The 56,715-nt window shown below is 38.6% G+C and overlaps 4 protein-coding genes, 1 long non-coding RNA gene and 2 pseudogenes across 6 annotated transcripts; 4 read left to right on the top strand and 3 right to left on the bottom strand.

The window, feature by feature from the left end:
- Positions 1-3,758: 3,758 nt before the first annotated feature.
- On the bottom strand, positions 3,759-6,195 carry LOC114822909 (probable flavin-containing monooxygenase 1). The gene is made up of 5 exons (XM_029098067.2): positions 5,736-6,195; positions 5,383-5,620; positions 5,091-5,266; positions 4,492-4,853; positions 3,759-4,261 (listed from the first exon to the last, which is right to left on the bottom strand). The coding sequence occupies exons 1-5, from the start codon at positions 6,171-6,173 to the stop codon at positions 3,919-3,921; spliced, it is 1,557 nt and encodes a 518-aa protein (XP_028953900.2). The 5' UTR covers positions 6,174-6,195; the 3' UTR covers positions 3,759-3,918.
- Positions 6,196-15,218: 9,023 nt separating this feature from the next.
- Positions 15,219-15,614, bottom strand: LOC139196165 (secreted RxLR effector protein 161-like). The gene has a single exon (XM_070821829.1). It carries the CDS (start codon positions 15,612-15,614, stop codon positions 15,219-15,221), a length of 396 nt encoding a protein of 131 aa, XP_070677930.1.
- Positions 15,615-15,707: 93 nt separating this feature from the next.
- On the top strand, positions 15,708-18,037 carry LOC103422363 (protein DETOXIFICATION 45, chloroplastic-like). The gene is made up of 6 exons (XM_070821830.1): positions 15,708-15,818; positions 16,014-16,360; positions 16,838-16,953; positions 17,051-17,194; positions 17,337-17,518; positions 17,801-18,037. Exons 1-6 carry the CDS (start codon positions 15,708-15,710, stop codon positions 18,020-18,022), a joined length of 1,122 nt encoding a protein of 373 aa, XP_070677931.1. The 3' UTR covers positions 18,023-18,037.
- A 147-nt stretch (positions 18,038-18,184) lies between these two features.
- LOC114822008 (protein DETOXIFICATION 45, chloroplastic-like) lies at positions 18,185-19,702 on the top strand (annotated as a pseudogene).
- A 90-nt stretch (positions 19,703-19,792) lies between these two features.
- On the top strand, positions 19,793-20,720 carry LOC114822009 (uncharacterized). Its single transcript, XR_003770008.2, has 3 exons — positions 19,793-19,923; positions 20,204-20,261; positions 20,532-20,720. It is a non-coding gene; the product is annotated as an uncharacterized lncRNA (long non-coding RNA).
- Positions 20,721-21,323: 603 nt separating this feature from the next.
- LOC103446270 (probable flavin-containing monooxygenase 1) lies at positions 21,324-28,866 on the bottom strand (annotated as a pseudogene).
- Positions 28,867-41,647: 12,781 nt separating this feature from the next.
- Positions 41,648-44,480, top strand: LOC139196464 (uncharacterized). Of its 2 annotated transcripts, XM_070822452.1 has the most exons (4): positions 41,648-42,829; positions 42,916-43,046; positions 43,114-43,189; positions 43,273-44,480. In XM_070822452.1, exons 1-4 carry the CDS (start codon positions 42,700-42,702, stop codon positions 44,415-44,417), a joined length of 1,482 nt encoding a protein of 493 aa, XP_070678553.1. In that variant the 5' UTR covers positions 41,648-42,699; the 3' UTR covers positions 44,418-44,480. The 2 variants fall into 2 exon arrangements, with proteins under 2 accessions (XP_070678553.1, XP_070678554.1); XM_070822453.1 differs by lacking the exon at positions 42,916-43,046.
- Positions 44,481-56,715: the final 12,235 nt, after the last annotated feature.

Genomic DNA, 56,715 nt, shown 5'->3' on the forward strand with positions numbered 1-56,715 from the left:
GGTCTTTTCACCTATATTTTAGGCCTTCAGGTCATTAGTGATTCCATTGGTCCTCACCATCTATCAACTAAAGTATGCTCATTATCTTTCTCAAATATTTGACATGGTTTCCTTGAAACTTGCTTCCAAGCCTTTTACTGCGAAGGTATCTTTCACGGCGTCTAATGGGTCTCTCCCACTATTCTAAAAATCCTTGCCCAGCATCGCCTAGGCTTCCCCTAGTGTCGCCTAGGTGCTAGGCGGCTGGTCACCTTCCCGATTAGTCTTTAGGCATTTGAAAATTAAGAAGGTGCGCCTAGACCTGCTTAGGTATTCGCCTAGCCTGCTTAGGTGCCCGCCTAAACCCGTCTAGGCACCCGCCTAGACAGCTACTCTCACTTAGATAGAAAATATATAATTTTCATTTTGCATTTGATTTTTTCAATAAAATGTTAGGGACTTGTTGAATAGTTGGATTAACACTTATTATATGCTTGTTCCCCATAGTTTCAATATTTTCGATACTTTATAATCTATATGTCATTTTATTTTGCAATTTATATATACAATTATCTGTTTATTAAGTATAAATAGGCACTTTTTTATGCAATATATAATAAATTCACTTCAATCCGTCTAATCCGCCTAGGCGCTAGACCCCAATCCACCGCCTGACTAGCGCCTAGCGTCATTTAGAACCTTGGTCTCTCCTTGCTTCTCCTATGTCCTATCGTGAGTTAGTTGGCTCCTTACAATACCTTACTTTAACTCGCCCTGACATATCTTTTGCTGTTAATAATGTTGCTCAATTTATGAGTTCCTCTCGCACTATTCACATGATTGTTGCCAAATGGATTCTCCGTTACATCAAAGGTACTATGGATTTTGGCATCACTTTGACTCCCCAGCTTGCTTCTGCAAAATTATTTACTTATTTTGACGCTAATTGGGCGGGTTGTCCAGATACTCATTGCTCCACCACTAGTTACCTCATTTATCTTAGCACAAATATCATCTCTTGGTGCTCTATATCAACCGACAGTGACCCCATCTAGTGGTGAATCTGAATACCGGTCTCTTGGTCATTCTTGTGCCGAGACTACAAGACTTTGTTCTTTTTTTTTGTGAGCTTGGGGTTCATCTATGTTTTCTAGTTTTACTTCAGTGTGACAACCTTAGTTCCACCTATCTTGCTGCTTCTCCAATTCATCATGCTCATATTCGCCACATTGAACTTGATTATCATTTTGTTGGTGAAAATGTGGCTCTCGGTAGTCTTCGCGTTTGCTACATGTCTTCTGTCGATCAGCCTGCCAACCTTCTTACAAAAGCTCTTCATCAGCCACGTCATGATGTATTTGGTTCGAAACTTGTCCGCTAAGGATCATTCAGTTTGTGGTGGGGAGTTAGAATAGAAAATAATCCGGAATCATCTCCGTGATTAATGGAATGCAAAATCAATTGTACTTAATTTAGGATTCCTACTACATATGAGTTTTCTCAAATCCTGTAATATTGAAAACATTGTACATGATTAATTTAAGGAGTCATAGTTCTACACCAATGTACTTGCCTGAAGATTCAAGCACAATGAGCTGAAATCCCTATGAACGTGTGTACTTGCAGGAAAGGAGGCCACTGATCCCAGCTCCTACAATGGCCACCAGCTTTCCCATTTTTGATAATTAATTGTTTGATATAGAGTACTTTGTGTTTGATATAAATGGGAGGAAGTAATTACTTTTGGGTATACACTTTAACAAATTTGCAGGCTTCAGAATCTCAGATACATTTTATATAGGAGAGAACGAAAATTATATGAATCATTGAAAATAACCTATGGTTGCAAGTACTTATTATTATTATTTTTTTTTTGAAAACAGTACGATATGCATTGATAAGTAATAGAATACGTACAGTCATTGATAATCAAGAGTGAGACCCAGCCTCGCCAATCTATCTGCCACCTTATTTGACGTACGTCGTCCAAAAGAAACTGTGCATTGGGTAAACGCTTAAAACACTTAGATTGATGATACGCCACTTATATTTATATGAATCATTTGTGGGTATAACAATTTGTAGGCTTCATATACATATTTAATTGTACGAGAGAACCAAGTTCCTAGGAATAATCCAAGCTAACACATTTAACTTTTGGTTGCAAGTACTCATTCAACTATTTTTTTAACAAAATATATTATTTACACTAAGAGGATGAGAGAGTGCATTAAGCCACACACTCGGCTAACCACAATAATGTAATTTAAGATTTCATTTTGCGAAAATCAAACCTAAATCCTCTCACTTACAAGTGAAGAAGAATAGTACTAAAATGTACACGAACAAAAAACACTAATTATTTATTCATTTATTTTTAACAAAAACATTTTGCAGCATTATTTAAAGTTAATTAAATATATGTAAGATGGAAAAAAGCTTCCTCCCGTGGGAATAAAAACCCTTAGGGCGTGTTTACCAATCGGGGTTGGAATGTGGAGAAACGGAATTGCACTCCTCGCAAAGTATTTTGGCATTTACCAGCAAGTAGGGAATTAGAAATTATGTAGGGCCTACCCAATATCGGGAGTTCAATTCCTTAATATCCCGGAATTGGATTACCTCTATAGGGGTAGTAATTGGACTCTGGGTAGAAGGTTACATCAGGAATCAAAATTTTCTACCCAAAATACCCATTTGCACTCCCTCTCCTCTGCGTGTGTTTCTCTCACGGCAAATACACCCCACCGTCGCGATCGGAACGATGCCTCAACAACGACTGTGATTTGGAACAACGAACACCTAAATCGCCGTTTCACAAATTCAATTGAGAGGAAAATTGTGATTTGTAGCGGGCCAAAACTTCTCATATTCTACTGAAACCGAACAGAAGGAACGATCTCCTTATCTCTTTTGCTCTGTGAAAACTGGTTTTTTGGTTTTTATTTTTATTTTTTCTGTTGATATGACGGGTTGTGGCGTCCGCATTAACCGAATGACGTAGTTAGCTCACTAGCTACTCGGCCTGCGTGCCACGTAGGCTTGGTAGTTTTTAAGGTCAACAACAGTTCAATCAAATAGGCCTACAACACACACTTAATTTTTATACACCTTTGTCTTTATACATCTTCACTTGAATTTTTAACTTTCTTCCGACATCCAACTAAAATTTAAAATATTCCTAAATAAATCATAAACTACAAATTATTTATGTAGAATAAAAAGTTATAATAAAATAAAAATCAAATAAAAAGGTGCAGCACAGTTCCAGTGCATTTCGCAGAATGAGCAGATTATTCCAATGCATGTTGTTTTATGTAGAAATTGAAATAGGTATGAGTAGGTGGTAATGAGTCAAATATTACTTGTACTGCTATAAAATTGTAACAAACTACTTGTGTTAGTTAGGGACTTGTCTGTAATTAGCTAGGTTAACTAAGGGTAGAAAGGTCATCAGATTTGTATCTCTATATATACCAATACGTACACTGAAATTATTTATGAAATGAAATCAAGATATTTTCTTGCAATTGCAGTTTTCTTATAAGCTAAGCTTTCTATACGGTATGACTCTCCAACTGCCTCACGGCTTGTTGACATCTCAATCCTTTTCCGCTTTGCTGTTCATCTAATTCTTGCTGGAATTCATCTCTGAGTTCCTAATTTCTCATTGATGGTGTGTATTTCTTCATCTTAATTTTTCGTATTCATCTATGAGAGAAATAGTCATGACATATTTGCCACAAAAATCTAAAAACATGAATAATGAATATATGCAAGACAAAAAAGAGTGACTATCATTTCTCAAGAAAATATATCAAAAATAATTCTTCTCGAATATTATTACATAGTAACGCACAACGGATGTAACTTTTAAGTTAACACGTATTTGAAAGGAAAGGTAGATTTATTTTTTAAGTCAACGCACTATTGAACATTTTAAGATGGAGCATAATCCAATGGTCCATAAGGCTCAAATAATTCAGCAAATAGTCCCTTCTTTCTTTTAGGGTTCCATTCCATGTCCTTGCACAACTGGTCATTGTACCATATATGAACGGTACCGTTGCATGATCTCCGATAGTATTTGCCCGCGTATCGCTTTGCGAATCCGTCCCATTCGTTCACATCTTTCTCCATCTCTTTTATGCTTGGTAACGTAAATGTGCGTCCAAGAAGCTCAGCTACCCACCTGCATCTCATCTCGGAGGTGTACAAGTTTGAAAGACTCTCGGAAAATCCAATTACGGCTAGTTGTGGAATTCGTCCATGTATGCATTCCCTGATTGAAATAGAAGCATAATGAGCCATCAGATTTAAATGTTACAGTAGTTAATAAAATGACCAAATAAATCTACATGTGCATGCTGCATTTACTGATCACTAATCTCACAAAATTAAGACCTACCTAGATATAGATGGGACTCGGACTAGAGTTATGTGAGAGATGTGATCAGAAAATGTGGTATATTTAGCATAAACTTGCCGCAATGTGCTTTCAGGGGAGCTAACCTGTAGAGGGGTAATATGGCCTCCGGCGAACCAGCTATATAATCCTGAAAGGTAGGAGACACAAAGATGTCTTTGAGCTTTTTATCACCTCTAAACCCAGTAGCGAGTATCATCACATCTGTCTTCACAGGGGATACTTCCCCTTCAACCAAAACGCCTTCCTGGCAAAAGCTGAAGCTGCCGGGGGATTTTTTCAGTATGATGCTTCCCTCTTGGACTCGATCGTAGAACTTTTCCGGTATTGTTGAGATCAGACAAGAACTGATTTCTTGAAGAAAACTATGCCTAGGTACCATTCCGTACTTGGCCAACCCAAGCTTCTTAGTTACGTAGCTTTCAACAAATTTTGAAAATCCCCATCTCTGTTATAATTCACAAAATATATTCTTAATAAACTCCTCTTTTTACAAATTGATTAATACTAAGTTCAGAAAAGATAAGTTGATGAGGCTTTACCGTAGTGGTGGAAAGTAAGCAATTCAAGCACCACGGTGAGGGTTTGAACCTCACTGATTCCCCTTCCTAACAACTAATTATTTAACCTACAACATTATTGCTTATAAAAAAAATTCATGAAAAATAAATATAAAAAAGTTTACCAGAGGTGAAAGAATTGTGGCAAGGAGACCAAGTAGGATGCCTTCACCAGGCTTATGAATCAACAGCTCCGAGAAGCGATTAAGGTATAGGTATGTCAGGGGAACACCCCATGGAAGATAGTCAGGAAGAGTCCAATGCTCTGTCTTGTAAATTACTGTGCATGGATGCTCAATCCCTGCAAACCAACCAATTAATCAAGAAGAATAGGTAATACAAACTATGAACAAAATGATCACAATATTCTGGGCACATGCCATGTGACAATCAATTAATTTTCACGAAACTAGCTACCATTTGTGTTCGAACACTCCATTGCAATGTCCAGTGCAGATTTCTGAAATCCAACAACTGTTACACGCTTTCCTTTCACGAAGTTACGCGCTCTTTCGTAATCCATTGCGGCGTAATCCTTTGAGTGTATAACCTCCCCATGAAATGCTTCTGGCCCCTTGTTGAAAGGGAATTCAGGAATGTTTGGAACATCACTAAACCGTCCGATGCAGAGGATTACAAAGTCCACAAGGTAAACCTGCTTATGCATAATCAGATCAGTATGACTTAAAAATTGACAGTATGAAAGCATAACATAATTAAATTCGAAAGGATGTATACATATATCTATGCACTTAAAAATAAGAAGGCACCTCCGTTGAACGGCTATGTTTGTCTTCTACTGCAACTTTCCATTTCCCTTTGGAGCTGAAAGGCTCTCCAGTTCCACCCCAGTGACTCCAAGCCTGCATCTCATCCTCAGATGCACCTTCATACTCAATCCCACACACTTTGGTGTCGAATTTGATGTGCTTAAGCAAGTCAAAATGTTGAGCATATGATTGGATGTAATCCAAAACTTGATGCTGGCTAGGAAAGTCCTCTTCCACTGAAGATGGCCATGGAAAATCTGAGAATTGGTAAAGCGGTTTAGGAGTTTGGAGCTTGGTAGACTCAATAGTTTTGGTCCACACTCCTCCAATGCTGCTCGTAGATTCAAACACAATAGGTTGAAATCCCTTTGAAAGTGTGTACTTGCAGGCAAGGAGGCCACTAATCCCAGCTCCTACAATGGCCACCTGCTTTCCCATTTCTGAAAGTGTTGGATATCGGTCACCGTATGCTTTTGATTTTATACCGTATTCATTAATAAATGGGGAGGATGTAATTAAAAATAATTTCGTGCCGACGTGAATTTTAGATGTGTGCAGTTTCAAAATGACACATGTCGTTTTTTTTATAGGATTAGTCAGTATATTAGGTATTCCTGGTGTGTACCCAAGTATTGTCCAAAAAATAATGAACATGCTACTTTTTTAGACTTTAAAAAGGCGTTTGTTTACCCTTCTTAGCTTTCACTGGATTGGATTGTAGTCTTGTGTTTGGTGGCTTGCGGGACTAGAGTTAATGAGATTAATTGGGACTCGCTTTCACTAGAGGTGTCGCTAGCCGGTCTTCACGAGTCCTCCCAAAAACCACGGGATTAGCTAGGAACTTCGCTTCGTTCTGCTTGATTCACCTCCTCGACCTCGATTTCGACAGCATCTCACTTCGTCCTGCTTGATTCACCTCCTCGACCTCGATTTTGACGGCAAAGACTTCGGGCACGACTTCATCTCCGACGCCAAACTCATCAATTGCAATTCTTTTTTCTGGATAAAAAAGAAACAAAATCTGCAAATCCCGACGAGCCCACATCTCAGATTTCCCGATGAACCCACAACCTTGATTTCCCGACAAACCCACGAAAGAACACTTGGTCGATATGCAGAAATGGGTTCTCCATTTTCTTCGATTGAACTTGAATCAGACCCAGAAAACAGAGAGATCGATCTTCGCCTGAAGAACTTAAGATCCGAGAACGATCTTCGCAATTTGAGATCTCTCTGCTTACCTGCAACTCTAGCACCCGCGTCAAGCGTTTCATATTAGGTGAAACAAAATAAGTACAAACGGAGAGAGGGGAGAAAGGATAGTGGTAAAAAGGTGAAACGAGAGAAAGGGAGGGGACGGAGTAGAAAAAGGAGGAAAAAGGGAGAGTGGAGGGCGACACTGGTGGAGTAAACAATGAGAAAAAAAAATTGAGATGTATAAAGATTAGAGAAGAAGATGACTCTAGAAAAATGGAAAATGATAAAGAAATAATAAATATTAATTGATATTAGATTAAATTAATAATAAAATATCAATAGATATAGATTAACTAATATAATATTATAATTAGGCTTCCTAGTCCGATACTGCAACAACACTTCACTAAACTAGTCCAACTTAGTCTAGTCTAAGCTAGTCCAGCTTAGTCCTTGCAGCTAATCTAGTCTGAGACAGTCCGGTGTAACAAACGCACCCTAAAACATAAGAAACAGGTAGCATTTTTTGCTTGGGCGAAATTAGAAAGTGTGTACATAGAGTACTTACTACTGAGTATCTAAGGTATTATCCTTTTTCTTTCTTAATATACACAATATTATCGACATTTACAGGTACACGAACCTAGAAAGCTTAATGGCCGAGCCCAGTGTTTTAGACTGCTTCTCAATTCATGCGGCCGATGAAGGTTATCTACTTTTAACGGCCACTGAGGTGGCCAGGAAATATAGACAACGCCTTTCGGCGCATAAAATTTTCGGTGAAATGAATAATTGGGCACTTGACATGTAATATTTTTCTCGGTTCAGACTCATTATAGCAAAGTTAACAAGAGAAAGTAATCGAGTCTTACAAAAGCCGAAGTCGCTTCTTGAGGGGGAATGTCGATGTCTTGATCTTGCGGGTGAATTGGTGTTCTAAGTTTTTCGTCGTTATTTGCTTGCCCATCTTCGACGATGGCGACGAAATCGACTTGTGTTAAACCCCACCCCTGAATTTATATGTAATTTTATAATTTCCCAAAGTTTTAATAAAATTTCATTTTGGTCCCTTAGCTTGACTAAATCTGGACCCTTTATCTAGATTCCTAAACTCCCTTAAACTACCACGTGGCAGCACCTTAACAAACCTCATCTCTCTTTGTCCCCTCCTTGTGACTCACTCTCTCACTCGCCTTCTCTCTCTCACCTCTCTTCTCTGCATCGAATGCCACAGACCACCACCATCATAAACCTCCATTTAAATCGTACCTCAAAACCCTCAAATTGAGCATATATGTGGCTTAGGAAATCGAATGGTGATGCTGAACAAAGAGCTTCATAGTTCTTACTGAATCTAGGGAGGAGCTCAGCCTTCCAGTCTCTGTTTTGGCTCGAGATTTCCCTTATAATGTTTTAGGTATCATCCTCAAGCCTTGCATGTTCAAATCGACTTGAAATCTAAGGTCTAAAACCCCTGTAATAATCTGTGCATGCACTCTATTGTTGTTTTCCAGAACTCGACGAGAAAACCCGACGAGTTCTATGACTAACCCAGCCATTCTCGACCACGGTTAAGACTCACAGTGGTATATTCTCGTTCTTATCACTTCAGCTGTGTTTTTCTCTGCATTTTGGGAGCTTGGTTTATACGTTGCCGTCGGCCCGAGCTATAACAGCTCCGGTGTTCTTTCCCGACACCTCGCAGGTCATCAGGCCATTTCAGAACACCCACGGGCTTTAGCCCGTATTTGGACCAGCCCAGAACCCTAAAACCCATCCCGTTTCCTTTTAATTTTCAGCTAATTGTTTTAAAAGCCCAAAGGGGCCTCGGACCGGTTTTATTCAAGTGGGTTAATCCCAACTTTCTCTTTGGCTATTAGGCCTGCGGGCTGAGTGTATGTGGGTTGAGTGTTTGGATGTGTGTTCGTGTGGGTGTGTGCGTGTATGGTGAGTTCGCGTGAGTGTGTATGGTGCACGTGTGTGTGGTGCACATATGTATGTGTGTGTTGTGCCGTGTGTGGGTGTGTTGTGCCATGCATGTGTGTGTGTGTGTTGTGTGGGTTTGGGCTCAAGCCCAAACCACCCCTTTCGTTCCTAAACTATTCAAACCCAAAACCCAATAGGTCCTAACCCTATTTAACCTAAACCTAAACCCTAATCCGGATCCAAACCCAAGACCCATTTCCATTTCTTGAAATTCTATAGTTGGGTAGTTTGATAAATTGTACAATTTTGTGCTTAGGTGAAGTTGCTAGTGGGGATTTCCCTAATCCTCTTCCGCACATTTCTGCTGCTACGGAGTACTGTGAGTGGACCTCTTCTAAAATTTGCATAAATGAAATGCATGCCTTACGAGTTTATGAACTGATTTTATGTTAAGCATGTTTATGGAATATGTTGTTTATCGTCTCATTTTTTGTGAATAATTAATTATTAATCTATATTGAGCTATAGTTTGATATATCGTATTTTCTATAAAAACCATGAACTTGTAGACTATCTGATGGATGACGATAGGATGATAGAACATGTTTTCAAAACCCCTCTTTATAGTATAGACGATGGATAACTTTATACTATGAAGTGGTTATTTATGAGAGGCGTAACTATTTGTGCGTACCTAGTGAACACTATGCCGATTGGGACGAGGATCTGGTGTTGGCAGATAGGCTGGGAGAAATAATCCCTAGCTACGGGCTGAGGGACACGAAGCAGGCATTGGGCCGAGAGTTGGTAATCTCTGGCTACGGGCGCAGAGACCACGATGCTGGCATAGGGCCAAGAGTTATATTTATTCAGTGATCTTACTGGCAGCACACTGCGATTACAAGACGATTGATGTTTTTTTTTCTGCGATATGTCTTTTGAGATGTTTTTGGCATGCTAGGGTTTTTAGTAAACGTATCACTTATTATGCTAGTAGTTTTTTGTATATAAACTGTGGGGGTTAGTATCTTAATAACTGTTTTATTATTACTGTATATATGAACTTGGTCCACTCACATTTGTTTTGCGCCCGCATTCAGGACTTAGAATCAAGGCATACAATCTCGACGTCAAGGCTCTTCCGCAGCGGCATCTTCGAGTCTTCTTGGTGTAGGACCTACTCCTTTGTTCATTCAATTTTTTTTTATATTATTTCTTTTAGTATTTAAGTTAGTTGTATGCTCTGAACACGTTCCTTAAATGCATATTCATTATTCTTTTATATTTCTAAGTCTTATCTATCCCTTGTTTTCAGCATTTGCACTTAATAAATGACTTTCGTCACCCTCGGGTGTCGGCTAGCACGTGCCTATGCTGGTATTTGGGGAATATGCTGGTATTTGTAGAACATGAACCATGCTAATTTCCATGTTCTCAAGGACCAAAGGGCCCATCGGATCTTGGTCGTTGTCTTCCAGGTTATCAAGGACTGCAGCATCGTGCGTTAGAGCATCCTCGGCCTGATCATCGTATGCCTCAACAAGTACTTGCACTTGTGATATGCAACCCGTCCTTGCTTCCTTCTAACTATCGTTTTCGAGCCCGTTCGTTTCTGGTGTCTGACTTTGCCCCTACAGTGCTTTACGGGCTCGTCCTTCATAGGCGATCCGGACGTCCCTTGTATCTAGGTAGGCGTCCAGACGTGCCACCCGATCTTCTTCATCGGCTATAAGACCGAAGAGAGATACGGCCGAGAAAACTTCGAAGTGGTGTCATAAGTATTGAAGGTATTCAAGAGAAAAGGGAAGCTCAGCCATATCAATGTCCGTGTATGGATTGACCTCGAAGCCAAAGACCCTAGCTTCTTGTATGTGCTGGAACCTGGCCTTCATTGCTAGATCGGTGGTTTTTTGGATAATTTGTTCAGCATCAGGACAAGTTAGTGCCAGGTCGATAGCTTCTTGACACGCCTTGGGTAGGCCGTACAAATCGTTGGCAGAATATTTCTTATGAAACTCTCTCATGTACTCCAAGGATTCACCGAGGAATGGAGGGTGTAGATTTTGTCGAACTCTTATTAATGACTCTTGCGGGAGTAATGGGGAAAGTTTGCTTTCGACGTCTTTCCCAAATAGCTTGAAACAAACTTTCATCTCCCTAGGCCGAATGAGGAGTTTGATGCGCTTCTCGAACTAATCAATAGTGGTTTCGAAGTTACGATCGGTTCCCTTTCGCCCTTGTAATTCATCCATAATTGTTAGGGTTTGTCGATCATCTCAGCTTCTTATCGCTTCTTTTGGCTGCCATTTAGCTGCCGAAACGATCTGGGCTGCCTGTCGTCGAGCCATGCAATATATCCGCTGGCGTCGACGTTTTTGAGATTTGGATAGTGCAGTATACATGCCAGTGTGAGAGTTGTAACTGTACCAACATTGGTTGCGTGACTCAAGAGGCTTGAAGGTTTTTTGATTCGCCGATGAACTTGAATTGCTGGAATTACGCAAGTAATAATCCTCGTTATAAAACGGCGCGTCGAAATCAAGGCGCCGTCTGGCCAAGGTAGGGCTGTCTGTCCGTTCTTGAGGGCCGAGCCTATCGAACACTTTCTAGCGGGTGTCGTCGCATCCTTGGATGATTGCCGTGGTGTTGGAGTTTGAGGTGTTCTCTCATTCTGTTCGGTTAATACGATGCGTGCCTTACAATTGCTGCACAAAACCATGGCCCGTCAATTTCTTCTGCATTGGAGTCTGACATAGATTCTACTACGACCGATCCTGAAAACTCGGTGGGCGGTTTAATGGAAAATAGATCAATTTTGAGTTGTGGTCGAAAGTTTTGCTTTGGGACGTGTTGTATTGGAACAAACTAGGCGTTCCTTTTCCCTTTGCTCTTGGGAAAATGGGTGTCTACCATGCCAACTGTTGCTGAAGGGAATGGATCAACGTCGACCACCATTTGGGCTAATTCCTACATATCCTGGAAGTTTGCCCCCATGAATTTCTTTTTGTACTCCACGTCTAGCCTGTTTAGAGCAAGCCTAACAAATTCGACTTCGGGTAGATGTACTCGGCACTAATTCCTGGCAGATTTAAACCTTGTAAGATAGTCCATTGGTGACTCATCGGATGCTTGAGCCATCGTAGCCAGTGAAGAAAATGACATTTCCATCCCCGACCAATAAAGTTGTTTGTGAAATTTCTCGACCAACTTCTCCCAACTTCTCCCAACTTTGGATGGAATTAAGTGGGAGGTTGATATACCATGCGAATGTTGAGCCCATCAACGAAAAGTTAAACAGTCGCAGTTTATAGAAATCACTATTGACATTTCTGCATTGCACAGTGAACCGGGCCACATGTTCTAACGAGGACAAGGACGATTCTCCAGCAAAAAGGCTGAAATCTGGGATCTTGAAGCCTTTAGGATATTTGAATTTTTCCACATAAGCTGGATATGGATGGATGAATTTCGAGAACTTTGACCCCTTTTTCATGGCTGAATTGATCATCATTTGGACCACGATCATATCGACGGATGCTACTTCTACTATTTGGTCGGATCCATCTGACCTACTACTTGATCTTTTTTTTTTTCCAAATCAATTGTTTTGAGCTGAGTAGATCCTACTTCTACCTGTAACGGATTACTTTTGAGTGGAAATTGTCGAGACTGATCAGCAGGTCCTCTTGTGAAGACTCTGCTAACTAATAATTCGAGCAATTAGGTGTATGTCTCACCATTACTTCGTATTACCTTGAGCAAACTGTTCATCTTTTGGATAATTATCTGTTTAACCTACCGAGAATGCTCGTCAAGTGGTCTTCGAAGAAACGACCTAGTTGGAGGGTCAGAACCTTCACCACTATCTTCGTCGCAGTCCTCCATTATTCCTTCAATGAAAACTCTTATGATTCGGTTAGGTACTTCTATGTTTCGGGGCTGGGTACCGAGACAAACCTCATTTTCTCGGTGTGTCACATTTGCAGCCTTAGGGGTCGCAGCAACGAGGGGATTTCGCATATGCGACACTTCTTGTCCAGGACTCTGAATTGGCATATCGGTCGTTGACTTTCCCATCATTGTTTTCTTTTTAACCGATCGTGTCTCGATGGTCATGAACTTTGTAGTTTTAACACTTGGTCCCACCAGGCATGCCAAAATATTGACCCTAAAACCTACCAAGCCTACGTGGTGCGCAGGCCGAGTAACTAATAAGCTAACTACGTTCTTCGGTTGATACGGGGCGTGCCAACTCGTCGGTCGAGCTAGGCTGAGTAAAATATGTTGATGTTGCGTTAGGTGCGTTGCTGACTTCTTGATCTTACAATCGCGGCCGAGGAAAGAACACTCTTGACCTTTGGGTTCTAGAGCCTGAAGACAAGGTTGCTAATTTTGCAAAGTTCACAAATTGTCGGCGCCAAATTCGGTCATAGTGATTATATTTGTAAGGGTATAAGCATGCTGAATAAACACCAGAGTATAGGGGCACAAATACTCAAAACAGATATATGTCTTAATGGTAAATGTGGTTCGGCCGTCAGAATGCCGAACTCTAAAGCTTACATACAAGTATCCAATCATAAAACAACTCGGCGTTCAATGTGCTGAGCTCTAATAAACTGTAACACCTCACCTCGCAGAAAAGGCTAATGAGATGACCTCTGCCAATAAAGACCCGAAAGTCTTTCTCGACTAAGACTTGGATAGATAACCAATCGGCCTCGACACGGTGCTGTTTATCCAAACTGAAGATGTTTCGCGGTCGGCTGGTTCTACGGCGATAATGTTGTTTATCTAAACTGAAGGTATCACATGTTGCCTTTACAGTGCTCTTTATCTAAACTGAAGATGTGTCGGCGGAAAAAGAAAATAAAAATCTCAAGGTTGTTGAGAGGTTTTATGTAAAGCGAGGGTTTGCACAGGGCAGTTTGTGTGTTGAATTGGAGGGGGCTTGAACGATGCACCCTTCCCTCTATTTATAGTAGCAAACCTGCTTCTGATCGAATGAAAACTATACTCGGATTAGGACTCCTCACCCCGATCCAATATTATCTCGGCCAGTTCTACTTCTATCAGGACTTTGAACTCAACTCCTTATAAGGCCGTATTCATTCCTAAGTTTCAGCATCCTCATCTTGCCGAGACTTCTTATTGTATCAGGATTCAACTACCCCATCCTGATAGAACACGGCTGGTCCCTGAGCAACGCTTCCGGGTCGAGAACAATTCTAAACTTGGCCCAAACCAATATTTTGGGCCCAAACAACCGTATAAAGGACAGAGAATGAGAGGGGCTGGTGGCAACAGAGAGAGAAGAGAGAGATTTAATTATGAGGTGTGTGTTGTATCACCCCCTTATGCCTTTATTTATAGTAGTAGGATAGGTAGAATCCTTACCCTAATAGGATTACATCTCTAATAGGAATTAAATTACTATTGGGAAAAAAAGGTACTCCTAAATACACTAGGATTTATACAATCGCATTCCTAATTCGATAGGATTGCAACACTCTCCCTTGAGTGTGTAAATACTCAAACAAAACGTCGCATCAAATATTCAACATATAAGGTAGAACAATTGATAAAGTCGTCGGCACAACGGGTGAATGCGAGTCTCAGATATAAGAAAGTATGCATTGGTAGTAAAACTCGCAAAACCTCGCTATGGTAAAACCCAAGTTATGGGGAAAACCCATAAACTAATGAGAAAAGTTAGAAGTACGCATAATGTCTAAAACAAACGTCAAACAGGACGAAAATAGTGTACTCAACAGAGTATGATCATCCCAGGATGGGTGCCTCATCAAAACCTCGTTAGGTAGCAAAAACCCAGTGGGAAAAATGCTCATAATTGTAGGAAAAAGAGTACATTAAGATCAAGTGAGTATGTTTTAGGATACTCCTCTGAGTTAGACATAACTTCCAAATAAGAGAAGTACAAGCAATTCAACTCAGATAATTTACGTTACCGATTCCTTGGACGAGCTTCTGAAAAGTAGACTTGGGCAATGACTTTGTGAAGAGATCGACCAGGTTGTCTTGGGAACGGATTTGCTTGACTTCAATGTTTTAATGCTATTGTTGCTGGTGAGAATAAAAGAACTTCGGTGCAATGTGCTTGGTGTTGTCTCCCTTGATGCATCCATTCTTTAATTGCTCGATACATGCTGCATTGTCTTCAAAGATCGTCGTAGGAAGGTCAACGATCGGAGAAAGACAACTAGTGCTTCGAATATGTTCCATTATTGCTTTCAACCAAAAGCACTCTCACGAGGCTTCATGCAGGGCGATAATCTCAACATGGTTCAAAGAAGTCGCAACTAGCATTTGCTTGGTAGACCTCCAAGATATAGCGGTCTTTCAACCGGTAAAGACATAACCCATTTGAGAACATGCCCTATGTAGGTTAAACATATAGCTAGCATCTGCGTAACCAGTGAGGCGTGAATCAACCCGAGGACCGAGGGGGGCGGCAGCTTTTCTCAAGGATTTGTGGGTGTAGAACCAGCCCAAATCCATCGTAACCTTGAGGTAGCAGAAAATGTCTTTAACACCATTCCAGTGTCTGCGTGTAGGGGTGTTGCTGTATCTAGCCAAAAGATTAACAGTGAAGGAGATGTCGGGTCTAGTGCATTGAGCCAAGTACAATAAATCACCAATTGCACTTAGGTATGAAATTTTATGCTCCAAAATCTCTTCCTCATCCCGCTTCGAATGGAAGGGATCTCGTTTAACATCTAGAGTCCGAACGACCATATAAGCACTCGAAGGCTTCGCTTTATCCTCATTAAAACGTCGTAGCACCTTTTAGGTGTAATTCGATTGATGTACTAGGATTTCATCTAAACAATGCTTGATCTCCAGACCGAGGCAATATCGAGTTTTCCCAAGATCTTTCATCTTAAATTCCGATTTCAAGTGTGTGGCTATTTCCTCAAGCTCTGCAGGAGTTCCGATGAGGTTCATGTCGTCAACATAAACTGCAACGATCGAAAATCTGGAATGTGACTTCTTAATGAACACGCATGGGCATAGTTCATTGTTCACATAACCCTGACTTGTCAAATATTCACTTAGATGGTTATACCACATCAGCCCGAATTGTTTCAATCTGTAGAGTGATCTCCTCAATCTAATCGAGGATTAATTGCCCAGTTCAGAAGTGGCGCCCTTTCTAACGGATTAACCGCCGGAGCCAGTGACCGCAACCCGATAACTCAAAAGTCTAGGTTGTTTAATTCATTGCACAGAAGGGGAGATTGTAATATTGTAGCAAGAAGTGGTAGGAAGGATTTGAACAATGTCAATGTTGTGGGGGGATGCAATCTGTATGCTACACGAAGAGCATTGTGCACACCGCTAGTGACACGCCGCAGAAGACCCTGTTTCCCGGTGGTGGCTAATCAATTGAGTTCGGATTTGGGTGTGGGATCCTCTGAGGTGGAAGGAAAGTTGGGTTTGGAGGAAGAGGAAGCTCTCATAGGTGTAGGGAGTGGTGACCTGTAAGACCTTATAGCCTACATTACCTTGTTATATTAAAATTTTTGTTCCTTTAGTTTCTTGAAATGCTGCTTTTATTGTTGTGAACTTTTTTTTTTTCTTGATTGATGCTCTTATCGTTTGAAAAAAATAAATTATGAGTTTGTAGAGTGGCTGGTGACTGAGCATGATAGCTTTAGATAAATTTTTCTACTTTTGATGGAAGCCTCCCAATCCCTTCATCTTCTAGTCCCTCCCTTCGTATGTGGTTTGGTTTATAAGTGCAAGCAAGTTAATTTTGTTTTTATTCACTTAATTTTGATTATGAAGCTTATATGAGAAATATTACCGTCAATAGCTATCGGGAATTGTCTATTTCAGCGAATCTCTGAAATTGTTATTATTACTCATAGTTTTTAGTTGATCCATGAACTAAGCTACCTATGTTAAGCATTGTTTTTTGTTTGTTTTGGGTTAGAGTTTAATAACATTTCTATCAGTGAAACATATTCTCCAGATGTCAAAAGCGTGCTATTGATGCTTTCTTTACCAATTATGGGTCAGGCCATTGATCCATTAGCACAACTAATGGAGACTGCATACATTGGCAATTTGGGTTTGTTTCACTCCTTTAAACGTGTTCAATGACTGATAACTGTATAATTGATTTGAATTTGGAGCTCCTTATTTATTTTGCTTCTGTTTTTCCATAGGTTCCGTGGAATTGGCTTCAGCTGGTATTTCAATGAACATCTTTAATTATATCTCAAAGACATTTAATATCCCTCTCCTCAGTGTTGCTACATCTTTTGTTGCTGAAGACCTTGCTAAGAGTGAAAGTAAAGGTTCTACTTCAGGCGAAGTTCAACTTTTGTTTTACTTCCCTGGTCATCTTTGTTGTACACATATTTGGTCTGTCTTTATGTCTAACTTAGAGCAGAGATTACTTAAACCTTTTTTTTTTTTTTGGGAATCTGATTTTGGCTGATTTTCGTACAGAAAATGGTTATCTAGACGGCAATACTAATGGTAAACCCAAACCTGTTGATGGAGTCGTTGAGAGAAAGCAGCTATCTTCAGTGTCTACAGCTTTACAGTTAGCAGTTGGGATTGGAATCTTTGAGGCCATGGCTCTGTCTTTGGGATCTGGGTTGTTTCTAAATATGATGGGCATATCATCAGTAGGTTACCTGATCTAAAATTACTTCTCATACTGATTTGTTTGTCTTCCTTGTCTTATATCTTTTTACATGATTATACAAACTTTCTTTTGTTGTATGCATAAATGCAATTATATATATGTGAACAATTACTATACAAGTTTCTAGGTCTTGTGCATGTGCGGTTACTCAATTTGATTTTTTATTTTTGGTTATGGGGGGAGCTTATACGTTTTCTGGTTTCCCCTCTCATATTTGACTGTTTAATTTAAGGAAGATCTTTTTTCCCCCCGAATATCACAGGACTCACCTATGCGCATTCAAGCACAACGATTTCATCAACTAAGAGCATTTGGTGCTCCCGCAGTTGTAGCATCTTTGGCTCTTCAAGGAGTTTTCCGTGGATTTAAGGATACAAAAACTCCAGTACTATGTCTAGGCAAGTTTTTGGTTATATATATTTTAAACGTTCAAGTGACATCCCTTTCTAGATGGCAGTATGAATTTGTCTTGTGTGACTGCTGAAATGCCTGGTTAATCTATTGTTGTCAGCATCTTGCTGAGGGGAGAGCACTGGAGAAGTGGTGTAACACTTTTTTATCCACTACAATGCTATATATTTGTGACACATGTCCTAATAGCCTTTAGCATCTTTTGATTGAATATGAAATAATTGAAGCTTTTGGGATGGAAAGTCTAGTTTTCTATACGGTGTACACACACACACACACACACACACACACAAAACGCCCATATAACACACGCATAATAGTGGTCTATTATTCTTGCACAGTGTATTTATAGTCATGTCTCCAACTTGTTGATTTCCATTTGTTTTTAGTCAATGTATTGGTAATTCGTTAGCTGTGTTTTTGTTGCCCCTCCATATTTATTATTTTCGTTTGGGTGCAACTGGTGCAGCCATTTCCACTGTTATATCTCAGTATGTGATTTTCAATAGACTTTCTTTCAATATTACCCTTTTTTATCTGTAATTAGAAAATGAACTTTATGGAATTTCTGTTTTTCAGATACACTGTCACCTTTTTAATGATCTGGTTTCTAAATAAGAGAGCTATACCATTGCCTCCGAAGGTTGGATCACTACAATTTGGTGGATACCTTAAATCCGGTAAGTTTATTTCCTTTTATTGAACGTTTCACTCTCATCTATCTGAATATATACAGCTTTCTTCCAGCTCTCCGATTCGTTGATTTTCTTGACTATCATAGTATTTCACTTTATCTTCCGATTCAGTGCACATTTATCGGGGCAGTGTATATTAATGTTTCTTTTGTCTTTGTGTTGGTTGTTAAACTTCTTTCATTACCCCAGCGATAATTCTCTCGTCTTCATATTCAAAGTTTCTTACCTAATTTCTTTTGGTAACAACTCTGCGATGTTGGAGGTGGTTTTCTTCTTGGACGAACTATTGCTTGTCTTACGACCTTGACATTGGGAACATCAATGGCGGCTCGTCAAGGTCCAGTAGCTATGGCTGCTCATCAGATATGTATGTATTCAAGTATGGTTGGCTGTATCCCTTCTAACTGATGCAATGGCTGCATCTGGTCAGGTATGGACACGCTCTTTTTATCATCATAGTCTTTATCTACTTGTTTCCATTATTGAATCAGCATGTGAAGCCTACGTATAGTTTCACTAAAATTCACTGATATTTGTTTCCTCGAGTGGGAGTTTTTTGAAGAATTGTGTCGCTGTATATGGCATCAAAGTTATGAAGCTAAAATGTCTCCATTTGCAGGCCCTGATTGCAAGTTACTTATCAAAAGGTGAATACAAAATTGTGAAAGAAGTTGCTGACTCTGCGTTAAAGGTATTTGTTTTATTGACTTATCTGTGGTGTAGTTTTGTTACGTTGCATATGTAGTTTCTTGATTTCAAATACGATAAATTTATGTGAATGTTTTTTTCAGATAGGATTGTTCACAGGTATTTCCTTGTCTGTAATTTTGGGAGTATCTTTTGGTTCTCTAGCTACGTTGTTCACCAACGATCCTGAAGTATTAGCAATTGTTAGATCTGGGATATTGGTACGTATTCAAATTTATGTTTGGTGGTATATTAGTCTAGATTTATGCAACATGTCTTTAACATAGGTAATGATGTTTAATTTTCCACAGTTTGTCAGTGCTAGTCAGCCTTTAAATGCTCTAGCTTATGTTTTCGATGGCCTCCCTTAGAAGAGCCAAAGTTATTCAGTCATGTCTTTATTATTACTTTGACTATGAAAGTGTACATATTTCTGATTTTGGTTCTGACAAAATCTCTATTATTAATAGATGGTAGTGGGGGCATTATCTTCCGCATTTTTGCTATATGCTCCTTCCATCTTTGGCCTTCATGGAGTTTGGCTGGGTTTGACTCTCTTCATGGGCTTGCGCGCAGTCGCAGGCTATGCCAGGTAATAATATACCATGTCAAATTTTGATTATCAACATTAATCGTGAATATAATACTCTTTTCGATAACCAATCCAACTTTAATTAAGTGGCTGGTTTATAACTCCTTATGATAATAAAATCTAAGGCTTCTAATGCTAAAATATGAATACATCATTTGCTTATTTTGCTAGTAGAAGAGGCATAATGATTATTCATTTCTGGATTTTACATTTATCAACATCATCGCTATCTCTGTTGCTGCTTATTCGTATCTTTGTTTTTCTTCTGTTCTCCTTTCAGATATCTGTCAAAATCAGGCCCGTGGTGGTTCGTGCACAGGGATTTCCAGACAGCTCAGGTTAGTGGACATTCAAAATTCGTGTAATGCTGCATTTTTCCGTTTTCATTTTTGCGAGAACTGCAAAATATTTTCACTCTGGTTCTTGACGGACTAGTTGGAGTATGCCGATGAAGCTGTTAAAAGTTAATGTTGTCACCGCCTCATCTATTTTTCCCTTTAAAATCTTATTTAAAATTTAGAGATAGGATTAATATGAACTATGAACTAGGAACATGTTTCCAGGTTTTAGAATGTGCCTAAAACTGCATGATCCACTTCTTTTCCCAGCTAGCCACTTGAGATTGGCAAAATCAATTCGATTGAATGACATCATAGGCCGAGTATCTCCCACAAGCCGAAGAGAGGTTTCAGCTGCGAATTGCGCATTTGTTTCAATATTTGTATTACATGATTATACGTTTTTATATTCATTGATAATTTTTAGGTACGAAAAACAGACATGAATATTCCTTAGTATATATTCTTGTAAATTACAGTTTACCATACTTTAACCGCAATCCTCGTGGTGAAAAAGTTATAATAAACACGTGGTGAGTCATGTTAGCAAATACGGTCCAATTCCAAACTTTAGTTATAAGACCGCAGGAGTTAAAGTCTTCATGAGATTGTTTTCCTGGAATCAATGTAGCTTCTACTTCTTGGATACATCTCTCTTGGCCTTGACTTCACCAAATTCACACTCCTTCCGTTGTCGATCCTCCCAAATCCCCAACGCTTGACAACGAGGCATGCCGTTGGGCGCTCCAGCCACTGGAAGCTGCGTTGGAAGCTGGTGCTAAAGTTTCTAGCTACACAAAAGGACTTTGAAAAGCCCGTGACCATGGCAATTATTGCCAAATGCGAGTTTGAACAAACGAGTTTTTAGATAATATCGTTTGTTTAAAAAATAAAACAAAAATACTTCGAAATCCACTCGATACTACAACCCTTTTATTGAGTTGCTTCAAACTAAAGGGGACAGAATTTAACCCATTTGCATGCTTTCGTTTCGGTTGGAAATATAAAACGCAAATCAGGAACAAAACCGTCATCTTAGTTTAAAGATGCATTGCCTAAATACAACGACGGGTTCAACATGAACTTTTATGCAACAAAATACAAGTGCTTGAATACAACGACAGGTTCAAACATGAGCTGTTATGCAGCAAAATACAAGGAAAACTAATCTTTTATTATGTTGATGTTGACCATTTCAAGAGGAAGCATAATCCATGGGGCCATAAGGCTCAAACAATTCAGCAAAGAGTCCCTTCTTTCTTTTGGGGTTCCATCCCATATCCTTGCACAACTGGTCATTGTACCACAGATGGAGGGCACCGGTGCATGATCTCCGGTAGTATTGGCTGGAAGTGTATCGCTTCGCTTCCCGTATGCGTCCCATTTTTTCACATCTTTCTCCATCTCTTCCATGCTCTCCTCCTGGCGACCCTTGTGGGTCTCTGGTGGTGACGATTCGGATCTTCATGGGGAGGGACGAGATAGATTCACAGTGGGGGCGACACAAATCTTCAAAGATCTTTGGTAAAGATGAAGTTAGGAGGAGCAGAAAGGGGATGATAGAGATGAAGGGAGGGTAGGATTGCCAGAAACTTTGATTAAAGGGTCACTGTTCACCCGTGTTTTAAAGGTTTGCGCAGAAGCTGAAAAGCCAGTTTTTCAAAATTGTCTTTTGCTGCTTCTGTTTTTAGGCTTTTTTTCATCCAAAACTGTGAAAAAAAACTGAAGTTAGAAGTTTATCAAACACAAAAATGCCCCCAGCTTTTTTTGATACTAGCTTTTTTTTCAAAATCACTTCACTAGCCATACTGCGTATGCGTCCCATTTTTCCACATCTTTATCCATCTCTTTTATGCTTGGTAGCTTAAATGTGCCTCTGAGAAGCTCCGCTAGCCATACTGCACCTCATCTTGGAGGTGTATAAGTTCGAAATACTTTCGGATAATCCAATTACTGATAGCTGTGAAATTCTTCCATGTATGCATTCCCTGATTGAGATGAAATCATACATGATTTTCTTATTCAAATGCTGTATCTAATAAAAGTACCTAACAGAAACATTTGTGCCACATTTACATATCGCACGTCATTCGAAATTTAGACCCAAATAGACAATTTGTTCTCTAAGAGATGTGATCAGTAAATGTGGTATGGTCTATGAAATAAGCTTAACCTGTAAAGGAGTAATATGGACTTAGGCGAACCGAGGATGTAGTCCTGAAAGGTGGGAGACACAAACATGTCCTTGAGCTTTTTCTCGCCCCTAAACCCAGTAGCCAAGATGACCAAATCTGACTTCACAGGGGAGCTTTCACCATTAACCAGAATCCCTTCTTGGCAAAAGCCAAAGCCGCCAGGAGACTTTTTCAGTATGATGCTTCCCTATCGGACTCGATCAAAGAACTTTTCCGGTACTGTTGCTATCATACAAGAACTGATTTCTTGAAGGAAACTGTGCTTAGGTACCATTCCATACTTGGCTAAACCAAGCTTCTTATTTATATAGCTTTCGACAAATTTCGAAAACCCCCATCTCTGTTCAATCCTTATAAGTTTTGTTAGTTTATCTATAAGCATCACAATCAAAAGGCATAATTAGGGTTAGCAAAATGAAGTATACCACAGGTGAAATAATTGTTGCAAGGAGACTGAGCAGGATGCCTTCACCGGGCTTGTGTACCAAGAGCTCCGAGAAGCGATTGAAGTATAAGTATGCGATGGGAAAGCCCCATGGAAGATAGCCAGGAAGATTCCAGTGTTCTGTCTTGTACAACACTGTGCATGGATTTTCAACCCCTGAATATTACCAACTATTGAATTAAGGGAAAATGCAACACAAACAATCTATTAAAATGGTCAAATTATTGCTGAGCTACTTCTTGGACTTGTGTAACGTGGCATTTAAATTCTCAGTTTAGTATAATTACCATTTGCGATTGAGCACTCCATCGCAATGTCCATTGCAAATTTCTGAAATCCCACAACAGTTACTTGCTTTCCTTCCACAAATTTAGCTGCGCTTTCGTAATCCATGTTGGCATAATTCATGGAGTGTATAACCTCTCCATGAAATGCTTCTGGTCCCTTGTTTGGAGGGAACTCGGGAATGTTTGGAACGTCGCTGAATCGCCCGATGCAAAGGATCACAAAGTCCACCACATGAATCTGCTCATTCATACTAGATCATTATGACTGAAATATTGACAGTTTGATAACATAATATAATTAAACTTGAAAGCATACGTAAATAAATATATGCACATAATATAAGTATTGTAAAGAATGACAAAAGGATGTTTGCCAGAATAATTCTTTCATTCATTGAGTTGAAAAATATATACATATATGATCCTATAATCAAGGAATACAATCAAGTAAATTATTCTATACAAAGTCAACTATAATCAATTACAATTAAAGTATATACTTGGTTGCTAATCTATCCCTAAATTTGTGGGATAGAGTTGACGTTCCAACACTCCCCCTCAAGTTGGAGAGTGTATATCTAGAACTCCCAACTTGCATAACACAGCTGAGAAAGCATCATTTCCCAACGCCTTTGTGAACACATTTGCAAGTTGTTGTGATGAAGAGACATGTTTTGTTATACTGAACCATCTTGAATTTTGTCTTTGATAAAATGGCAATCAATCTCTATGTGTCGAGTTTGTTCATGGAAGATTGGGTTAGCAACTATGTGTAAAGCTGCTTGGTTGTCGCAATGTAGGGTTGCAGCCCCTATATGTGCTAAATTTAGGTCTCTAAGAAGGTATTGAAGCCATGAAAGCTCACAACAAGCACCTGTCATAGCTTTATACTCAGCTTCAGTTGAAGATAATGACACTGTCTTCTGTCTCTTTGATCTCCAAGAAATTAAGGAGGATCCCAAGAATATGCAATATCCTGTAGTAGACCTTCGAGTAATCAGGCAACCTGCCCAGTCCAAGTCATAGTAAGCTCTCAAAACTATTTTGTTTTGTGAGGAAAAGAAAAGACCTTGACCTGGTGTGCCTTTGAGGTACCTTAGAACACGAAGTACTGCTTCCATATGAGGTTTACGTGGCTCATGCATGAAGCAACTCAAGACATGCACTGAATAAATGATGTTAGGACGAGTTATCGTCAAGTAAATCAAGTGCCCCACAATTCTCTATACTGTGATATGTCTTTGAGTAGTTCCCCTTTATCTAAAAGCTTCAAGTTTTGTTCCATGGGAAAGTCAATTGGTTGTGCTCTCAAGAGGCCAACATCTTTCAAGATCTCCAAATTGTATTTCCTTTGTGAAATGGAAATACCTTTATGGGAACATGACACTTCAATTCCCAGAAAATATTAAGTCTCCAAGATCCTTGATTCGAAAATAACTGTGCGAAAAAGCTTTAAGGGAAGAACTGGCAGCCAAATTATTTCCAGTGATAACGATGTCATCCATGTAAATCAAAAGAACCGTGAAAGAGGTCTCTCTGCGATGAGTGAAGAGTGAATAATCGGCTTTAGATTGTACAAAACTAGTAGCACTAATGGCAGGAGAGAACTTAGCAAACCATTGGCAAGAAGCTTGCTTCAAACCATACAACGACTTGTGAAAGCGTCGTACCAAATGCTCCCCCTGTCGTAGAAGACCAAAAGGTGGGGACATATAGATTTCCTTATGAAGATCACCATGTAAGAATGCGTTATTAACATCAAGCTGATGAATGGACCAATTAAGGGTGGAGGCAATGGACAATAAGCAACGGACAATGGTCATTTTAGCAGTGGGCGAGAAAAGAGTCATGGTAATCAACACCCTCCATCTGAGTGTAACCCTTGGCGACCAAACGAGCTTTGTAGCGCTCAATGGTCCCATTAGAACGATGTTTGATCTTGTAGACCCATTTGCAACCAATGAGAGACTTGCCAGGAGGAAAAGGAGTGAGAGTCCAAATGTGATTCTCAACCGACGCTTGCAACTCAGATTGCATAGCAACTTGCCAGTGAGGGTGATAAACAACATGTACGAGGTTCCACATCATAGCTAACATGGTTAATATAAAAATGTGTGGGTGAGTAACGATGATAGGAAAGAAAATGGTCCAAGGGATACCTGGTACCTTTAGTGGAGCTTGACAATGAAGAAAGCAACGGCTTGGGTGTAGGCAACATACCTACAAGCAAACATAATCATTGAGGTAGGCAGGTATGGTGCGGTGGCACAAAGGATGCCCAATGGGGGAGGAGGGTGGTTCAAGGACTGGTGGATTAGGGTTGGGATCGATGGGGAGGATAGGAGAATGATCAAGAGTAGTGGGATTAGGCTCAGCAGCATGGGGATGTGGAGAATGATCAGTATCCATGCTATGAGGTGTAGGAGGAGATGAAGAAGATGGTGAGGAAGGTGAGGAAGAGTGGGACTCGTCTGAGGTTGGTAAGGTAGGAGTAAGGGTGAGAGGTAGAGTGTGATGAGAAGTAGGGAGGGGTACCGTGTGTGAAGGAAGCAAGGTTTGAAAAGGATAGGTAGTTTCATGAAAAATAACATCTCGGCTTGTGAATATTTGTTTGGAGTCCAAGTCATATAGTTTGTAGGCTTTTTGACCAACGGGGTAACCCAAAATAACACAACGCTTTGCTTGGGAATCAAATTTATGAGAAATATGGGTATTGGTTGCATAGGCAAGGAAGCCAAAAACCCGGAGATGAGAAAAAGTAAGACATCTACCATGAAGGAGTTCGTAGGGTGTTTTGTAGTGGAGAAGAAGGGTTGGAAACCTGTTGATGACGTGGACAGCAGTGAGAACACAATCACCCCAGAAATGTAAGGGGAAGTGACCTTGAAAACGCAAGGTACGTGCCATTTCAAGAATGTGGCAGTACTTGCATTCGACAACGCCATTTTATTTAGGCGTATAGACACATGAATGTTGGAAAACAATGCCAAGATCTTTGAAAAAGAATGTAAAGAAAGGAACTCCCCATTATTAGTTCGAATGGTTTTTACTTGTGTGTGGAATTGGGTTTGCATAAAGGAAGGGAATTGTTTAAGTAAAGGTTGTGTTTCACTTTTCTAGTGCCTAAGAAAAACCCATGTAGACCTAGAATAATCATCCACCACAGTTAAAAAATATTTAGCACTGGAAAGGGATTTGATTTTGTAAGGACCCCAAATGTCACAATGAATAAGTTCAAAAGAGTTCTTAGTATTAATTGAACTAGTGCCAAAAGAAAGGCGATGTTGCTTGGCCAAAGGGCATACATCACAAGCCTTATTCAAATCAAAAGGAAAATGTAACAGATGTGTGGCCATAAACTTCAATCTAGAGGGTGATAGGTGACCTAAATGACGGTGCCATAACTCGGTGGAGAAGGTGACAAGGTGGCAGGAAGGTTAGACAGAGGGTTGCGGTGTTGCTAAAACTAAGGCCACCAAATAATAGAGTCCTCCACACCGTTTACCCAAACTAATCGTTTTCTTCATAGCCAAGTCCCGCAAAATACACCAAGTAGGGTAAAAGGTTATGGAACAGGCCATTTTGTTGGTTACTCGAGTTACAGACATTAAATCAACTTTGAAAGTGGGCACACATAAGACATTTTGTAAATGGATTGAAGAAGTTAAAGACAAACTCTCAATGGAAAGGATGGGAGCTTGTTCACCACTAGGTAGTTGAACGGGTGGTAGAGTGATATTTTTGGTGCAATGAGTAAGTGAATTTGGAAAAGACGTAATATGGTCCGTAGCACCATTATTGATTATCCATAGCACCATTATTGATTATCCATCGACAGAAGCGCTGTGAGACATTTGGCAAACCTGATGAAGTGCCAACAACATTGGCTTGAGGGGCAGTGGTTTGGGAAGTGTTCGGTGTGGTGCCGTTGTCGTTCATGATGGAAAGAATTTGCTGAAACTGTGCATTAGAAAGGCCAGGGACTGCTGAGTGCAGTTCTTGTAGGGGAACCTCGCCAGTGATAGTGTTGTTTGCAGAAGAAGGGCTTCCATTGCACTTGTTGTGCCCTCCACCATTATTGCTGTGTCTACCACCTTTGTTGGACTTATGAAGGCGATGGTCCGGGGGATAATCGTGCAGCTAGTAGCATGTGTCAATGGTGTGGTGATTGATGTCACAATGGGTGCAGTGGAGTGGTTTACGGGAGGAAGAGTTACTGCCACTCTTTTGTTTCTACCTTTAGCGAACTGCCATTGCAGCAACTTCGGCAACTTCGCGTGAATCATTCACATCACGCTGTTTTTCCAGCTGAACAATCATAGAGTACACTAAACGTACCGTAGGTAATGGACTCATCATTAGAATATTGCTTTGTGCAGTACTATAAGCCTCATTGAGCCCCATGAGGAATTGCATTAATCTGTTGCACTCCATTTGTTCACCTTGTTTCTGCAAAACACCACAGGTACAAGACTCATAGTCATCATAGGATGCAAGCTCATCCCGCAGACCATTCAACTTGGTATAATAAGTAGCAACATATAACTTGTCTTGAGAGATAAAAGTTATCTCCCGTTGGATTTGAAAAATTCTAAGCACATTACCTTGACTAAAACGATTTTCAAGGTCTTGCCAAATTGCTTAGGCTATGGTATAATAAACCACACTATCTTGTATGGATTGGTCGACGAAATTCAAGATCCAGGAAACGATCATGTCGTTGCATCGCTTCCAGAAAGCATAATCATCTGGGTTCTTCTTCTCATTAGGAACCTTCAGTGTGCCATCCACAAAACCCAACTTGTTCTTCGCGTTCAGGGAAAGTTTCACAAAAGAACACCAAGTGGCATAGTTGTCTCCATTGAGAAGCTTGGAGACGAGAACCATCGCATGATGGTCGGCATAATGGACGGGATTGGAAGCATCAGGCTTACTTCCAGTAGAGGTCTGCTCATTGGCCATGGCTGAAGGTTGGCAATGACAGAGAAAAAAGGCAACGGAAAGAAAAACTAAGGTTTGTTGTTTGCCCTAGCTTTGATACCATGTAAAGAATGACAAAAGGATGTTTGCCAAAATAATTCTTTCATTCATTGAGTTGAAAAATATATACAACTGTGATCCTATAATCAAGGAATACAATCAAGTAAATTATTCTATACAAAGTCAACTGTAATCAATTACAGTCAAAGTATATACTTGGTTGCTAATCTATCCCTAAATTTGTGGGATAGTTGACGTTCCAACAATTATGTACCTTAGTTGAAAGGCTTTGTTTGTCTTCTACAACAACCTTCCATTTCCCTCCGGAGTTGAATGGTTCTCCGATGCCACCCTAGTGACTCCAAGCTTGCATCTCATCGCCGGATTGGCCTTCATACTTAATCCCGCTCACTTTGCTGTTGAATTTGATGTGCTTGAGCAAGTCAAAATGTTGAGCATATGATTGGATGTAATTCAAAACCTGATTCTGGTCTGGGTGGCCTTTTGTCACTGAAGATGGCCAAGGAAATCTGAGAATTGTGGGTTTGGATCTTGGTAGTCTCAGCAGTTTTGGTCCACACTCCCCCAATGGAACTTGAATTTTCAAAAACAATAGGATGAAAGCCCTTTGAAAGTGTGTACTAGCAAGCAAGGAGGCCGCTAATTCTAGCTCCTATAATAGCTACCTGCTTTCCCATTTAGATGCAAGTGTTTTGATCTTCTGTTTCTATGAATAAAGTCCTATAATGCGTGTATATATAAAAGGGAGGAAATAATTAAGTATTAATGTCTTTGCCCACATGAACTTTTGAGGCTATATACCTAATTATCTTTGGCCTTAATTAAGATATACATTTAATTACGTAGGGGGAATCAATTTTCTAGGAATCCATCCAATCTAACACCAACGATTTTAAAATTTCACCTTCACTCGTAAGTGAGAGGTTTTAGGTTTGGATCTCTCTAAATGCGAGTTTAAACCATATTATTGTTAGCTCATTGTGAGGCTAAGTTCACCCCATTCTCTTAATGTAGATAATATCACTTGTTCAAAACACCAAAGATTTTAAAATTCTCAACAAAACCACACTACTTATTTACTTATTATTGTTCTTATGTATTAAGATTTTAGAGGAAATTTTAACATAAATGGGTTAACGTCTTTCACTCAATCATATCGATATATAAAACTTCGATGTGACTAGAAGTTGAACCAAGCAACATAAGTCATATTTAATTTGGTTAATTTTTCTTTATATGAGATTTTTGTGTTGTTTACACGTCCTTCATATGGGACCACTACATAATCGGCCAAATGTGCAACCAATTCTACATCGGTCAAACAAAAGCACACTCAAGGCAATGTAGTAAACTTGGTACTTTAGGCAAGACAAGATAAAGACCAATTCCAACCCAATCTCACAACTAACCACACCGATAATGTCCTCTAACTTGCATCTTACTACATGCACAACACATCATGTGGCTAAAACCCTGGGTATTAAGTAAACATTTTCTACGGGATCCTTGTGTGAGTATTTTACACAAAAGTTCTTAGTATAACAAGAAGTAGAACCACATATTATAAGTTAGGGTGAATTGCTCATGTAGTCCTTGAATTATTACCTCATAAAAAATTATGTCCTAACAATTTTTTATGTAAAATAAGTCCTTAAATTCATTAAAAATTGCTAATTTCATCCCTACTATATATTCAAAGCTATTTTATCCAACTTTTCGTCAACTTAAGTCAAATGACACATTTTAGAGGGTAATACCGTCATTTTCCATATATAAACCCTTAACGTTCCATATAGATTGCAAATCTAACGTCTAATTAACCCTCCAAAGTTAACTCCATACCCTACTTCTTAATAAAAAATAAGTCCTTAAATTTATGAACTACCAATTTACGCTCCAAAGTGTATTACATGCAAGTCATGTGACTTAAATTGACGAAAATTAAATAAAGTAGCTTCAAATCTAATATTAAGGATGTAATTATCAGTTTCTTTTTATTTTTATTAATTTGAGGACTTATGTTACCGAAAATTAATTTAGGTTTCTAATTTTTACTGAAGTGATAATTCAAAGATTAAATTGACAGTTGATCCTGTAAATTATATTTCATATTGTCAAATTTTCAATATGAGTTTTTGTATTGTTTAATTAGAGCAAGAAGCTATGTATTAGTGTGCAGCCCCATGAAACTCTATATGGATCTTTTGATATAGACAAGTTAACGATGCAAAATAATATAAAAACCTAGTTATTGAATTGTGATGTTTATGCGCATTTTGCCCCTAAATTAAATTAAGAGTAAATTACATAAAACTACCTCAACTATTGAGTCAACCACAGTTTCATACCTCATCTTTAAAACATTTCATTGTCATACCTTATTTTACAAAATTGTTCAATGTTATACCTTTCGTCAGTTTGTCTCTCAATTCCTCCGTTAAATGCTGACGCGGCTTAAAGGTCGACCCACTCTCTATTAAAAAATTAATTAATTATTAAAAACTAAAAAAATAAAATTATTTAATAATTTTTTTAAATGGGGGACCCACCCTTACAATCCCTTCTCCGGTTCTTCCCTTGTCCCCCCAACCAAGGAGGCTTCCGGTGGTGCACTTTGCGGCGGGAAGAGTGGTGATGCCGGTGGATACGGCGCTGATGATGCAACTGGGGTGCTACGGGATGTTTGTTGGGTTGACTGATTCCTCCTCATATCGTTCGACGATCTAAAACCGTCGTCATCCTAACTATCCCACCCCCTATTATTCCCAGAACCATTTCCCTTGCCGTTTCCACCGCCGTCACCTTAGGCCAAAGGCAGCTTCTTTTTCTCAAACCCTAGGGCCTCCTTCACGACGAGTGGGTCCCTCCAAGGACGCCCCTCGGCTAGGGCTTGAATCCAACCCCAATACATGTTGGCGGCGTTGGTGTTGTACTTGGTGACGATATATGTCTCCTTAGGAACGTCGTAGCTGGTGATGAAGGCATTGAGCTGCTCATTGTCGCTGGCCTCCATTTTCTTGATCTGGATCTATGACCACAAGTCTATGGTCACGGATCGGACGAACAAGATGTGGACGTCGAACCCGCGGTACCGGTGCTTGCCGAAGCACTCTAAGCACATGAAGACGTCGTACGAAACCGAAGCCCACTACAGGTTCTTTTAGGAGCCGTCCACGCGGATCTTGTTCCCCAGCTGCGATTGCAGGTCCCAGAGCTATCAAGATGTTGCCATTTTTTTCTCTAAGTCCGATCTAGGTCCGATCTAAATCGAATTGTACGAAAAATCGAATCAAAATTTGGAAAAATTAAATTCGAAAAAAAGAAAAAGAAAAGAAAATAAAATAAATTAATTGTGGAATGAATTGAAATGGGGAGGTGGGAGGAATGTGGGGAAGGAATGAATTGTGCAGGCGGTGATGCACTATCGGGACTCGGATGTGCTGGCGGAGGTGAGCTGCGGGTTGGGGGAGGCGATGGTCGGGTTGAATTTGAAGGATGAGAAGGTGGAGAGGTTTGAGAATGGGTCTGAGTGATGGAGTTAAAGGACTGTTTGGGTGGATTGGTGGGTTTAAGGGACTGTTTGGATGGGTTGTAGGCGTGGAGATGGAGGAAGAGAGGGCGGTGGTGGGGTGGTAAAGGAAGGTTAGGGGTGGGATCCCCGTTTAAAAAAAATTATTAGATAATTTTATTTTTTATTTTTAATATTTAATTAATTTGTTAATAGATAGTGGGTCCCGTCTCAAGCCACGTCAGTATTTAATGGAGGAATTGACAGACAAACTGACGGAAGGTATGACACTGCAATAAATTTGTAAGATAAGTTATGACATTGAAATGTTTTAAAGATGGGGTATGAAACTGTGGTTGACCCAATAGTTGAGATAATTTTATGTAATTTACCCTTAAATTAAAAGAATAATTTTTTTTTTTAAACAAATGATAGTATTTACATTAAGAGGATGGAAAAATGAACTAAGCCTTACAATGAGCTTGCCCATAATAATGCAGTACAACTTTCCCTTTGGTTATAATCAAACCTAAAACATTTTACTTACCAATGAAGCGGAATATTATTAGACCATAATACTATGTGAATTAAAAGAAGAATTAATTAAATCCCTAGTTTATGCATTTTTATTGTTTTAAATTGATTTTTGAATTTTTAATCATTTCTCCGGTCAAATTTGTACAGCTCGGAGATAAGATTGTTTTTTATGAGTCGCTTCATCGTCATCCCTCAGGCCACTTCATCTTCATTCCTCAGCACTATGTGTTTTATCTGTCAGATTGTGACATCTGTAAGCTCTGACATATGGCAACTCTGAAAACTTATCAACAGTGAAAGCGCATTGCTAAGTGGAAATCCTGTTTTCGGATCGAAAGACAAACACAGTGAGGCTATTATAGCCCATTCAGTCCATCGTCTTGAGACAAACACATAATTAATTTTCACCTAATAATACTTGCATTTTAAGCGCTCAGGCACTAAGTTAATACAGTATTAACTATTCGTTTTTACTCTACATTGTATCTTACGATATACACGGTTCATTTTTATATTTTCATTGAAAAACCATTCATACGCAAATTCATTTAATTATTTTAATTTTTGTAGAAATGATGCTTGAATTAGAAACTAAATTAATGAATATTAGAATCACTAGATTACATTGAAGAATAGGTCAAAACAATTGATTTTAGTCCTGTGTTGTAAGGAAAATTTTGGTTTTCCTTCAATGTTTTTGGTAACTTAAATATACTTGGTATCATTATGTTTTTTTTGTGAGCCTTTAAATAAACTATTTATTTAAGGGCTTGCTCCTGTGGTCAAATTGAGAGTTTTTCACCGTGTGTGTTGGAGCATCCTTTCTTCAAAGATTAGAGAATTTGAGGTTTGATTCTTTGTGAGTTTTTAAGCTTGTAAGGATTGGCTGTATGAGAGGAAGTGATTATTGAGAGATTTTTTATTTGTCTAACAAACGAGAGGATAACTACATAACGAAGATCTAATATTTTGTATTTGTTTAGTGGAATGTCCATCAAATGCCTGGGGATGTAACAGTTACACCAAAGCACCGATGATGTGCTGACGCTCAGTGAGCAACATACTTATGATCATGCAAGCCATGATGAGTCAGGAATTGTGAGTGGCAGCTGCGATCACCGACAACCAGCAACAAACGTGGCCAGCAGCAGTGAGCATCGACTGCACCGATTGCAACAACATGCGGGGTACGTGGAATTGGCACTTGATAAAATTGGCACCCTCATGGCAGCGATGACAGACTGCAGCGGCAAACAGAAATAAATTCTGGGCACGTGGAGTTAGCCATTTTGAATGACCACCGACTAGATTCACCAGCCATATCAGTCGGTGTGGTTCCACCATTTTTGAGGAAATCAAATAGGAGAATGATATAGACTTGTCTTATAAGACAAATCCTTTAAAAAAGCTAATTCAAGTTGACTCTGAAAAGTGGATAAAAGCCATGCAATCTGAGCTAACTTCGATGAAGGACAATAAAGTACAGGAATTAGTAGAACAAAAGGAGGAAAGAAACCAATAAGGTGTAAGTGGGTATTCAAGAAGAAGGATTCGAATGGAAATGTCGATTACAAGGAAACATTCAGCCATGTGTCTACCAATGATGCATTTAGGGTGATCAAGGCGATTGGTGCTCATTACGATTTAATTTTACACCAAATAGACGTTAAAACTGCATTATTAAATGGTGATTTAGAAGAAAAAATATATATAAGACAGCTGGAAGAGTTTATAGAAGAAGGAAAGGAGAAACTAATGTGAAAATTGAAGAAATCTATCTACGGTCTCAAGCAAGCATCGAGATAGTGGTATTTAAAGTTTTAGAGGGTGGTGAAAGAGTATGGTTTCATTGAAAATCCCTCTGATGCTTGCATTTACATGAAGATTAGTGGGAGCAATTTTATTATACTTGTTCTTTATGTGGACGACATTCTCCTTGCCACAAATATTGCATGTTTGTTAGATGAAACTAAGTCATTCCTGCAGAAGAATTTCGAAATGAAGGACCTTGGGGAAGCAACATATGTCCTTGGAATTGAATTAAAGGAGATAGAAGGAGAGGATTACTAGGGTTGTCACAAAAAGGATATATCAAAAAGGTTCTTAAAAGGTTCAACATGTCTTCTTGTGGGACCACAGAAATGCCGGTCTCAAAGGGTGATAAACTAAGCAAGTCGTAGTGCCCTAAAACTGATTTAGAGAAGAAAAACATGGAGGAAAGACCATATGCTTCTCTTGTTGGAAGCTTGATGTATGCACAATTGTGCACACGACTTGATCTTGCCTTCACGATAAGTGTACTTGGTAGATTTCAATCTTGCGCGGGTGATGCTTACTGGAACGTAGCAAAAAAAGTTTTAAGATATCTTTAGAAGGCCAAAGAACACATATTGGTTTATAGAAGCGCATATAATCTTATATTGGAGGGTTACAATGACTCAGACTTTCGCTGGGTGTCCAGATGATCTTAAGTCCACATCAGGGTTTGTTTTCACAATTTCAGGTGGTGCTATTTCATAGAGAAGTATAAAGTAAGCAAAAATGGTAGCTTCAACCATGGTGGTTGAGTATCTTTCTTGTTTGTGAAGCCACTGATCAAGCTATTTGATTGAAAAATTTCATCTCAGGTCTAAAAGTGGTTGATTCAATTTCAAGACCGATTTATCTTTTCTGTGACAATAATGCAGCCATATTCTTCACCAAGAATAACAAAAGATACTGGGGCTATGTTTACTGAACACTTGTACAAGACTATACCAGTTTTAGTTTTCAAGAAGCATGCCACAAAGATGAGAGTTTTGGCAAGTTTCGATGCAGCTGACTAGTGGAAGCTAAGTATTATTTAAAGAATTTTCTTGTTTTCTAGTTGCCAAGTTTGTTTATTTATCGTATTCAAAGATTTCTAAGGATTCTTGACTAACAAAGTTGAAACTGTGAGCTTGTCAAAGTTTTCCCTTAAATATGCAGTTTAGTTGAGAATGTTTGTATATGTTTTATATGCATAATGGTATGACAATCTGTGCAATTGTTATCTAGATTAACAACCATTAAGATGAATTGTTTTTTCAATTCGAAAGAGGACCATGTATTGAGATGATGATGAATACATATGTAGACTTTTTTCAATACAATAATTTTCATATCTTGTTGGGGTTTAATGAGTTGGCCAACTTTGTAAATGTGATTATTGGGATATTATTCAAGTTAAAGAATATGTTACCCTTTAGTCCTTTACAGATGTTGGTTAATGACCTAAGCCTGGAATCATGATTTGTGTCAATATTGATCTCGTGGCCATTTAAGAAGAATCTCGCTTTAAGGTTAGCAATAGTTAACCAAGTGTAGCTCTAGTGAGAGAATGTAAGTTTTGAAGAGATCTATACACTTGGTTAGCACTTGTTATTCACGTGGGAATATTAGAGATCTACATTGACAATGTTTGTGAGTTGATAAGGAATATGTATATAAGGATTCATTAGCTTGAACACTCATGATATTTCTAGAAGTCTTTCTAGCTAATATGAATAAAGGAATTCACAGTGATGAGGTTAAGATCAATCAGGATTACTCAATGGGAACACTAGTAAAAAAAATAGGTTGCGCGACGACATTTTGCACGATGAACAAACATTCGTCACACAAGACGCACTTGCGCGACAAAAAAAAACTTCGTTGCGCGACGAACAAACATTCGTTGCACAAGACGCACTTGCGGGACAAAAAAAAACTTCGTTGCGCAAAATAGAAAAATAGAGAAAATAAATAAATTAAACTTGTGCGACGAAAATTTCGTCGCGCTAAGTATTCTTGTGCGACGAATATTTTTTGTCATCGCTTAAAGTCAGCAAGAAAACGTGGATAATTTAATTTGGCGGGAAAAACTTGCGCGACGAAATGTTACTTTTGTGCCACAAATATTTGTCGCGCAAGTGCCACCAACTTTTCACCTTCCAATACTTCTAAATCAGGTAAATCAAAGGCTATTTAATGCAGATGTTTGAGCGACAAAGAGTTCGTCGCGCAAAGATCCTAACTTTGCTAGAAATAGGCGCTTCTACTGTCATTTTCTTCACAATTTTGTTCATGCTGAGATGGCGGATAAAAACAACAACGAGAGTGTGCGCAAGGCTGACGCGCATGATATGAGAGAACATTTTGCGTTTGCTCGTGCAATTGCTGCAGCTATGAGAAATAATTGCCCCACTGCTAAGTGGCGTTCTGGAAAGATGTGCCGAGAAATGTGAAAAAGCTTGTGATGGATGAACTATTAGTAAGTATATTATTGATGGATCAATAATTTAGTTTGCGAAATTTTTAGTTATATGTTGGAATTAATTATATGTATATATGTGTAACAGCATAAGTATGTTTTTGATGATGAACCGAAAGAACAACTAATGAAGTTGCTGGAGGATGCGTTGGAGGAAGGTTACAATATGTGGTGTTATGAGGTTTTGCGGAATGGAGCAGGATCATCCAAATAGTAGTTTAAAGTTTATGTTTTGTACGACAATTTTAAATTTAAGGTTTTTTTTTTCTAATTTATGTATTTGGACTTAATTAGGTTTGAATTCTTGTTCGGTTTTTTTTTTTTTTTTTTTTTTTCTGAGACTAAAGTAAGCACCCTGGCTATGGTTTATATGTGTTTTTAATCTTTAATGAATATCGTACTTATGCTGAAAATAATTGTATGGATGAAGACATAAATTATTTGTAGAATAAATATTTAAGGTATTTACTATTTTTAGAATAATATATTAGGTATTAATTATTTATAGAATAAATATTTAAAGTATTAATTAATTTAACAATAAATATTTAAGGTATTAAATCGTTTGTGAATATTTGTTTGTAATTACAAAGTTTACGTAAACATAGATATCTATGTTTACGTAAACTTTGTAATTACAATTATTTTATTCTATTCGTCGCTCAATATATTGCGTGACGATAATTCGTCGCGCAACTACACCTTGTGCGACGAATACATGTGTTTGTCGCGCTGTTCGCTATCTGAATGCGTTCAAACCTTCCAATTTATTGCTCATTAATGACGCATTTTGAGCGACGGCTTATAGTTTTGCGCGACGACTATTTCGTCGCGCAAAGTTGTCCTAATGCTATATAAACACAGTTTCAGAGTCGAAGTTTTCAAATTTTTTTTGTTTAAAAAAGAATGGCCGATTTTGGGGAAGGTTATGGGAAAAAGAAAGTTGTAGTGCGAGTAGAGAGGTACCGACGGAAGCAAGTGCCGTACTTTGAAGGCAAAATTTTGGCTGATGAGGGAGGATTAAAGTTGATGAGGGTTGTTTTTTTTATTTTTATTTTTTTAAATAAGATTTTGTGGACTTTATGTTGAATTTAATGAATAAGTATATGTTATGTGGATGAGTATTAATATTTGCAGTAATTATAATTTTTATTTGGGATCGTAAATTAGTTTTGTTAATTAATTTAATGTTTAATTAGGTTTGAGTTTTTGATTTATAATAAAATAAAAATTTACAGTACATACAAATAAAGAAGGAAAACATAAAAAAAAAAAAATATATATATATATATATATATATTTCTAGCACGACGAACGTCTTCTTTCGTCGCGCAAATAATATTTGAGCGACGAATACAGATGTTCATTACGCAAGAAATATTTACACGATGAAAAAGTTTTCTTCGTCACTCAAAGGTTCATTGTGCGACTAACATATTATTCGTCGCGCAAAATCGTTCGTCTTTTTTTATCTGAAATCAGCCTTGTGCAGAGGCAAACTGCAAAAAATTTGCAGATTGTGCCTCTGCTGACACACCCCGTCCCGAAGGAGGGCATGCTGGCCGTCACGTGAGAGTGACGTAACCATTTACACAGTTCGGAAGCTTTAAAAATACAATTATTAAGATGAAACACTCGAGGGTGAGTCCTACTCACAGTAGAAAATATCGATAATATCGGCGAAATATCGCCGATATTATCGTTTTTTTGGGACCCCGATATTTTAGTAACTATCCAACTTGTTTTCGGCAGAATATCGCGATATTATCGATAATATCGATAATATCGCGATATTTTCGAAACTATCGCGATATTTGGTATGGACTCATCGGAGAACACGGCCGGAGCAAATAATCCGAAACCCTAAATCCCCAAATGCTAAATCAAAGCAAATGAACTGAATCTACAATACAGGATTCCGAGAAGAACGATTTCAGTACAAAAATCAACATGTTTACAAGCCGAGAAGAACGATTTCAGTACAAAATTCAAAGCAAATGAACCGATTCCCTAAATCCCCAAATTCGGATTCAAAGCAACTGAACTGAATCCCTAATTCCTAAATCCCTAAAATCTATTTCAGTACAAAAATCAAGCAACATGCAGATAAATCGCAATCTGTACAAAAATAGAAACCCTAATTCCTAAATCCCTAAAATCAATTTCAGTACAACAAAGGTGCAACATGCAGAAAAATTGAAATCTGTACAAAAATTTAAAGTAATAGAGGGGAAGAAGAGAAGTAGGAGCCTGGAACATCGTCTTCCTCACGAATCCAAGACGGCTGGGACAAGTTCGTGCTCCTCAGTGGTGTCGACGGCTTGGACTATGGAGACAGAGGGAGACACGGAGACACGGAGACACGGACGGTTATGGAGTGGTGTCGACGGCTGGGTTTAGGGCGGGTGAGATGGGAGGAGCAGAGGGAGACAGGGAGACACGGAGACACGGACGAGGAGGATCGAGATTCGAGAGATGATGTCTCTGTGTGTGTGTGGAAGAACTGGAGAAGGGGGAAGGGAGGGAGAAGACTGAGAACTTCTCGGTGAGAACGAAGGCTCAGACCGACCTCAGAGAGAGAAGAGAGAAGAGAGAGACTGAGACGATTCGAGAATATGGTAGTGGAGTGGGAAATGAAAGATAGAGAGAGAGACCTCCGTGTGTGGTGTACGTGTGTGGTGTGCGTGTGTGGTGTGGTGGGGGGGGTCTCGAAGTGTGTGTGTGGTGGAGTGTGAGTTCTTCAGTCTTTTTGACTGTCTGAGTGATGGTGTCTAAGAAAAAAAAGCATCCAATGCTCCAAATTATTCAAAACCAAATCATTCCAAACCTATGTCTACCTCTCTGATCCAATGATCCAAAGAACTTTTTGCAATTTCAGAACATGCACAACAAATACTACTGCTTTAATAATGAAAGCGTGTGACAGTCTTTCACATGCAAAACAGTGTCAATGTCTGTTATATACTTACATTCTTTCATCATCAGAGGCATTCACCGAATTTTAACTTACATTCTTCTTCCCATACCATTTTCAAAACCATTCCAGATCCTTTCCAAAGCCAAGCAACACAAAGGCTTCCATATTTAAGGTAAGTTTACAAACTTAAATTTATATTATTGTAATTTATACAAAAACAAATAAATTTGTGTGCACTCGTATGTTAATTTTTTTAAGTAATTACTTGCATGTTAATTATGTTAATTTTTGTAAGTAATTAAGTAATGTTAATATTAATTGTTTTAAGTAATTAAGTAATGTTGTATAATTATTCCCTAGGATAATTTTAATATGTTTAATGTTATTTATTATTTTATTTTCCTTACCATTTTCAAAGTCATTCCAGATCCATTCCAAAGCTTGAACACAAAGGCTTCAATATTTAAGGTAAGTTTACAAACTTAAATTTATATTATTGTAATTTATACAACAACAAATAAATTTGTGTGGACTCGTATGTGAATCTTTTTAAGTAATTAATACTTGCATGTTAATTTTTGTAAGCAATTAAGTAATGTTAATATTAATTGTTTTAAGTAATTAAGTAATGTTGTATAATTATTCCCTAGGATAATTTTAATATGTTTAATATTATTTATTATTTTATTTCTCTTACCATCTTCATTATCAAATTGGATTATTATTCATTAATATTAGGTTTTTTTATTATCAAATTGGATTATTATTCTTTAATATTAGATTTTTTTATTATCAAATTGGATTATTATTCTTTTATATTAGGTTTTTTTATTATCAAATTGGATTATTATTCTTTTATATTAGGAATTTTTTTTATCAAATTGGTGGATTATTCATTAAATTTGATTATTATCAAATTGGATTATTATTCATCACCATGTTTTATATTAGGATAATTTTTTTATCAAATTGGTGGATTATTCATTAAATTGGATTATTATCAAATGGGATTATTATTCATCACCATGTTTTATATTAGGATAATTTTTTTTATCAAATTGGTGGATTATTCATTAAATTTGATTATTATCAAATTGGATTATTATTCATCACCATGTTTTATATTAGGATAATTTTTTTATCAAATTGGTGGATTATTCATTAAATTGGATTATTATCAAATTGGATTATTATTCATCACCATGTTTTATATTAGGATAATTTTTTTATCAAATTGGTGGATTATTCATTAAATTGGATTATTATCAAATTGGATTATTATTATCAAATTGGATTATTATTCATCACCATGTTTTAATTTAGGATAATTTTTTTTATCAAATTGGTGGATTATTCATTAAATTGGATTATTATCAAATTGGATTATTATTATCAAATTGGATTATTATTCATCACCATGTTTTAATTTAGGAATTTTTTTTTATCAAATTGGTGGATTATTCATTAAATTGGATTATTATCAAATTGGATTATTATTATCAAATTGGATTATTATTCATCACCATGTTTTATATTAGGATTTTTTTTTTTATCAAATTGGATTATTATTCATTAAATTGAATTATTATCAAATTGGATTATTATTCATTAATATTAGGTTTTATTATTCCATATTATTTGTATAATTACTTAACTTTTTACAATCATTTTCTTTACTTTGTATTTAATTCTTCTGTAGAATAACTTTATTATTTAGGTTCTCTTATTTTTATCAAAAAATAATTGTCTAATTTTAATGAAAAATAAATATAGGTACATTTAAGATGTCAAGTAAACGTGATCCAGCTTGGGAACATGGAGACCCAATAGACGGAAACAAACATGGCACAATTTGCAAATATTGTGGTCGGGTAATGAAGAGTGGCGGAGTGACACGACTGAAGTATCATCTTAGTGGATTAGATCCATCAAAAAATGTCCAACGATGCGATAATGTCCCCCCAGAAGTGAAGGCATTCATCAGCACATTATTAAAAAATAAAAAACAGCAGAAGGAAAAGATGACACAAGGAATGGAAAATATTCGAGCTGAGCTACGGGGAGAAGTCTATGGCCAAGCGGTTGACAGTGATGATGATGACGATGAGGACGAATGTGATGATGACATGGGACCTGAAGAACGACGCAGTTTGAAACAAGCATTACGTGCCTCCAAACAGTCAGCATGGGAAAGAGAAAACCTTCATAAAATTCCTAATAGGGGACAAGGTTCCGGGACAAGTGGTGGTGCACAAATGAGACGGGGAGGCAGTCTTAGAGAATCACAACCAACACCACCAATAGCCCCAAGTTTATATAAGTCATCCAACGCACGTCAAAAGAGTGTTTGGAGTTATTTCAAGGGAGGTAATGTGAAGGAGGGAATGGGGCGTCTAATTAGCAAGTTCTTTATCTATGAAAATGTCCCTGCTGCGAAGGCTTCATCACATCATTTCAAAAATATGGTAGTGGGATGTCAACAGGCCGGTGTTGGAGTACAACCTCCCACTCCCTATGAGATAAGAAACAAATATTTGGATATGGAGTATAAAGACATTGGCGAGTATGTTAACAAGTTGAGGTCAAAGTGGGAAACTAATGGTTGCACAATCATGTGTGACGGATGGACCTGCCCGACCAGATTATCTATCATCAACTTCATGGTATATTCCAAGGGCAAGACAATTTTTTTGAAGTCTGTTGATGCTTCAGACCATATAAAGAATTACAAATATATTTACAAATTATTGAGGGATGTAATCATGGAGGTGGGAGAGCATAATGTTGTCCAAGTCGTGACCGACAACGGTTCTGCATTTGTCAAAGCTGGAAAAAAGTTAATGAAGCATCATAATGTGTTTTGGACATCATGTGCAGCACATTGTATTGATCTTATGTTTGAGGCAATGGGGAAGAGAGAGAATGTTGCTACTGTGGTCAAAAGAGCTAGAACGATCACTAATTATATTTACAATCACGGTTGGTTGTTGGCAAAGATGCGTGAATTTTGCAGAGGAGAAATTATTCGTCCAGCTACCACTTGATTCGCCACCAACTATATTGCATTAAACAGCCTACTCAAGAAGAAAGCAGGGTTGAAGCAACTATTCACCAGTGATGATTGGGCCAACCACAATTTTAGCCGCTCAAATACAGGTCGTTTGGTGGAAAGTATAGTGCTTGATCATGCTTTTTGGAGTCAAACAGAACATGTGTGTCAAGTGTTTGAACCTCTTTACAAAGTTTTACGGATCGTTGACACAGAAGTGTATCCTACTATGGGGGCTGTATATGAGTTGATGCGTGTAGTGAAGGATGAATTGGAAAGAAAACATGGTGCAAGGTGGGTCGTAAAAATAATTGAAGACCGATGGTATAAAACATTATACCACGATTTGCATGCAGCAGGTATAAATTATGTCATAATTTGCAATTCATTTCTTTAGTTGCATAAGTATTATTTATCTTATTAGAGTATGTGTTTCTTTGAACAGCATATTATTTGAATCCCCGATACCAATACAGACCCGGTGTTGGAGATGATGGTACCCTTATACGTGTTGTACATAATGTATACTCTAAATTAGACCCTGCATCACCAGCAGTTGGCCAATTTGGAAATGAGGTACACAATTACTTAAATTATAATAATTACTTTGTTGGATTAAACTAACACAATTTATTGTATTCAGCTAACATGGTTTAAAGATGCAAGAAGAACATTTGGAGAACCAACATCAGTTGCTGCTCGAACAAATATGTCTCCTAGTGAGTATAAACATATTTCACTATAAGTTTATAATAGAATTTGTTGGAGTTATTAGGCTTATCAACATTATTTTTCATTGTAGCTGAATGGTGGATCATGTATGGGACCGATGCACCAACTGTGAGAAAGTTAGCAATAAAAGTATTATCACAAACAGCTTCCTCATCAGCTTGTGAAAGAAATTGGAGCACATTTGCACTCATCCATACAAAGCAAAGAAATAAGTTGGCTCATAGTAGCTTGGAAAAATTAGTTTATTGCTACTACAACATGAAGCTTCAAATTCGAGATAAGGAAGCAGAAATCGATCATGTCGACCGTGGTGACCCACTAGATGTGTTTGATATTGTTGGTGAAGATGATGATACGGAGGGTAACCAACTTTTTCAATGGATTAGACCTCTTCATTTAGATGATGATGAAGGCAACCCAGCTCCCAGAGTTGCTGAAGAAGCACGTAATGAAGGGATAAATGTAGAAAGAGTATTAGAGGAGGAGGTGGGATCTAGCAGCGCTGACTCTTTCGAAGAACTTTTGCACCCAATGCCAAGCAACACTGGAATTCCACCTTTTTCCAATCCTACACAACCACAACATCGTGCTGATACTAATGATAGCTCTAGTACAAGATCAGGAGACTCACCTACCACCGGAGGTGGGAATGATGAAGGAAATAGTGGAGCTGGAGGTAGTGGTGGTGGATATGGAAACTATTATGGACCACCACCTCCCGGATATATGAGCCCCTTCACTGGTGAGGCAAACTTCACGCATGCAACACAAGATGATGACCATGGCAGTAGGCGGGCAGGACCAGGAATTGGTGCCATAGGGAAGGACTATACTCGCAGAGAAAGAGGCAAAGGGATTTTGTCAAGTCAAGAAGATGACTCGTTATCTAGAACTTCAGACTCTTTTGGATTGGGAAGTAGTAACTATGGTTATACTCATAACCAACCATTTCCCTACCCTTTATATCCCATTCCTGTTGGGATGGAATCGAGCGACTCATGGAATCAATCCCAGCCTCAATCTTCAAATGATTTTTCTTATGGACAACCTCAACCAATCTCGGATCCATATGGGTGGCATATTAACAATTACATGCAAAACTATTTTGGGGATTTATCATTTGATAACTACTTTTCACAATACACTCATTCTACACATAGAGATGATGAAGATAGTGACAAATTTGAACCTCATAGGAACTCTATGTGGTACTAAAGTGTAAAATATTGTACTAATTCATTATATATAAATGATTATGGTGTGTTTAGACTTCTTTCATTAATTACTACATATTTTCTACACTCATAATGTTTGTCAGATCGCTATATAATCAACTTGATAATGTTAAATCCATCGTGCAATGCATTTCCTTCCAATTTTTTGTGATAAACTAATAGATAATTGACTAAATAAACATCCTACAAAGTTTCAATACAAATTTCCAAGTTTTTCTTACAATTTCCGTGGTTTCCATGTAATTTTTATCGATATCGATATTTTACCGATATTTCCATCGATATTTCCGTGTTTTCGGACTACCGATATTTCCGATATCACCGATATTTTCTTCCTTGGTCCTACTTTTGTGAATTCTGTCAGAACACCGTTGGATTCCTCGTGTCCACCAAAGCTCTGCTATCTAGAACCTGGAGGGGCGCAAAACAAAATTGAGTGGGTCAGTAAAACAAAGGTTTTCGAAAACATTTCATTTAAAATATTTCTAACCCCTCGCCGTAAAACCTGTATACTTTCCCAGAAAAAAAGTATATAAACATATATATATCATCAAAAGCTCAAATCACAATCCTTCAACGCTTTTCAGAAAGAATATGCCATGCCATGCCATATGCCAAAATATAATATGAATGCATCAATATAAATCAGGTGAAATAATAAATCAACCGGAGACCCTATAGTGGTCCTGTACGGCTGATTCTATAGCTCAATATCCCATCCAGCCGGAGTCACCAACTGTGACCTGTACGGCCCTGCCGGAGTCACCAACTGTGACCTGTACGGCACTACACTGCACATAAGTCGGAACTACCTATAGTAGTCTGTACGACTAAGATGGTGAAATAATACGCTCTAGTGCTTCTCTCATCAATCATCTGTTCACATAATCTAAAGTCACCTACCAGTTGGAACCCCTCTAATGGTCTGTACGACTGGCATGTCGGAACCACCTCTAGTGGTCTGTACGACTAGCATCTACTTGGATCCAAGGTGAGCGTGTGATGCAGGGTGAATAACATAAGCACTAACACCGAGGGTGCAGGTTGTGAGCTCTCAACACAATTCACATCATCAATAAATCACATGAACAACATAAACCTCACCTGATACTCACATGTGTGTCCACATCACCATTTCACATATATGCATCATATACCAAATCATATAATTCATAATATGCATGCATGGCATTTTAAAACGTACTTTCATTTAAACTCAATTTCTGGGAAAAATATCAATAGTATATAGGTATAAACAGAAATACTGCCCACTCACTTGGAGTTCGCCCAACAACTCCCTAGCACCACACATCAATGCGTCATGACGATCGGCGCCTAGAACAATAATCAAATCCAACATCAGAAATCATATCGATAGAATATATAACTTATATAAAACACGTCACTACGTAGTTCGATCCGGAAGATCTGCAACTCAGATTTCAAATCCATAACTTCCAAAGGTTCACAATATACCTCTAGGACAACATCCTAAAATTTCATTACCATCCAACGGTCGGATCTTCGTCAATTGTCAAAATCAAGTGACGGTTAACATTCTATTTTATGAACTTACAACTCCAATTCCGAAAGATCCGTAAATCGGATTCCCGATCCGTAAGTTCCTATGATCCTCAAATATTACGTATTACAACGTATCAAAGTTTGGTGACGATCCGACGGTCGGATCGTCAATTCACATTTTCACCTAACCACGAATCGAAACGAACTTAGGTTCAATTACTCAATTTACGTCCATCAAATATCAAAACTGAACCTAGAACCTTAAAAACATGCTAAGAATGACATTGGTGGGCCATTGGCCACGCGCCGCCACACAGGCCGCCGCGGGTGGCGGTTGGCCACCCCGGCTCGCCGGAAAATCCAACTATTTCCAAAAATTCTCAACAAATACAGAATTGAAGATCTCAATTAGTAGAGTAAACTTTATACCTGAGGCCAAGGCCAATTTGGCCTGGAAACACTTCAATTTCACCAAAATCCGTGCGGACCCTAGAATTGGGTGAGTTCCAATTCGTCTTCAAATCAACTCCGCCGTCCCAACCAATGCTTGGGCTTTGTTATAGGCCTCAAGAGAAGTGTATGGGTGGTGGCAATTGAAAGAAATTGCTTCGGGATTGGGCGAATTTTGAACAAAAAGTCGCGGCACCCGTGTGGGTGTTCTTTGCGAAATCACCACGAAATTCATTGATTGTTGGGTCAATTAGGATGCTAGGATGTCTTGCAGGTGTTTGGGGTTGATGGGAGGTTGAAGAAGACCAGAAATTTGGACGGAAAACCGTCGGAAAATGGCATTGCGGGAGCAGGTCGCTGCGCGAGTCATAGGTTGAAAACCCATCTCTGTTCTTCTTCCTCCGCTTCTCGCCCTCTCTCCTTTCCTCCTTTCCCCTGTTCCGATTGGCCATCCTCTCCATCTCTCTTCTCCTGATTCGTCCCCTCCTTCTTCTTTCAGATTGGGCAGTTTTGCCCAATCCCATTTTTTTTTTCCTTTCTTCTTTCTTCCCGACTGCCCAATCGTCATTCTTCTTCTTCTTCTTCTTACGCGCACACACACACAAACCTTCTTCTCTCATCCTAGCCATCCATTTAATTCTTCATTAAATCTGGGCCATCCAAATTTTAATAATAAAATTTATAAAATGCTCAAACTTCAAACTTGAAAATCTTTTTCGTTATAACTCCAAATAACGAACCGTCAGCGCCTACACGTCCGTAGCGACGAGTACTATGAGGATATGTCAAGAAAATAAATCTTAGATGGCACGACACAACGATTAACCTCGAATAATGCGCGTGCCTCAAAGGGCATTTTTGTAAAATCCTTTATTAAAACTTTAAAATTCTTAAAATCAGGGACGGGCTGTCACAATCTACCCACCTTAAAAAATTTCGTGCTCGAAATTTACACAATCTTTACAATCCATCGATATCCATAAAACAATCTGGAACACATCCCTCTCATTCGATCTTTTGTCTCCCAAGTAGTTTCTTCTGCTGAATGATTCCTCAATAAAACTTTTACCAAGTACACTGTTTTATTTCTCAGGACTTCCTCTTTCTATTCCAAAATAATCATGGGTTCCTCATTATAAGTCAAATCCGGATTAATCTTTAAGGGCTGAACCGGAATCATACACGACAAATCTGCTACTTTGTAACGAAGCATCAAAACATGAACTACACTATACACCTTATCCAATCCCGAAGGTACTCAAACTTGAAAGTATTTCACCGATTCCTTCAATAGTCAAAGACGGCCTGATGTACTTAGGATTTAACTTGTCTTCCATTTTGACCTGAACCGCACCTTTCCAAGGTGGTAATTTCAAAAACATCCAATTTCCTGCATTACACGTCCGGTCAGTGGCATGTTTGTCTGCTAAGCTCTTTAGTCAATCCTGGTTCACTTCCAGGTTAGACTTAATTACTTGAATATTCCGAGTAGTCTCCTCCACTAACTCAGGGCCTTGAATACCATCCGTCCACAATTCTAACAATTTCGAAACACAAGACACAGCTTTCCACGGCCTTATGGCGTTGCTCTAGGGAACAAACTGAAAGGACCAACATACCCAAGAAGTTCAACAGATCCGTAAGCCCAAATCTCTTTTCCATAAGACAGATAAATAACTGTTGCACTTCTGGAAAGGTTACTGCTCTTTCATTGAAGAATACTGCGCTGATTTAGTAAGCCAATTAATTATCACCTCAATTTCATCATAACCATCTCGTGAACAAGGAAACTTGCACACATAATCTATATTAATATTTTCTCATTTCCACTGTGGAACGGGAAATAACTACATCAATCCAAAAGACTTCTTTCTTTCCGTTTTAACCTGCTGACAGATGTTTACATCTATTTATATATACAAACATTTCTCTTTTCATACCTGACCAATAGTAAAATGATCGAATGGTATAATACATCTTAGTACCTCCAGGATGCATTGTATAAGTTGAACAATACGCAAACTCCAAAATTGCTTCCTTTAATTCCATAACATTAGGTATAAACACTTTGTTCTCTTGCATAAGCTTGCCATCTAATTCTCTAACTCTGAGGTCTTTCTTTTTCCCGTTATTCCTTGCTTTAAATAAATTCTTGAATTTCTTCATCAAACGCTTGAGTCTCGAGTACGACCTACCAAATAGGCCTAACTTGAAAATTAGCAAGTATGTTTTCTTTTCGATCTTCCATTCCCAACTTTACTCTAGTAGATCTCAAATCCACAAGAAGATGAACATGGCAATCGTACCAAACATTAATTTTCACTAGGGTCTTCCTACTAAAAGCATTGGCCACAACATTTGCACGATCACCCTGGTCGTGCAATCATAATCACTAAGCAACACAATCCACCTTCGTTGCCTAAGATTAAGATACCTCTGAATAAACAGATATTGGATACTCTTTTGATTCGTAAAAATCTTGCACTTTTCTTCCCATAAAGACAATGTCTCCAAATCTTCAAAGCAAAAATGATAGTTGCTAATTCTAAATCATGAGTAGGGTAATTCATCTCATGAGGTTTCAATTGTCGTGAAATGTAGCAATCACTCTATCATGTTGCATCAACACACATCCTAACCCATTCAAAGATGCATCACTGTAGACCTCATAATTACCTTTTATCATTTGGGAGTGCTAAAATAGGTGTATGAGTGAGATAATGCTTTAATTGCTGAAACTTTGTTCACAATTTTCATCCACTCAAACCTGACCTCTTTTCTAGTCGATCACGTCAATGGCAAAGCAATGACTGAAAAATCCTTTACAAACGTCTATAGTAACCTACTAGACCAAGAAACTCAGTACCTCAGTGACGGTTCGAGGTTGTTCCAAATTCTCCCCAGTTGTCACTCATTGAGGATCTACTTGAATACCTTGTGTAGATATCACATGTCCCAAAAATGCCACTTGATTCGTCCAAAATTGACATTTGCTAAACTTAGCATACAACCGATGTTCTCTCAAACATTTTAATACCAACTCAAAATGACTCGTATGTTTTACCTTCACTTAAGAGTATACCAGACCTCAACTCTTTCCTTGAAATCACATAGGCACCTCTAAGCTGATCAAACAATCATCAATGCGCGGCAATGGATAACGGTTCTTACTCGTTACCCGATTCAATTACCTAATATCCATACATATTCTTAAGGTCCCGTCTTTCTTCCTTATAAACAAAGTTGGGGTTTTCCAAAGTAACGTACTAGGTTGACTGAAACCTTTATCAACCAATTCCTGTGACTGAATTTTCAATTCCTTTAACTCTGTAGGAACCAATCTATAGCATAAAGTCTGTACTTGGAGACAATTCAATAGTGAACACCACATCTCTGTCTGGTGGCAATCCATGTAAATCATTCCGGAAACACATTAGGAAAATGTCTACCACTCGTACGTCATCCACAATACTAGGAGTACGATCCTGCAACACCACATAAGCTAGGTATCCTTGGCAACCTTTTGATAACAATCTCTTTGCTCTCACAACAGAAATAATGGCATGTCTCACTCCACTTTGCTCAATCACAAAAGTAACCTCTGATAATCCAAGACAATAGAAAGTAACTGATTTCCCGTAGCAATCCATATTGGCACGATTATAATATAACCAATCTGTGTTTAAAATCACATCGAAATCCACAATGTCTAACGGGATACGATTCGCTGGCATAACTACTTCTTCCACCATCATTGGACACCCCGAATAGTCATAACCAACATAGAATGACCTACCTGTTTACTTGCTTAATGAATCCAACAATTAAGTTATGGGTATTACGGTTTGCAGCCCGCAATAACGATAACTCATTGTCGTCTCGATAAGTAAGCAACAATTCTTAAGGGTGCAATATTATCATTTTACTCCTCACAGGGAAAGACATATATACGCCTCGATCGTGCTAATTCACTACTTCCTTTAGCAACATCGTCAATAATAAGAATTATATCAGCCGGAGTCAGCCAGAATGACCTGTACGGCTGAGTCTACAGCTCGACCATCCATGTTAGCACATAAGTCGGAGTCACCTATAGTGACCTGTACGACTTACTCATCAATTTTCCAAGTAATATGTCAAGGAAGATTGCTGGGTAACAACTGATCCTAGGGACAATTCATACCTCTATGTCTCATCTAACCACATGAACACATTCACAACTTCCCACACTCTCCAATGTGCCTAATATTGTACCTACGGTACAAAGATACATTTCCTCTACCAGAGTCACCTTGTCTCTGAGATCTGGAATCACTAGTAAATCTATCACTTCGTCTCTGACCAGTGGCACTAAAACCTCAGCTGGGAAAATTAGCTCTAGTTTCACTTCTTTTGAAGCTCTGAGTCATCCGAGGTCTTTGATATGACGGATCTTTAACTTCATCGTCTTTCTTCTGATTCTCATTCTTTTCTTATTCCTCTTTACTCTCGCTGATCATGTTCTCAGAGTCCTCAATGCTCAACAACATCACAATGAATAGTGGTCACCAAAGAACGCAACTTCTTCTTATTATCCAGCCAAAAATGACATAACACCTCGACCGGATTAGCAACAACATCCGAATGGAAACAAAGCAAGTTTGTAAACTCTCTATAATAATATGTCGGAGGAATGAACTTTTCCTTAAACAATTCTTTAAACGACTTCCAAACGGTTGTTCTTCCGATAACATCGGATAACATTCCTATCTCCATCAGAATACAGATTCAACACTCAGAAACTAGGTAGTCATTTCGACCCACCTGTCGGGAGGAAGATTCCCTTGACTTTGCATAATCCGAAACGTCTTTTCCCAAATGATTAAGCCATCGATCTGCTCCCTTAGGTTCTTCATTTCCCTAAAGTGATTCAAATTTAACTTATAACCAGTCTCAAAAGGTTCCTTTAGATAATAGACTGAATCACAATGGCAATAGTTTCCCCCCAAACTACTATATCAGGGAAATTAGGCTCATCCGAACTACGTGGCTCACTACGAGGCGGTATAGTTCTGACATAAGACACTAGGAAATTCGCAAGATGTCCAGAATTGCAACCTAGGCTCTGATACTAACTGACATACCCCGTCCCGAAGGAGGGCATGCTGGCCGTCACGTGAGAGTGACGTAACCATTTACACAGTTCGGAAGCTTTAAAAATACAATTATTAAGATGAAACACCCGAGGGTGAGTCATACTTTTGTGAATTGTGTCAGAACACCGTTGGATTCCTCGTGGCCACCAAAGCTCTGCTATCTAGAACCTGGAGGGGCGCAAAACAAAATTGAGTGGGTCAGTAAAACAAAGTTTTTCGAAAACATTTCATTTAAAATATTTCTAACCCCTCGCCGTAAAACCTGTATACTTTCCCAGAAAAAAAGTATATAAACATATATATATCATCAAAAGCTCAAATCACAATCCTTCAACACTTTTCAGAAAGAATATGCCATGCCATGCCATATGCCAAAATATAATATGAATGCATCAATATAAATCAGGTGAAATAATAAATCAACTAGAGACCCTATAGTGGTCTTGTACGGCTGATTCTATAGCTTAATATCCCATCCAGCTGGAGTCACCAACTGTGACCTGTACGGCACTACACTACACATAAGTCGAAACAACCTATAGTAGTCTGTACGACTAAGATGGTGAAATAATACGCTCTAGTGCTTCTCTCATCAATCATCTATGCACATAATCTAAAGTCACCTACCAGTCGGAACCCCTCTAATGGTCTGTACGACTGGCATGCCGGAACCACCTCTAGTGGTCTGTACGACTAGCATCTACTTGGATCCAAGGTGAGCGTGTGATGCAGGGTGAATAACATAAGCACTAACACCGAGGGTGCAGGTTGTGAGCTCTCAACACAATTCACATCATCAATAAATCACATGAACAACATAAACCTCACCTGATACTCACATGTGCGTCCACAGCACCATTTCACATATATGCATCATATACCAAATCATATAATTCATAATATGCATGCATGGCATTTTAAAACGTACTTTCATTTAAACTCAATTTCTGGGAAAAATATCAATAGTATTTAGGTATAAACATAAATACTACCCACTCACCTGGAGTTCGCCTAACAACTCCCTAGCACCACACATCAATGCGTCATGACAATCGGCGCCTAGAACAATAATCAAATCCAACCTCAGAAATCATATCGATAGAATATATAACTTATATAAAACACGTCACTACGTAGTTCGATCTGGAAGATCTGCAACTCAGATTTCAAATCCATAATTTCCAAAGGTTCACAATATACCTCTAGGACAACATCCTAAAATTTCATTACCATCCAACGGTCGGATCTCCGTCAATTGTCAAAATCAAGTGACGGTTAACATTCTATTTTATGAACTTACAACTCCAATTCCGAAAGATCCGTAAATCGGATTCCAGATCCGTAAGTTCCTATAATCCTCAAATATTACGTATTACAACGTATCAAAGTTTGGTGACGATCCGACAGTCGGATCGTCAATTCACATTTTCACCTAACCACGAATCGAAACGAACTTAGGTTCAATTACTCAATTTACGTCCATCAAATATCAAAACTGAACCTAGAACCTTAAACACATGCTAAGAATGACATTGGAGGGCCATTGGCCACGCGCCGCCGCACGGGCCGCCGCGGGTGGCGGTTGGCCACCCCGGCTCGCCGGAAAATCCGACTATTTCCAAAAATTCTAACAAATACAGAATTGAAGATCTCAATTAGTAGAGTAAACTTTATACCTGAGGCCAAGGCCAATTTGGCCTGGAAACACTTCAATTTCACCAAAATCCGTGCGGACCCTAGAATGGATAATGTTGAACCTATTGTCGATCCTAATGAACAAGTCATGGATATTATAAATGATGCTTTTCCATTTGCATCGAAAAACACCAATCACGAAGGGGAAGATGACGTGCCTACACCAATGGACAGTGCAGAGTTCGAACAATATGAAAAACTATTAAAAAATACCAACCAAGAGCTATACTCGAGGTGCGAAAGCTTTTCTGTTTTCACGGCCATTGTGGAACCGATGCATGGAAAAATAAAGCATCGTATGTCGAACCAGTGTTTCGATTACTTTTTAGGGGTTTTCAAGAGAATGCTTCCGAAGGACAATTGTTTGCCGAAAGACCATAGAGACACGCAAAAGGTGTTGAAAGGTCTTGGATTGGGTTATGAAAAAATTCATGCTTGCAAAAACAATTGTATTTTATTCTATGAAGAGTATAAAACATTGGATAAATGCCCTATATGCAATGAGTCGATGTTCAAAATGACATCTCATAATAGAACCACTAAGATCCCACAAAAAGTCATGAGTTATCTGACCCTGAAACCTAGGTTGCAGCGATTGTATATGTCGTCGCATACTACCACAGACATGAGATGGCATAAAGAAAAACGGGTAGATGACGATGTGATGCGACATCCTGCAGATGGGGAGGCATGGAAAGAGTTCGATCGAACGTTCCTCAAGTTTGCTGCTGATTCTCGTAACGTTAGATTGGGACTTGCCACTGACGGATTTAATCCGTTTGGGGTTTTAAACCAACACCACAGTACTTGGCCGATTTTCGTATTTCCGTATAATTTGCCACCATGGAAATGTATGAAAAAAGAATACATGATGAGGACTTTATTGATAACTGAGGATCCTGGTAGGTTAATTGATATATACTTACGGCCATTGGTGGATGAGCTAAAAGATTTATGGACACACGGTGTGCGCACATACGATAAATGTACTGGCAAGATGTTCACTTTGCGGGCTGCAGTGATGTGGACTGTGAACGATTTCTCTGCATATGCAATGGTTTCCGAGTGGAGCACTAGGGGTTATATGGCATGCCCTATATGCAAGGAAGACGTAACATCTAGTTGGCATGCTGGAAAAGTTTGTTACCTTGGTCATCGAAGATGGTTGCCTTGGGACCACGAATTACGAGAGAAGGATAAAGAGTTTGACGGGGAGAGAGAGCATCGCCTCAGACCCAGAGAATGGTCCGGTGCTCAAATTTTGGAACAGCTTAACCGTTTGGATTTTGCTCCTTTCGGGACCAATGTCACTAGGACAAGACATGCTACACACATGAACTGGATGCACAAGTCTATGTTTTTTAAGCTCCCGTATTGGTCTAAACTAAAATTCAGACACAACCTCGATGTTATGCATGTTGAGAAAAATGTATTTGACACATTGGTCGGCACAATTCTAGATATTGAAGGCGAGACAAAGGACACGATCAAAGCTCGTCTTGATTTGGAACGAATGGGAATGCGATGGGGTTTATGGATGAATAGGGACAATGATAAAGCTACAAGGGATCTTGCATTTTTTTCAATGAAACCGAATGACAAGAAAGAATTTTTAAAGTTTTTATCGTCTGTAAAGTTTCCCGATGGGTATGCTTCAAATATCGCGCGTTGCGTGAACGTTGACGGGGGTAAATTAGCTGGCTTAAAGAGTCATGACTGCCATGTGGTTCTGCAACACCTACTTCCTGTGGGTATTCGACATCTCTTGCCACCTGATGTAGTGAAACCAATCATGTTGTTGTCCAGTTTTTTTTCACAATTGACGTCAAGAACATTACGAAGAATGGACATTAATCAGTTGCGCCATGACATTGTGCAAATTCTATGCAAGTTTGAGATGATATTTCCTCCAGCCTTCTTCACAAGTATGATACACGTGATGGTTCACTTACTAGAGGAGGCATTGCTTGCTGGACCAGTCAACTTTCAATGGATGTATCTAATAGAAAGGTATATATTCCTCGTCTTTTTTATTAATCGATATTAAATATATTACGATTAGTAATATGTGTATCGTATCATTTTCTTTTGGCAGGCTTCTCAGAGACTTGAAGAAAAGTGTACAAAACAAAGCGAAGCCCAAATGATCCATTATACAAGCTTGGGTGTCATACGAGGCACTGACATTTTGTGGAATGTATGTAAAAGACGTTGAGACAACTTTCAATCGTCCTCCTCGCAATAATGATAAGGGTGTGAGAAAGGAGAAACTTTCAGTTTTTGCCTAGATCTCTCGACCATTCAGAGATCCGATTTGTGGAGAGTCGTTTTCCAAGAGGACATGGATGTAGCACATTGGTTCGTACTCAACAATTGTGACGAGACACTATCACACTTAGACGAGCATGAAAATATGATGAAGCAGGCACATCCTTCACATTTGTATGCCAAGAAACACCGTGAATTGTTTCCGCAGTGGTTTCTCGAATATGTAAGTTTGAAGTGTTTTGTATTGGACATATATATTGTACCAATTAAGTTGCTCAAACTAACAAATTTAAATGTTTGTCTAATATTAGGTAAACCAATTGAAAGCATCGAATTCCCCTGTGTACAGTGAAGAGTTATATAACTTAGCGTTCGGACCAATTCGCGTTGAATTGTACTCGGGCTGCCATGTCAACGGAGTCAAGTTCTTAGCGATGCACGAGATGACAAGTTGTGTACACAAAACAGTAGTGTTCATGTCCCCGGAGGAGGTGAAAGTACAGACATTGAATTCTATGGCAAACTAACAAGTGTCGTGCAATTTCTTTATAAAGACCGGTGCCAAGTGATCCTATTTAAGTGTGGATGGTTTGATACACCCAAATAGGCATGGAAGTGTGAAAACAGATCATGGATTACTATCAGTGAACACTACCAAAACTTGGTACGATGATGACCCTTACATATTAGCAACCATGGCAAAACAAATTGTGTATCTTGATGACCCTAAATCCGGGAAGGGTTGGAAAGTTGTTCAGAAGATGGATCATAGGAACGTGTATGCTATACCAGAACAAGATCGTACTGACGACGACATCAACAATGTTGCTGACCAACGTCTTGAATCTTTCATGGAAAGTGGTGCGGAAACACTCCGAGATACTAATCTTATCCAAGAACCATTTCAGATACATGGAGTATCTTCAATCGAAATACCGACTCAGTCCATCACGATTGACCTCGGTAATATTCCACGATACGATGGTCCAGTGCGCACGAACAACGATGGTGACGTACCTATCGATGATAAGGAATGAGACACTGAAAATGATAATAGTGACGAAAGTGAAAGTTATTATAGTTCGGATTAAGATTAAGGCAATTTATTTGTAATTTTTTTGTAAAACACATGAAATGTTTAATGCATTATATAGAGTGATGGAAAAAATGGTATGAATGATTCCCATTTTATATGTGAATTACTTT

Source organism: Malus domestica, chromosome 05 (genome assembly GCF_042453785.1).
Source record: "Malus domestica chromosome 05, GDT2T_hap1".
NCBI classification, from domain to species: Eukaryota; Viridiplantae; Streptophyta; class Magnoliopsida; order Rosales; family Rosaceae; genus Malus; species Malus domestica.

Coding starts and splice junctions, on each gene's coding strand:
- LOC114822909 (XM_029098067.2), bottom strand. CDS start 6,173: ATGGGAAAGCAGGTGGCCATTGTAGGAGCTGGGATTAGTGGCCTCCTT. Junction 5,621..5,735: donor AACATAGCCGTTCAACGGAG/GTGCCTTCTTAT, acceptor ATGCATAAGCAG/GTTTACCTTGTGGACTTTGT. Junction 4,854..5,090: donor CCACAATTCTTTCACCTCTG/GTAAACTTTTTT, acceptor GAATTATAACAG/AGATGGGGATTTTCAAAATT.
- LOC139196165 (XM_070821829.1), bottom strand. CDS start 15,614: ATGGTCGTTCGGACTCTAGATGTTAAACGAGATCCCTTCCATTCGAAG.
- LOC103422363 (XM_070821830.1), top strand. CDS start 15,708: ATGCTTGATCTCCAGACCGAGGCAATATCGAGTTTTCCCAAGATCTTT. Junction 16,954..17,050: donor TGCATACATTGGCAATTTGG/GTTTGTTTCACT, acceptor GTTTTTCCATAG/GTTCCGTGGAATTGGCTTCA. Junction 17,519..17,800: donor ATATGATGGGCATATCATCA/GTAGGTTACCTG, acceptor CGAATATCACAG/GACTCACCTATGCGCATTCA.
- LOC139196464 (XM_070822452.1), top strand. CDS start 42,700: ATGGGGGCTGTATATGAGTTGATGCGTGTAGTGAAGGATGAATTGGAA. Junction 42,830..42,915: donor CCACGATTTGCATGCAGCAG/GTATAAATTATG, acceptor TTCTTTGAACAG/CATATTATTTGAATCCCCGA. Junction 43,047..43,113: donor TTGGCCAATTTGGAAATGAG/GTACACAATTAC, acceptor TATTGTATTCAG/CTAACATGGTTTAAAGATGC.